This window comes from Psammomys obesus, unplaced genomic scaffold, assembly GCF_907164565.1.
Source record: "Psammomys obesus unplaced genomic scaffold, mPsaObe1.curated_primary_1811, whole genome shotgun sequence".
In the NCBI taxonomy this organism is placed as follows: Eukaryota; Metazoa; Chordata; class Mammalia; order Rodentia; family Muridae; genus Psammomys; species Psammomys obesus.
Window position 1 is genome coordinate 7,915,639 of NW_026595981.1, and position 70,557 is coordinate 7,986,195.

Sequence of the window (70,557 nt, forward strand, 5' to 3'; positions counted from 1 at the left end):
TTAGGGAATCTAATGAGAAGCCCCCGGAGGTCTCAGGAATGCCCTCTGAGGAATGTCCACCCTGGCCTGCCTCCTCCTAGTGGCAGGCATTCTGAAATCCAGGGCATTCTCACAGGGATTGGTTGGTCAGGCCTGGTGGGAAGCAGTACTGGCTCTGGATTGGATCTTAATGAGCACCTGTGCTGGGGCAGAGCCCCGCTCCCTCCCCTCCCCCTACTCCTTGTTATCTATTCCAGGCATCACAAAGAAGCTGGCAAAAGGAGATAGCTCCAGCCATTGCCAAAACTCCATCCAGAAAGACACTCAGAAAGAAAAAGCAGGAAGAAGACAGCGAAATACTACTGATCCAGACATACCCATGCATGCCAGGTGTCTCTCCCTCCAGCCTAGGCCGCACCTGACCTCTGCCATCTAATTCCCAGTGGCATGGTTCACTGGGAACCAATGACTAAGACTTATTGGTGAGACCAAAGGCAGCTTGTCACATGGCCTGGAAGACAGGGCGAAGGTACCAACCTCTGTCCATGGAAGTCAGGATAGGGACAACTGGATAAGATAAATGTATTTTCTACCAATATCTTCTTCCCTGAACCCCAGAAGGTGGCTGCCAAGAGCAAGATGTCCCCAGGCAGTAGAAGTGGGATTCCTCAGGTCTACTTTCCAGATAGATCATGAACAGCCCTTCACTCTTCTGAGGTGGAGAAGAGGGACACGTGGCACTTGGAGACCCACTGGGTGATCAGGCATGCTGAGCTGGCAGGCAGTTCCTGGCCCATAAAGGATGGATCCCCGTGGGGTGTGTGGAAATAATGGGGCTGCAGAAAAGAAAGCTGTGCTCTGCGAGGATGGCAGGACTATGGGTGGGCTGGCGGATGGCACAGGCAATAAAGTGCTTGCCTGCCGCACAAGCAGGAGGACTTGAGCTCACATCAACAGCCACGCTGTAAGGGTGAGGCATAGTGAAGGGTGTCTATAACCCCTCCAGGTTGAGGAGGCAGAGACAGGCAGATCCTTGGAGCTTGCTGGCCATTCAGCCTAGGCCAAACAATGAGCTCCATGTTCAGTGAGAGACAGATAATAGAGATGATGATGATGATAAGGTAGACGGAAAGAAAGAGGAAGAGACTTTACATGACTCCTGGCTTCCATAGGCTCATGTACAACCACACAAACACATCATAAAAGGACGGGAGAGCCCCTCAGCCTTCCAGAGATAGCCTCTGTCCTCTCCAGGAGGAAAAGCAGGTACTGTAAGATATCCCCACTGTCTGATTCACACACTCAGCATCCACCGTCCCTTTCAGAACAGAAAGTCCATGGGAACAGGGCTAATTCTCCCTTGCTCATGGCTTGCCCCTTGACAGCTGTGGGGTTGGAGACAATCACAATACTGTTGTGATTGTAGCTCTCGCCTTTAACCCCAGCACTCAAGAGGCAGAGGCAGGCAGATCTCTGGGCTCAAGACTAGCCTAGTCTACAAATCAAGTTCCAGGAAAGCCAGGGCTATACAGAGAAGCCCTGTCTCAAAACCAAACCCACTGTCCTGATGTGAAAGCTGGGGTGAAAGGAGGGGAAACTGAGTTGGGGGGTTACGAGAAACTCATGATTCCCGTGTCTCTAGCACCCTGCCTGACACACTGTGCTTTTTCCAACTAGGGTCAAGGAGGGTAGGGTGAGCCCTCAGCCCCTTTGGTTCTTCAGTCAGCTACAGAAGCTGTGGAGAAGGGCAGCAACTGGTTCTCTTTCCTCTGGCCATCTCTAGGTCCCCAATGGGCTAGTGGTGGTCAGGGCCAGAAGGATGCTGCTTGTGTTTAGTGGATCCTGTACTCTTGGCCCCACCACATCGCACCACACACACACACACACACACACACACACACACACACACACACACACGGGGGAGGGGCAGCACACGCAGCTGATAGCTGGCTTGCCTCTCCTTGGGATGTTAAATAAGCCCTTAGGTGACATTAATTGCCACCAGGCATTAGGGACCTAATGAGAATCATCTTCTTTGACTACTCCAGCATTGTCTGTCCCTAGGGCCTCCAATAGCCTGTCAGCCCTCCCTGCTTGCACCTCTGAGTTCCAGTCAGCCAGCCATGGGGGAGGGGCAAGAAGAGCTACGCAGGTTCCAATATGAAATCCAAGCAGGGACAATCAGCAGCTATGAGGAGCAAGGTCCTCATGGCCATCTAAGCCCATTTCCCCAAAATGCTTCTTTCTGGGGGGGGGGGGGGGGGGTTTGGGAAGGAAACTCACAGGATCAGGAAGGCTAGGTAGGACCTGAGTATGGCCAACAGGGTGTGGACAGAGCATCCTATCACACATTGCTCTAGCCTCATACTCCATCTGGTCTAGAAGGGCGACTCTCAAGTTCCATCCTCTCATAGGGGCTATGCCCATGGGACAGGAGACTGCCCCTCCAGAGTAGGGCCCATGGAGATCAAGCCTCTCAGGAGCCCCTCATGGCATCCAATAATGCTGTCAAATCACTGCCATTGATTTCATGCCCGATTGACGGTTGACTGTCCGGTCTGTTTTGGGTTGCGTTCTAACGGAGGCAGCAGCGCGATGGTGGGAGTGAATGTCGGCCCCACACCCCTCCCTCTTCAGCCTATGCCTGGGTGAGAGTACAGGGGGGCAGCTTCTCCTATCCGCCCAGGTTTGCCAAACAACCTGTAGGCAGAAGCGAATCCCTCTGCCCCCGGCCCACCCCTGCACCAGGAGCTCCAACTAGAGGAGCTGGGCGCGGCAGCTAGGCTGATTCCCACTGGGTGCCCTGCAGAGACCCACGCGGACTCAAGGGCTGTGGGAGGCTGCCCCCTACCCGCGCCTCGGGTAGAACCGCTGAAAACATCTCCCGGCACCCGGCGGGGAGCTGGCATCATCCTTTGAAAAGGGACATCGGCGGCGTCTGCGGTGGCGTCTACCCAAGAGAGCCCGCAGTCTCAGCAGCCAGCCTGCCCCACTCGGATCCCAGCACCAACCTGAATTGCTGAGGAAAAAAATAATTTTTTTTTTAAACTGTAAAGCCGAGGAGGAACCGAACGGCGAGGCCAGCCCTGGGCCGACTCTCATTAAGGAGCCGCGCGCGCCCCCAGGCTGGGAATGCGGAATGGACACGTGGACAGACAGGGGAGCCGGGGGAGGGGGGGGAGTCTCCGTGGCGCGCGAGCCGTGGGCCGCGCGCTCCGGGGCCACGTGATCACGGGGAAATCTAGGAGGGGAGGGTGAGAGGAGAAGGGAGCGAGCGCGCCAAGCTGGGCGCCCGCCCGCTCTGGTCCTGGTGGGCGCTGGATGCCGGACCCGGGAGGAGGGCGACGAGCGAGTCTGTGTGTGTGTCTCGCTCTCTCGAACCGTTTACGGAGGAGCGCCGTGGAGGCGGCGGCGACTGCTTCGGGCAACTGTGGCTCCCCCGCCTCTTCCTCCCACCTCCCCCCCGCTCCTTGATTCTTCTTCTCCCCCACCCAACCCCACGTCCAAGGAGAGCTAGCCCCCCTTGCCGGCATCTCTCTCCCCTTCCCTCGGCCTCCCCGGCGCCAGCTGCTGCCTCCCCGGCCAGGGCTGCGCAGGTGCGGGTGCCCCTGGCCCCCTGGCCGCGCTCCCGCTTCTCGCCACCCGCAGTCGGGACCGGAGCGGCGATCCGCTCGCCCAAACTGATTCCGAAGAGCGACAGCCCCGTGCCCTGCCGCACAGAGGCAGCTGGAGAGCGGCTGTCCGGGGGCACGGCGGGGGCGATGGGGAGGACGAGGCACACGAGACTCTGAACCCCGGAAAAGTTCAAGGTTTGTGCAGATTCCCCGCATCCCCCAGAGAAGGCGAGGAGCGGTACGAGGAGGGGCAGGGCACCCCTCTGCTGAGACAGCGACAGCTCACCGGAGAGCGGAGAGAGGGGTGGCCCGGGGCCGCCGCGGGCTGAGCTCCCCCTCTCCCATCCTACAACGCTCGCCGGCTGGAGCCTGGAGGAGACGCTCCGGGAAGAAACGGCTCGAGCTGGGGCGCCTTAGCTGGCTTTCCCGCTCCCTTGCTTCTTCAAGCCCCATCTCCACGGGGCAGCGGGTGCCTCGGGCTCCACCCTTCCTCCAGCCATCCAGCCCCAGCCCGGCCGGGCGGGCGGCGCGGAGTCGGCCTGCGCTAGCGCAGACCTGGGTCGAGACGGGAGAGAGCGCGCTGGAGTCCGACCGAGACCGAGCACCGCAAGGGGACAGACGTCTAGGCACCCACCTCGGGCGTTCCTCCTGGGCGTCGCCTAAGGGTGCTGGCGACCCGCGTCGCCTGCCTCATCCCTGCAAGGAAACTTTTTCCTTTCCCGGATGGATTAAACTTGCCTGGATTTTTTTTTTCTCTCTCGCTTTGGGAAAGAGCAAACCATCCGTCTGCTCCCAACCTGGGATATTCCGGGCTGCTGCAGAGCGCCCGGAGGAGGAAGAAAGCCGCCCTGTGCATGTGGGGTTACCGCCGGAGCCGAGGCGAGCCGGGCTCCCGTTGGGGACCTGCGCCTTCGAACGAGTACGGCTCGGAGCGACGCGGCGAAGCCGGGGGGCCTCGGCACGCGGCTCTCGGCAGCCCCCGGGACGCTGGTGGCCGCTGGGCCCCGGGACCGCACGTGCGGCTCCCCCCTCGCTTCGCAGTTCCTGCAGGGGGCACCAGCCTGGGGAGGTGGAGACTCCTCCCTCCCGGAGCTGCGCCCCCCGCCGGCTCCGAGGGTGTAGCCTGGCGGTGCCCGGGACGCCCCCTCCCCTCAAAGTGTCCCCGAATTGCTGCTGGCCCCCGAAGCCTCAGCGGACACAGCTGGGCGCCACAGTGAGTTGGAGGCGACCGAGCCTAGCCTGAGACCAATCCGCCTTGGACCTCTGACCCCCCTCCTCGGACCCCTCCCGCCCCCCGCCTCGGCCATGGCCCCAGGGATGTCGGGCAGCCGCGGCGCCGCCCTGCTCTGCCTCTCCGCGCTGCTCGCCCACGGTAAGTGTCGCGGCGCAGACTCGGGGTGAAGATGCGGCGGGCGCCCCTGGAGGGGGCGCAGGGAGAATCAGAGGAAGGAACACCCTCGTCCCAGGGTCCCCCTGGACTCTCCGCCGGCGATACCCCGCTGTGAGGGACCGAGGTCGGTCCAGGGGAGATGGTAGGAGGGGGTTGCGCCCGCGGTCTCCCGAGTTGGAATTCAGGGAACAGCCCGAGACCCTGGGGGCGTGTCCGCCCACGGATGTCTAGAGGGATGCCAGAGATCAGCTAGGTCAGGTCCTGGGCACCCGGCCGCGGCTCCCTATGCAGCCCGAGGGGCTGGGGACCACTGGGACCCGCGGGATCGCGGCTTCTCGGCCCAGGCGCGCCGGCGGGTGCGGGGCCGCGCGGCCCGCTGCCTGGCTTCCTGCAGCGAGCCTCGGACAGGGACGCGCACGGTCGGGCCCGGGAGGCTTGTGAGCTGCATCTCAATGGCCGGCCGGCTCACAGAGCGAGGCGGGCGGGGGTCTGGGCAGCCAGCGGGCATGGGCCGGGCGACAAGCGGCGCGCGGAGGCAGCGGGGCCGCGCTCCGGCTTTTCTGCAATCTGTTGCGTCTGCTCCCCAGGCTCGCCCTGGGCTCCGGGCTCAACTGGAAAGGGGTGAGGGAGGGAGGGAGGAGCCCGGGGTGGCGCGCCCAGGCAGTGAGGCAGGGGGGGTCTCAGGGTGGGCAGCCTCTCCCACCCAGAGTGAGCCAGGAGAACGCTGTGGAGGGTTCTGCAAGCTGGAGATGCTCCAGGAGGCGAGGGGCGCTGATGGGGCCGGGAGGAAGGAAGCTGGGGGAAGCAAGGATGAGGGGAGCGACACTCTGCCGCGCCCAACGTGGAACCAGCTGACCCAGGACATTTCCCCAACCAGCCAAGACCCAGGTAGAGGTGGAGGACCTCTGACGCCCCACTTCAAGGGTTGAGCCAAGGAGAGAATTGGAGAAGGCCTTAGTGGAGCGGGCCATCTGGAGGTTTTAAGGAACCCTCAGTGTGTAGTGGTCAGTTTTTGCTGGAATCTGCGCAGTCCCCAGGAGCTTGACCGAGCTTGCTGTGAACCTACCCAAGGTCTCTAAGGAGAGGCATCACTCATCCCGAGTAGATCTCAAGGTTGAAAGATTAAGAAAATGAATGGCCTCTAGTTATTGTAGGGTCCAGGGGCTAGAAGGCAGGGCTGTTCTGCCGTTGGTTGGGTTCGCTGGAGGTTGCTAGTTTCTTGTTTCTTCACTGGAGCTATGAGCAGACAATAACCTGCAGGAATAGGGTACGTAATGGGGTCTAGAGGTACAGCCAGAGAAAGATCTTCGTCCCTGGGCGAGGGGACAGTGGGCAAGGGTAAGACAGTTGTGTGTACTAGTCCAAAAGCTCTGTCTAGGCATGACTCTTAACCCTGCTTGAATTCCATTCCCAGCTCAGCCTTGGCTCCTGGGCAGCTTAGTTGCTGGCCCTAGGTCCCTTCTACTCACTATGTGTACTCTCTAGCCTGGCTGTCGAGATCTCTTCTCCTTCCTGGCCTGCCAGAGCTGCCTGCTTCCTAAGCCCCTGCCCAAGCAGGCCTTCTGGGGTGTCCCGCCTGCTGTGGCTGTCCCTGGGCCCAGCGAGTCCAGGAGCTCTGAGCTAGTACTGTACTTGCATGCTCAGGATGGAGGGGCCTGACTTGTGGGAGGAAGAGAGTGGAGGAGATGGGCAGCACCCTATTGTCTCCACCCCTGGATCCCTTTCTAAGCCCTTCTCGGAGCTCTGAAGTCTCTTTGTCAAGCCATGCCTCAGTTTCACTTTTAAAACTTGAGCCTATGCCAAGAGGCAAGAGCAAAATGAAAGGAATACACCCTGGAAACAAAGAATCAAACCTGAGCCTCAGGCCTTCACCCTGCAGGACTGGCTGCCCAGAGCCCCTCCCGCTAGCCCCTCCTCGTTAAAGGGACATGGACTTACTGTCACTTAGGCCAACTCTCTGTAGGTTTTCTAGGCTGTTCTAAGGCGCAGGGAGTGGGTTGGGGGCCGCAGCTTATAATGCCTGGCGGGTCAATAAGGCCACAGGGCTCTGACCACACAGCCAGACTGGAGGCCAAGGAGCATGGGCTTGCCGTCTGACAGTGGCGCCATTGGGCAGGATGACCTTGGGTGGCCTCCCTAGTGTCGGCATCTCCCTTCCCCCAGCCACAGCATGTGTCCTCTGGTCCATAGTTTCCCTCCCCATGTTCTGCCAGACTGCTGAGCAGAGCCCTTGTACGAAAAGAGCCCCAAACTCCTTGGGGGCCCAGCTCAGCCCTCAGGGTGGGCAAAGGGAGGTGTTCCCAGTCTCCAGGATGCCTCTGAAGAAGAGCTAAGAAGGTGGCTTTCTTCTATTTGTCTTTTGTGAGACGATCCTTTATTTGTAGTTTGAGCAGGAATCTAGGGGTCAGGGTGGTGACTGAGCCTGCTGGAAAGCTGACTATGTCTGCTCTCTTACTCAGCAACCTTTACTGGCTGCCCATGGGACCAAAGACCAACTCTCAGCTCTAGCTTCAGGGTCTTTCCTGATCTTGGTCCAGTGTGCATCATCCCCACAGTGCTCCCAACCTCTTTCCTTACTCGATGTGCCTTGCAAACACCCCTGTTTCTCTTCTGAGTCCTCTGTAGGCAGCATCTTGCCTCTGGAAATGCTTACCCACTGTTCAAAGCAGAACTCCAATGTCACCTCCTCCAGGGACCCTCTCAGACCACCCCCAGCTCCTCAAGGCCCTTTCCTGAATGTTCTCTTGGCACTTCTGGCTGGCTGCCCTTTGGGCCCAGTTCACAGCTGGCACCCACATGCATTAAGACCCCCCAGCCCAGCCCTAAGGCTTATACATACTTCCTCATGCTGGCCTCATCTCCATTGCTACCTACACCCAGCAGTGGCTCAAGAAATTGATCAGGATCAATTTGATCAATTAAAGCAGGATCACTGAGGTAAAAGACAGAGAGGGTAGGGAAAGAGAGTAAGCTTCAGACTGCACATCCCAGTTGACACATTGGACCATTGTCTTAGGAGGTGACAGGCTATCTGACACACACGCCCTGAGACTTATTTCTAAAGGCTGTATCCACCAACCCTACTGCATCTCAGGAGGACTGGGCAAGCAGTCCTGTAAGCAGCAGGCCAGAGACAGTGGCCTGTGCTGGCTGTGGAGCTCAGCTCTGTTAATTTGTGAGGCCAGTAGGTGGGGATGTGTTCTAAACTTGGTGGTAGAAAATGAGCTTTACTGGAATGCATTCCAAGGATGGCTGGGTGCTGGGAGGCTCTGTGGAAGGGCAGGACCAGGACTGGGCCCTGCAAAGGCACCCATAAGGTTGGAGTGGGCTGGAGGCTACAAGCACTGCCTCTAGCCACCAGGATGTGGTCCAGCCACCTGGGCCAGCTCTGGCCTTGTCAGCTTTCAACACTGAAAGAGGAAACCCCAGGACAGCCACATCCAGCCCCCTCTAGTATGCATTGATGAGGAAGCAGACATTCAGGGAAGGGTCTGGAACTCCTGTAGCAAGTTAATGCTGGAAATTAAACCATCTGTGAAGCCTAGCCTAACTGGGGTTCCCGATTTTGCCCAAAACCCCTTATGCAGTTTCTGCTACCTCTGCCATCCCCAAATACTCTGCCAGTCCCAAGATAGCCCTCAGTGGCTAGCTGTTCTGACACTCAGTCCTAATTAGTGTTCCCTAATAACCCTGGTCACACACCACAGGGCAGCCAATAGAACAGGAGGGCTGAGTCTCACTCCCTGCTGGACCTTCTTCTCAGTCTAGCCACAAAGCCCAGGTAAAGACCACCACCCTCCTTGTTCCCTCTCAAGGTGCTTTGTAGCCAGGCATGTTGGTACAGACTCATCCATCATCAGAGAACTGAGACAAGGAACCCAAAACCAAGACCTGTTTGGGCTACCGACCAAGTTCAAGGCCAGCTTAGACAACTTAGTGAGACCCTGTCTCAAAAGGTAAAAGAATACAGGGCACAGCCCAGTGTCACAGTGCTTGTCTATCCTGTGCAGGGCGGTGAGTTTGATTTCCCCGTCCCCCTGCCCTGCTCGCCATCCCTCACCATAGAAACAATTTTGTAAGATAGCATGGACTGAGTCCACGGGCTGCAGGATACTCAGTGTGTGTTAGCCTAGGGAACTCACTTCCTCCTGAATCTGTTTTCCTCTTCTGCCAAGAGAGCATTCTTAATCTCCTAGTTCCCTGGCCCCTTCCACTCCTCCACCTGCAGCAAATGCCAACACGTGGCTTTGATTGCCTTCCCCCACTCCTTTGCCCCATCCCCGGCAGTCCTGCCTTCCTCCCTGCTTGAGCTCAACACAGAATTTTAATAAGAAATTAATGAGCCAGTTGTGTGCGTGTGTATTTTTAAGAAAAGAAATGTCTTTTTCTATTTCCCTTCTCTGTCCTTCTAGCTGCAAAGCAAAGTGAGCGTGCCTTGCCATCAGTTCAAGCTGGCTGTACTCTGCCTAGCCATCCCCACGATTGGGTCACATACCGGCCAATGCCAATGCTCAGCCAGCCAAATGTCATTAGTGGAGGATGGCTGGGACTTTAGAAAGGGGCAGGTGAGACCAAAAGTAGGCCAACCCACTGGGTAGCCGAGCACCCATGGCCTTGGAGCCTTGCTCTTTGTCTATTTCAGCTCCCTTTCCTAACTTGCTGTCGCTCAGCATGTGTGTGTGTGCATGCTCACACACACACACACACACACACACAGAGAGAGAGAGAGAGAGAGAGAGAGACCAGGCCCTGTTGGCTCTCAGCACCCAGCAGGATGAGTGGAAAATGGAAGCAATTACCTAGATAATTCAATGCTTGTTGCATGAATGAATGGATGTAAAAAAAATGAATAATTTGCTGCAAAAAAAAAAAGAACCAAGAGTAGAAAAGGTAATTGAAGAAAACCTTGTGTGTGTGTTTTTTTTTTTTCTTTTTCACTAAATTATCTAAGTAATTATCTGCTTTTAGAAAGTTCCTCTTTTTATCAAACCTGAGTCCTTCTCTTTGCATTCTCTCCCCAAACTTTTTGGTTCCTGAAAATAGGCAAGTGGTTTGCTCTCTTCACTCGAATGGCTTTTCCAGTTCAGTTCAAATAGCTGTGAAGTGATGTACTTGCTTATAGAGCCTGCCAGCCCATCTCTGTTTCCATGGCCCCACCTTTGGCCTGGGAGAATGATAGCTCAGGATGGTCCCTCAGGATGGATGGACATCTCCATCACCAATCTCAGGCATAAACACTGTGGGACCCTAAAGAGCAAGGACACAAGACTTCCTCCTGCTTATCTACATGTGAGGTCAGTGATCCCACTGTGTCCCCAGGTAGCCTTTGGGTGAGGCCACTTCCCAGTCAGCAGTCCTGGCCATGCCAGCTCTAAAGTCGGGCTTCCTGACCTTCCCTTCCATCAGGGACTGCACTGGCATGGGCAGAGAGCCACAGGAGCCTGTGAACCCCCAGGCTACTTGAGCTCCCCACTCTTCCTAGATGTCTTAGGTATGGCTAGCCTCTTAATGACTTACACACACAGACACACACACACACACTCTCTCTCTCATAGCATTCCATCTGACCAGAACACTCCTCCACCCTCTCACCAACCTAGTCTTCGAGAGAGTACATCCACTCCTTCTATCCAGAAGGCCACTGTCTTAGGCCTTCTATTGCTATAATGAAACACCGTGACTAAAAACCAAGTTGGGACAGAAAGGGTTTGGCTTACACTTTCGTATTGTTGTTCATCACTGAGGAAAGCCAGGACAGGGACCTAAACAGGACAGGAACTGAGGCAGGAGCTGATGCAGAGACCATAGAAGAGTGTTTCCTACTGGCTTGTGCCTCATGGCTCTCTTAGGACCCTTTCTCTGTGTTGCCATCCTCGTGTCCCAAGAAGCCCTGTGGTGTACCCTGGGTGTTTGATGGTTGTCTAAATCAGTGATTCTCAAACTTCCTATTGCTTCCAATCTTTAATGCAGTTCCTCACATTGTGGTGACCTCTCAACCATAAATTTATTTTCATTGCTTCTTCATAACTGCAGTCTTGCTATTGTTACCAATCCTAATGTAAATTCCTGAGTTTGTTTTCTGATGGTCTTAGGCAACCCCTGTGAAAGGATTGTTGGAAACACCCCCAAAGGGGCCACAACCCACAGGTTGGAAACCACTTGTCTAAATCAACCAGTGCACAGTGCATCTGTGTATATCCACACATACACAGACACTGTCCTCAGCACTCGGAGAGTATCAGCTGGTGTTTACTGCATGGGGGCAGACACCAATCCAGACAGTCATAGAGTGAAACTCTTCAAGCTGCTAGATAGCTCCTCTTGGGTGTAGGCAGAGGTAGATACGTACATACACATGGTAATTGGGTATGCTATGCTCGTCAGAGAGAAAACGTCCTGCAAGGAGAGTAGGGAGTTCTAGAGGTGCTGAGCAGTCTGTCATACCGAAGTGAGCCTCCGCTGAATGGAGCATCATTAAGCAGGAACTTCAAAGAGTGAGGAGATGAAAGTGAGACCATCGGTATCTACAAGTCTCCACAGAGGGAGTATGGGGAAGAGCCTTGGGTAAGTGTGGCGACTTGAGAAGGTGGGAGGTCAGCAAGACTGAGAAAGAGAGGAGCCACCTGACGTTCCCAGGAGGCCAGATGCCATCTCCTCACCTCACGAGGCTCTGGGTGCCATGCAGCATTCTCTTCCTTTCCCACACTCTAATCTTCTGGCTAATTATTCAACTTTTTGAAAGATCCTGCTCCTTGGGACCTGGGCACGATGTGCACTCACCTGGCCTGATTTTATACCACTTTGAATTGGGGTGTGGTAGTCAAGAAGTAGAGGCTCTGCCAGCATTCAGAGACCACAAGCCTGCTTGCTACATGTCAGTCCTTGAGTAACCTGCAGCCGTCCTTGTCACCTGTTCTGGAACCTCTCTGCCTACCTTGTCATTGACCTGCAAGTGTCTTGGTATTGGCTTAGCCTCCCACCGTCAAACGCTAGCCATTGATCATCCCTGGTGCTCACATCTCAGCCAGGGGGTCCATCTGTCTCCAGTCTCATTCTTCTTCCAGTGCCATAGATGTTTGGGACCTTTGTCTAATGGAAAGAAACTCTTCAGTTGGAAATAGGAAAAATGGCCATTTTCTCTGCTGCCAACACAGCAGAAAAATGATCTCAATTTTCTGTGTCTGTTCTCAGACAGGGAAAAACTGCCAGTAGCCAGCCTATGAGTGAAAGGGCTGAGAGGGTGGAAGGGCTGAGAGGGTGGAGAAGACAAGCAGTGATGGGGCTTAACCCCCCCCCCCCCACTGGGGCACTGACAGCCCTTCCTGGAACATTCTTCCCCATCCTTGGCTCCTGCTGACCACACAGCAGTGTTGGGCAGCCATTGCTCTGTCTGCTGAGCACTGATTGTGCCCTCCAGTTGGTGTTGGGTACTGAGTCATCCTTGGTGCTAGCAGAGGACCCTCTTCTGTTTCCACCTGGCTGTGACATTTATAGCTTTCCTCCTTCATCCACCCTTTTCCTTGCAGTCAAGCAATAAAGTGCCTGACTCCACGGCCTCTTGTGTGATTTGCACCCAAGTTACTTAGCCACTCTGTGCTTAAGCTCCTCATCTGCAAATGACGATGTTCAAAACGGTCCACTTGAGGGCTTTGTTGCGATGATTTGGGGGTTGCTACATGCCAGACATTTCAGGCTGCAACCAGCACAAAGCAAACTCGTAAAAATGACGGTCGTCAGTGTTATCATTACTAATGCTATTAGTGTGTGCCAGGCGCCATGTTGAGTGTGAAGATGAAGCAACCTGTCCCTGCGAATCTGTTCTTAAAGAGGTTTCTAATGTGATGTCCTGGGGGAGAGGAGACTTGTCTGCAGAGATGGTGACCAAACAATTGGGAGCCACTGTGGAAGAGACCGGGAATGTTGCAGGGAAAGAGACCAGGGGAGGCATTTCGGAAGAAGTGACTCAGGAGCCCCTGGTCAGCTTCCACAATGCTGTTCTGAAGGTGAGGCAGCCGGTGTCTCCTTCTCCAGAGAAGACAAAGAACAGGCAAGATGGCTGCTAGGTCTTGTGCTCAGAGCCTAGTGGTGAGGTAAATGGGTGAACTGAGGCTGCCTCCTGGGATGCAGTCTGGGTGGCTAAATGCTAGCATGTACGTGGCCATTCCTTACCCAGGTTGTTCTGCCTGGAAACCTCTCAAAACTGTGACCTTATGTTCCACGAAGTGCTCACGAGACATTGAGGGCTGTGGAGAGAAAAAGATGATACCATACAAGCTGGATTCTTAACAATGACCAGGTCAGGGAGCAAATTGCAGATCTGTCCAGAGTGGAAGGAAGTTGTAGTGCTTCCATCTGGAATTGCCGGTCTTGGCATGAAAAGTGGCCATTAGCAGTCATTTCAGGGATCACCTGGGATGGTGAAAAGCCCACTTTCAGAACTAGATTTGAGGCAGAGCACTGCCTCTGGAGCTGGCCAAGGAGCTGGCATTGCAGAATTCTGTGTCTAGAGTGTTGGTCTGCAAATGTGCAAATGGAAAGCTATGGGAAATGCAGAAGGGGAGCCTGTGGCCCAAGGCTCGGGGTATGGAACTGTCAAGGCCCAGAGGAGTTCCTGGAGGCACTTGCATTATGAACTCCTGGACAACACATCAGAGTCCAAACCCAGAGACCCCAGCTGCCCTCTGTGTGGTGAAGGCCCAGCAAGCCTCATTTCATACCCCATCCATCAGCCAAAGGCAGAGACATATCTACTCAGGGTTTCTGCCAGCCTGCAGACTGCAGGAAAACCTCAGAAGTCAGTCACATGGGAAAAGTGTTGGGAGGATTCCACACCACCCTAGTCTGTTCCAACCCTTCTCACCACAGTGCAGCCACATGGCTTGAGAACCAGGGACTTTGGAAGGTTGGTCACCAGGGCCTTGGCTTCCCCATCTGCAGCATGGGAGTGCTGGAACCATCTCTCAGGAAGCTGTTCAGGGGCAGAGTCCTCTGTGGAAACATCCAGAACAAACAGCAGGCACTTGTCACAGGGCTTAGTAAACACATGTTTGTTTCTTTCTTTCTTTCTTTCCCTCCCTTCCTCCCTCCCTCCCTTCCTCTCTCCCTTCCCTTCTTACCCAGAGCTATGCCTCTGACTTCCAGGAAGCATGTTCAAGATGTGCCAAAAGCTTCCAGGAGAGCAATTTTCTGGTGACTGGGTTTTTTTTTTTTTTTTTTTTTTTTAAAGCCTTAATGCCTCCTAGCAACACAGTATTGGGTTTTAAGACCACAGTAGCCATCTCAGCCCCTCCTTCTTCCCACCCTCCCTTCTGGCCAGATCTCTACAGCAGACCAGGTGCCCCTGCCTCTGACCTTACCATAGCACAACCAGGGCGCTTCACTGTAGGGGTCTTGACCTTCTGAGAGTCACATCTGTATCAGGCAATTACTAAGGCAGACAAAGGGTCCCCTCCACCCCAATAGCTAGGGCTCAGGTCTAGGGTCACAGTGGATTTCTGACTCAGGACCCTGGTCTCCCTGATTCTGTGACTTGAAAGCTTACAGGTACAACATAGAACGAGTCCCCAAGGAAACGTGTATCAGTACACATCTACAAATGAAAGGAAATCTCTGTGGGCCTAAAAGGTCCTTGAGGTGGGTAGTTAGAGCAACATGGCCTGCATGGCACCTACAAATCTTGTGACAAACTCACAGAGCCACTGTTTTTAGTGGTGTCATTGGCACCAAGAGACCATCTCTCAGAAGTCAATTCATGCAGGCCTGGCCCAACAGCCCTCACACCCACTCCTGCCCCCTTCACCTACAATCCTTCTCCTTCCTCCTCTGCAATTTTCTTCTTCCACCTGTCCCCTAGTGATGGCATGGATGAGCATACCTGTCCTCCCAGAGCTTGGGGGTGGGGGTTAGGGCCCCTGACTTTATTGTCCGAGAGTCATATAGCAGAAGCCATGCGTCTGCCTCAAAGTAACTTTAACAATCTATTCCAATCCACCTGTCCAAAGGATTGTTGTTTTCTCGTGGACGCCCAGAGGAAGGTGTGAGTTGATGTTTGGAGTACCTGCTTCCTCTTGTGGGAGTCATGGTCTCAGAATCTTGGCCTTACACTCTGCCACTAGCAGGCTAACTTCACTTCTGAGCCTCACCACCAGGAGCGGCAGCGGCAGCTCCAAACCACAGCTGGCTGACAGTGCCCAGAGCCTCCTCCCCTCAGAGGCACTTCCAAGGCCTACGTTTTGGGTCCCCACTATTTCTGAAAAGCTCCTCCCTATTCTTGGAAGTCCCCTGCCCGCTTAGGGCTGGTTCCGCCTTTCCCAGCTGAAGTGATTCATGCTAGCGATGGTGACCACTCTTAGTTAGAAGCAGCTGTACCCAGAGCACTTGTGTCTCACTCCCAACCACTGCCACACTTTGGAAATTAAAGTCATGTATAGCCACCCATTTGCTCAGTGTAACATGCGAGCACGCGCACACACACACACACACACACACACACCTCACCGGGAGAGAAAGCAAGGTTCCTTCCAGCAACTTCCAAGCCTACCAGGGTGGTCCTTTCTCCTCACCCTGTCTCTGACCTCTCAGTTCCAGTCACAGATCTCCTCTGCATGCTGGACACTGGGCCTCAGAGACTTAGTCTTCTGGCCCCTCTGTTTGTCCCTTTATGTCCCAAACACTTCTAACCAGAGCAGCCCTCCCTGGCCAACATTGTCCACTTCCTCAGCTCTGGGATTTCTCCTGTGACATAGTACAGAGCTGTATGTCTTATCACTCAGAGGTTGACACCACCACCCCCAACTGAAAGGAGGCTCCTGCCAGCAGGAAACACATTTGTTTTGTTGACTATTATACTCAGCATGTGGATCAAGGCCCAACACAGGGATTCTCAGTCTATATCTAGAAAGAAAGAAAGAAAAAGAGAAAGGGAGAAAGAAGGAAAGAAAGAGAGAGAGAGAGAGAAAGAATCAATCATAGGTTTGGCTCTCTCTTGTCCTCTCACTCTTCCCACCTAGAGAGTTGCTAGAGAGAGAAACCAGTCCTTAAATGAGTGACAGAAGCCAGAGGTGGAGAAGTTATTCCTTCCTTCACTTACCCATTCACACACTTCATCTCTCAGATCCTAGCTATGTGATCTTAGAGAAATGGCGTACCCTTTCTATGCTTGGTTTCCACAATTACATAATGGAGTACTAGCAGCATGGCCCTCCAAGTCATTACAATGAATGGAGGAGATAATGTGGGCTTGGAGGAAGGTTTGGCGTATGGTACATGCTCAGTAAATGGCAGCTGTTAATGCTGTTGAAGGCTTTTTCCATGCTGGGCATGTCGCACACACCAGGCAGGCATACGGCAGCCAAAGGCCGGCATGGGGCAAGTGTGCAAGCAGGTTCAGTAGAGTGCAGTTGATGCCAGGTGGCAGAGGTGCCCGCAGAACACCTGGTCTCACCTGGGCTTTGGAGAGGGCCAGTGGTAGCTTCCTGCCTTTGAAGCCACAGCTTCCAGACTCTGAGCCAAGCATCGTGTTGAACCCCAGCAGTGCCATGGCAGGGAGGGAGGGTGTGTGTGTGTGTGTGTGTGTGTGTGTGTGTGTGTGTGTGTGTGTGTGACAGTTTTGTCTGGAACCTGCTCCCTGGGCTCTGTAGCATGCTGGAAGGACTAGTCCCGAGGAGGCAGGGGTCAGGTTGTATTTCAGCTCTGCACCACACTGGGGGATGAACTATTGTTCCCTAGCTTCGGCCTTCTAAACTATAAGGGGGGATCCTGGGAGTCAGCAAGCCAGTGGGAGCCAGAGGCTTCAGGAGCAGATGGTAAGTGCCCTGTGGGCATCACCACACAAAAGGGGAAGCTGAGGCTTGGAGTGACTGATTTCCTGCGTCACTGTCTCACCCCTTTGCTGCTCATTTTCTGTGGTCTGCAGCTGTTTATCTGGTCCCCTGCTCTGTCGTAGGCTGCTATAGCCCTGCAGCCCCATCCCAATAATCACACTCCACCCTGCTCTAAGGCCGTGTAAGTGGTTTGCATAAAACTTTCCCCGGGTCTTGCCTTTAAAAGTCTTCCTCTTTTCTCTAAACAGCCCCTAAATGATTTTTGTAAATTGCTCTAAGTAGATAATGTCAGTGCCAGCTGCCTGCCTGACTCTTCTGCCTACACCTGCTCCTTCCCACAGGGTACTGGGACTCAGTTGCCCTGGGTTAGGAGGTGACCATCAAGGCAGGAAGTAATTCCAGCCCCTTCCCTGCCATTCCTGTCCTTTGGGGGAAGTGTGCCTGTGCCTCCATTGCCAGTCCAGGAGTCTTCTAAAGGAACTGTCCTTCTTGTTAGCTTAGGGCCTTCCTAGGAAAGGTTGGGCCTGTGCATCAGAGGGATTTGGATTCCCCCTAGGCAAGGATTGGGTGGGGAGCATCAGGATCCCCTCTAGAGCCTGGTTTCTTCCACCATAGCTCAGAAACAGCACAGGCTGGCTCCCAGACTGAGACCTTGGACACTGGTTCCCACAAGCACACGCTAGTTGCTTTGATCATCATTCACCCTGGAAAGTTTTCTCCCATCCCTGCCGTGTGTCAAACCTTCAAAATGAAGCTTCCCTGGTGAGGGCTGAGACTAATCTATGGGTATAAGATAAATATTTAGCAGCAGTTTGATACTGTGTCCACTTAGCAAAAAATAAAATAGTAGTAGGTGCATCCCTGGGCCGATGACCTGTCCAGCCATGGGTTCTTGTTTCTGTAAACTGTACCAGGCATGATTTCCATCTAGTGAAGAGAGCCTTAAACCTAATAAGAAAGTGGTTGATCACTTCCTCCTGTAAGCACAGCCCCTTAGAGGAGATCCAGAACCAGGCCACAGGTATGGGCTGGCTTTTCTGAGGCAGGACCTGCAGCTAGAGGCTCAGCCTGGAAGCCACACCTAAGGCCTTAGACCTAGATTCAGCCCAGACCACCCCATGCTATCATGACCACTGTTGTGGCCAGAAGGCAGGGGTGAGGGTCTGCAGCTCCATGGATGGTGCAGTTTTGGCCGACTTCCTTCAGCATTTCCTGTGTGCTCACTACACTCGCTACTGTGAGGTGTCACCATTGCTGGGAGCCAGAAAGAAGGGTACCTTCTTTTTGGTAGCGATGGCAAGATCATATAGCTGTAAGTCCTTTTTCCCTGTCTGGACCAGTTTCTCTGTGTGAAACGTAATAGGATTGGATGAGATCAGTAATTTTCTACAATGGCTGTAAGCAGGGAAACGTATATCATACATGACATACAGCACATCTTAACACTTCCGTATAACACACCCATGCAGAAGACAGGTGGCCCAGATGAAAGCCAGAACTGCTGGATGAAGGAAAGTGGAGGGCCTTCTCATGGTCCCATTGAGACCCGCTTTCCCCATGACCCCATGGCAGCCCTGAAACACATCCATGGAGCCAAGAGTCAGGCACTGAGTCTGCTGTTACTCATGCTGAGGCCCCACGGGACACCCCGTGGGGTAGAGGCACCCCCAGGCCTCCATGCTCTCTTTCCCCAAGACCCAACTCTATTTTCCAGAAGATACAAATCCCAGGGAGATGGGCTGGGCTGGCTTCAGCAGCTGTGGGCACTGGATGGAGTCGAGTGGGATTAGACTAGCTAAAAAGATGTAGGCGGCAGCAGATAGGTGCCCGTACCAGTCCTGTCCACCTCCCCAGAAGGCAAACTGTTCCGGATGCCACAGAACTACCATTTGTCATCTTGTGCTCCCTTCCACGTGCTGAGAAGGAAGGAGGACGAACACAGCCATAGCCTCCGCTCCTTCTCCCACTTAATTGGAACCCAATTAAGTGAATAATTGTTACAAATGTGAAACCACCTTCCACAGCTTGGAGATGTGGCCTGAACACATCATGAGCTTCGGGCCTCTCTAGGGACAGACAGCCTCGGCCCGAAATTTGGATCCCCCACAATGGGGTGTGTCAGTCCGCAGACCTCCCTACTCTCCCTCTTCCTTGCCAGAAGACTCAGGCACCCCTCCTCCCCCGCTCCTGCCATACCCCATGTTCCAGCAGGGTGATCCATCCAGGCTTCAGCCTCTGCTCAGACGTTCACACCCAGCTGAATTGTCTCTATGCCAGGCATGGCTCACTAGCCCTGAGCTCACAAACACCTGCCCATACGAACTGGCCCCTCAAGAGTCTCACACATACACACACGTAGGAAGTAAATCAAGGCAGAGAGATGGGTGCTGAAGAGAACAGTGCAAGGAAACCAACTGGAACATCAAAAGCCTCAGGCAAAAGCTTTCTAAGGAAGAGCATGTGCTCCTGGGACTGTCCACAGTCAGTCTCCCCTGACAGAGGGAGCAAGGGCAGAGGTACACAGAGAATCAGAGCATGGAAGACAAATGGCTCACTTTAGGGAGCATCGTAGAAGCCTGTACAGTGAGCACCCCACACCCCATAGGCACTTGCTGACGTCACTCATACCTACTGTCTGTCCTCTGTTCTGTGGTACCATGGTGGGTGGATTTTTTTGGTTTAAGACTCTGCATATGGCCTTTTAGGGTAGAAAGATCTCATTAGCAACAGACACAAGTGAATGGCAAATCCCTTTGCAACTGTGTGATGAAGACTTGGGGTTGTCTGGGATCTGGGCTTGTCTGGATTCAGGAGCTGCTCAGGCAAAGGATGTTGATCCTGGCTACACTCTTGGGTCTGCCATCCAGCTTAGCATCAGCATTTGCTCCTGGGAAACTGTTGAAGTGACCCAATGCCAAAGCAAGGCAGGGAGTAGACAATAGCTGGGCCCCAGAAGCCAGCATTGCATAAGGCTTCTGGCATTGAGGCTGGCCTAGGTTCCCCAATGCTGAGAGACCTGCTGGGTGAGGGATCTAAGAGGCTCTCGGGGGTCAGGGCACAGGGGGCAGGGCTTGTAGAAGAGGAGGAAGTATGCTGAATCTGGGCCTGTGCTATTAGTATGTGTGTGTGTGCTGTGTGTGTGTGAGTGTGTGCATGAGTGACTGTGTGTGAGCAAGTTCATGCATGTGTGTGCATATGCGGGTAAGTCCAGAGGTCGATGTTAGATGTTTTCCTCTTTCACTCTCTGCCTTTCTTTTTGAGGCATGGTCTCTCACTGACTTTGGAGCTCACTGACCTGACTAGACTGACCAGGAAGCCTCAGGGACTCTTCTGTCTTTGCCTCCCCAGTGCTCCCCAGGGGTTACAGGCACTTGCCACTACACGTATCTTTTATGTGGGTGTTCCTGATTGCACAGTAATCACTTAACCAGCTGAGCCATCTCAGGTCAGTCCAGGTTCTCGGTTCTAGGTCTGAGTGCTCAGAGTAGGCCTCCTGGAGCCACTGTGGAGTCTCACTTTACAAGTAGTAGGGTTTTTCACTGCCTGAATTGTGGTGTTTGGTGGGCTAGCCTGGGAATATGAGTATTGACATCACAGTTCCATCCCACATCTGAAGATCTAAAAATTTAAAATTCTGCAAACTCAGAAATGTTTCGAGCACAGATGTGACACCCTCAAGTGGAAAATTCCATACTCCACCTCATTAAACAGGCCACAGTCAAAATGCAGATGCATTGGAAATATATATAAAATAAGTATCGAGATACGTATTTTAAGAGGTATACAAGACATAAATGAATTTCATGTTTACTCTTAGGTTCCATTTCTAAAATGGCTCCAGCCTAAAAGTATCTGAAATTCAAGGCCACTCTGGCCCTGAGAAGTGCTTCCAGGCTCCACCTGGCATTTTCCAATCAGCTCTCCATAAGCAGCCCACTTAAAAGTTGGAGAGTCAGGCTGTGATGGCACACACCTTTGATCCCAGCACTCAGGAGGCAGAGGCAGGCAGAGCTCTCTGAGTTTGAGTCCAGCCTGGTCTATAGAGCTAGTTCTAGGACACCAAGGGCCACACAGAGAAACCCTGTCTCAAAAAAACAAACAAACAAAAAAAAGAAGTTGGAGAGTCCAGGTAAAACGTGAATGTGTAGGTGGGTTGGGGAGTAGACAGACAGACATTCTCTTTGACCCATTCTAACAGGAGTCCCTTAAGGGTCTTCTCTGGGGTGTTACAGATTGAGGCCAAAAAGAGTAGACAAGAACAGCTGAAGAGCTGACAGGTGTAGGACAGGCCTGGCCCTGAGTCAACAGGGTGGAGCTGAGAATGTCCAGAGCATGGGTGCTTTTCTTGGGGTCTGGAAGGGGAGCCCGAGAGAGCAGCTCCCATAAGTCAAATTCCAAGAAAGAAAAAGAACTACTAAGCTAGAAAGGGGGAACTGTGAGGCCAAGCCGGGGGATCTGTGGGAGCTGGGACACATAGGCCCTACCTAGCTCCATTTGGGCTCCCATTGGTGTTCAACATGGCAGAGAAAATGATCTCCAGCTTGGGTGATGGCTATCTGATAGACAAATGGCCTGCCTGCCTTCTTGAATTATAAAATTTCTGCAAAGGTAGCCATTGGGCATCCTGTGGACAAAGCTGCTCAGAGGGCTCTGGCCTGCCACTGTGTACAGGTATTAAGTTAACTTGCCGGTCATTAGTGAGGAGAGAGAAAGTTGCTGAGAGAGTGAAAGAGAATAGCACCCAAGCCTGGGAGGAGCCTTTGCTACCCTCTAAGAAGCTCCAACCACAAAAATCCTGGGCAAAGCATCCGGGAGCCCCTCTCGCTCCCAGGGTTTGCCATTGACCTCAGAATAAGGGGCTTGGGGTCATCACTGAAGCTCTTCTGTCAGCTGTGTGGGGAAGTGATGGTCTTTGACCAGAGGCCCGTTTTTTTGTCCCCTAAGCCCCAGCCCTGCTTCCTGAGGATGGAAGACTCAGAGAGGCAGCCATTCACAGGGGAGATGACCCTGGTGGCCTTGGGGGATGGGATGTTCCTGGCCACACAGGGTGACAGTGATTAAATGCACCAGCAGCTGGGCCATCGGGGGCCCTCCCTGCCTCTAATTTGGGTCAATTAAGCCAATTTGTCTTTGTTGACTGGATGTCCCTTCTCTGTAATGGCTTTGGCCCCTCTGGGACCTGGGAGGAAAAGATGGGGAGGAGGAGTCTCCTGGATACAAGGCTCTTCTCCCCGCCCCCAGCATCCCAAAGCCCTGGGCTCAGGGCCTTTCTGGAACCTTGTGACCTTCCCATTGTCCTGGGGGTGTTGTCAGTGGCCGCATCCGGCTGCCCCAGACTTCACCTCATCCCACAGAGGAATGATAGGAGCTGTTCAGAATCAGGACAGAAGGGGTCCGAGCCTAGTCATGGGGCTCCAGGCCCAGTCTTATTCTGTTGGTACTTTCTGACGGCTGCACTTTCGCCTAGGTACTTGCTGTGGGGTCTGCTATGAAACCTCCTCTGCAGATTTTCTTGGAAATTCACTTCTGAGGTATCAGTTTCCACCATGTGCAGAAGAAAGCAAAGAAGGATCAAAGCTTGATGCCTTCAGAGGGAAGGGTGCACCCTGGAGCTGTGCATGCTCCTGAGAGTGTCCCTGGCTGTGGGATTACAGTGGGACCATCCCCAAGCCTGATCTCCTCACTGTGAGGTTGGGTAAGCAAAGGTCAGATTGCTGTACAGCCCTGTTTCCTCTTGCCGTGAGCCCTGGCGTGCCTCAGTTTACCTATCTCTAGCTCTGCAGGCACAGGAAGGTGATTGGGGCCTGGGCCCCATAGCTCTCATATTTGAAGGGTTGACCTTAGAGGTAGTATAGTGGTATGATGGGCAGTTTTCTCTTGTTGTTGCGGAGGAAATGGAGCATTACCTCTTTCTGCACTCCAGACAAGTGAGCCGGTAAAATGCTGTAATATATAGGAACACTGAGGGACCAAGAAGACACAAAGCTTCCTTGTGTTCCCTGAAGAAGCTGTGTCATCCCCACAGAACCAGTGGAAGGAGGGTGCAGCTCAGGGCAGTTGGTCATAGGGGGAAGGGCAGCAGTCTCTGGGGAGAAAAGAACCAGAGAACAGAGCTTGGCAGGATCAGTCCCCGCCATGCATACATGGGATTAATCATGCATCCATCCCTTTCACTCACATAAGGTGGCTTTCTTAGCCCACCTTGTGAAAGGTGGAGATTCGAACAGAGGGGGACAGAAGCAAGTTCAGTTGAGGTGTGAGTCATGACTTGGAGTGCACTCTGCCTGGACAGAGCCCTCTGGATCTGTCCTGTGTGGCATCGAGGACACCTTCCCATAAGCTGTGACCTTAAGTCTGAGCCCTTTTATGTGGGCCCAGTGGTCTCCATTGCTACAACTCAGGTGCTCATCTGAGCAGATGAATCTAGGTTGACAGAAGGAAGACTAAGTGAGGAGCTAAGGTGCAGAATGGTGACAGGGGTCTCTTCCCTCCAGCCCTCTCTTTCCTCCTTCCCTCTCGCTCTACCAAGTGCTGTCCTGGAGGCTCATCCCATGAGTCATGTCAGAAGTGTGACATGCTCACCTGTGTTAGCACCAGCACTGAGGATGTGAGGCTAGAGAGGGACAGGCTCCCTGACAACTCAGAGCCCTGGAAAGGAGCCTGAGGCAATGGCTCAGTTCTTTCTTACTGCTGGTGTAGACACAAAGACCCAGGTGGTTCCCAGCCGGCAAGCTGTGCATATGTGTATCATGGAGGCCAGCCCATGGTTCCCAGGCCCAGCGGCCTCCTTGTTCATGTTGAATGGTTACCCATGCTGTTCTAGGTGCCCAGTGAGAAGAGGAAGTGTGTGGTGGCTTGCCTGCATAGGGACCTCTTAAATGGGTACATAGAGTGAGGCCAGGAGCATATTTTCCTAGACCGTGGAGGGCCCCTTGCAGCTTTATCTTCCCCAGGTGTGATCTTAGCAAGATCCTCTGCCAGCCATCTCTTTACTGGGTGTGTTTCTGCGCTCCTGGGCTGTGCTTTCCTCCCTCTCTAAGGCTCCTCTGCAGTGCCAGTCCCCTGGCTAATGTGCCCTTCTAGATATCCCATCTTTGCTGAGAGCCTCAAGATGCATCAGACACCTTTGGAATGTTCTGTAGGTCCTCAACCCTGCCTTCCCTCCAGGCTGGACTCTGTAGCATCCCTTCCTTTACTCAGATCTCAGACAGAAATCATAACTATGGTTCTACATCTCTCTCTTCCCAACACTCCCTCCACACCTGGCCCAAGCCCACCTAGTGTCCAGACTCTATTTTTAGGAAATTGTACCTAAAATGACAGTAAACACTACATGACGAGCGCCCAGACAGTCCTGAGGCCTGGCCTGGGGTCTTTTCATGTTTAGTTCATGTATAAATACACACCAGAAGCAGCAGCAGCAGCAGCCAGCAGCACTTTGCAGGCCCAGCAATGGCAAGAACTTGCTCAGGGCCAGATAGCCCTTGTCAGTCTGGAGCCAGGCCAATCTCAGCAAATAGACTCTGGGGACTGTGCTCTTTAGAGAGCCCCCAGGAAGAGTCCTTCCTGTCACTCCTCATGCTCAGGAACTCTTGTCACTAAGCTAAACCTGGGGAACCACATCCATAGAGCACCCCCTTCAGGGTCTTTTCCCTACAGACTTCAGGCTGAGTTCTTTCCCACTTGTTCAGCCTGCCCATTCACACCACCTTCTGGCACCCATTGCCCAGGAGGAAAAGAGGTGCTCCCAGCTCCAACCAGTGACCCCATTGTCTGGTTTTCTTACCAGGTCTTCTGCGTATCACATCATTCCTCAAACACACATTGTGCCACACTCCACACAAGTGAACAGTGACAATCAGAACTCAGAATCCTGAAGGCTCCATCTGCCACTTGCTCTTCTTGACTGCATTTTGTTGTTGTTGTTGTTGTTGTTGTTGTTGTTGTTATTTTGTTTGTGTTTTGAGACAGGGCCTCAGTGTGTATTCCAGGATGACCTAGAACTCACTGTAGTCATTCTCATTTACCCCAGAGTGTGGTATTATGTGTTGGCATTATCACACCTGCTTCCTGGCTAATTTCTAGGTGCTCCCCGTGATGGAGCCTCTGCTCAGGCTGCGTGGATGGAGCTCCTCAGCCCTGTGCTGTGCCCTCAGCATCTCTGTTAGTTGTTTACAGGTCTGTCCCCTCAGACATCAGTTGTGATCTCTCTGTGATACCCCTGGCACTCAGCAGGCCCTGGAAAGAATGGATGCATTCTGAGGAAAGAAAGCCCAGGGACTAGGTAATAGATTTGTATTCATAGCAGCTGCTAGCATTCATTACCAAGCCAGTTCTGGACTAGGCCTTATTGAAGCCTTTCTCACTGCCAGTCCAGGTGAAAGATGGGAAGGTGGCTGGCACTGGGTGGGTCATGGAACCAGGTAGTCTGGGAAAGACCAGCACATTTGGAAGTTACAAAAACAGGCTGTGCTGGTCCTCAGCTGCCTGAAAAACATTTGTATTCCCTTATGTAGTCAGCTGAAGCATCCTAACAGAGCAGACACAGGTCCCTTGCTCTCAGCTGTTGCATGGTCAGTTGAGGCCTTCAGAGCATGAACTGTATGACAAACGAGGCCTGGCCCAGCTAGGAGACCATGCTGTCTAAATTGGGCACAGCAAAGCAGCTTCTTTAGGAACACAGGCTCAAGTGTCCTCGGTTCCCACTCTGCAATGGGTGGAGTCACATAGTGAGTATTTCAACACCGGCACCTGGGGAAGGCCTCCCTCTACCGAAGCCAGTCTGCTCCAGCTTTACTACCACCCAGACCCGTCCTGTGTTCCATAATAACAGAAGGTGAAAGGTCCCTGTGCCAAAGCAACCCTAAGCTGTGGCCTTGCCTCTGGGTGGAGGAAGAGTGGGGCAACCTTCAGAGGCCCCTCCACACACCTTTGAAAGATTTGTTGGTCAGATACTGTCATGGAGGTGATATGGCAGGTACCCTCTATACATTGGTACACACTCAAGAAATGGCTTGATTTCTGAAACAAGGGAAGTCAGCCGGTGCCTGAGGCTTGACTGTATGAAGTTGGGCTCTGTCTGCTGGACTAAGAGAGAGATTGTTGTCAGGTGTGTGTGTGTGTGTGTGTGTGTGTTCCCAGGTTGTAGGACTTATAAAGCAAGCAAGTCTGTTTATTGCACCATCTTGCAAGCCTCCCAGCCCTCCTTTTAATTATTTAATTATTTTTATTAATTATATTTAATAATTTTTTAATTATTCGGATAGGGTCTCAATAAGTTGCCAAAACGGCCTTGAACTTGCTCTTGACAGCCCTGGCAGGTCTTGAACTTATGATCCTCTTGCCTCAGCCTCCTAAGTAGCTGGGACTACAGGCCTGTGCCACCACATGGGGCTATCAGTAAATTACTTTGAATGGAAACTTCTTTGATCTCGTTTTGTGAGGCAGTGTCTCCTGTAGTCCAGGTGACCTTGAGCCTGTTCGGTGTCTGATGCCAGCTGTGTGTCTGTAACAGTGTACCTCAACCTCTAAGATGCTGGAGTGGCAAGCCTGTGCTGCCACACCAGGCTTTCCCACCCTTTATATACCTGGCCCAATTTACAATATGATGTATTCTTCTCTTGTTGAAAATATCCTGTCTTGCAAACATCTATGTGGGCAAAAATATTGTCAGCTACCATGAGTCCAAGCATTCCCCAAGTCCAAAGAGGTATTTTCTCCCACAGGGTAGGGTCAGGCAGTAGCTTGTCCTGCTGTTTTAGGGCCTAAAGAATAGGGACCAGGCGTATCTCTGAGAGTTTGAGGCCTGCCTGGTGTAGGCTGCACAGAGAAATGCTGTCTCAGAAAAAGGGAAGAAGAAGAAGAAAGAGAGAGAGAGAGAATTGGGATCAGTAATGTCGCTATTGCTCAGCAGCAGAGCAGGCCAGAGGTTAGAACTGTAAAGAGCCTGAAAACAGCCACCAGCAAAGGAAGTGATGTCCAGGGACAATAAATAACATGCTCTGCTGGAGTCACACAGCAGGACTGGACAGACAGAACCACCAGCCTGGTCCCGGATCTGTATGCCCCAGGCTCTGCATGTCCACCGTGGATATGGTCAGCCCCATGGGCTCTGCCTGTTTGCTGCCTCCCAGACTGCTGGAAAAGGGGTGCCTAGCCTAGAACCACTTACTACCCAGTACATCAGTCATCCATCACTACTAAGTAGAATGGCACAGCTTGTGCTGTGCTGCCTGTCCCACAGAGGCAATGAAGAGATGGGAGTTGAATCTTTAAGCTGCGCTCTATTCAAAGATCCTGCAACCAGAGGAGGCAGCAGATTAACATCTTTGCCAGCAGGCTTTATAGGGAGCGAGGGGAGGAAGTTGAGTAAAGTCAGTCTCCGCAGAACTCAGCCTCACTCCTCTGGGCAGGTGGTTAGACACCTTTCTGAGACTCATCTCTTGTGCTGTGCTCTCTTCTGCCTATCTGAGTCTGTGCACATTGAACACAACTAGTCTAGTTTGTGTCTGCCAGCATCAACCTTGTACTCCTCCAGGAGTACGTGGAGTGGTGTGAGAGAGGGGGATTAACCCAGACAAACAAACCATTAGTGGTGTGTACATGCTGCTTTCTTCCCTACAAGATGGACTACAAGTGTGTCTTTACAGCAGAGACTCTAACAACAGTGCTGCTATCCATCCTTCCCGTTCCCCAGCAAGTAGCCAACATCACCACCTTCAGAAGAGAAAAGGTTGCTTTTCATTCATAGCTTTGCTGGTCCCAGTCCCTAGTGGAGTAAATCCACTGCCTTTGGGCCATAGGTGGAAATGCAAGGCAGAGTAAAACCACTCCCTTTCCGAGTCCTAAAGTGTGTCGGGGTGGGGCAGGGCGAGGGGAGGCTGAAGTCCCAGTTAAGTCTTTTTTGAGGATGCTTCCCCAGTGATCTGAAGACCCTGCTAAGCCTCACCTCCTAAAGGCCCCACCACCTCCCAGTAGCACCCTGCTGAGGACTGAGCCTTTGAGATTATCACCACACCTGAATCATAGCCACTCCGGATCCCACCAGCCTCCTGATGGGCATTGCCTCTTGGCATCATGCTACCCTGTCTGGTCTCAGCACCCCGCACAGCTCTACCACACGCCCCTCCTTCCAAAAGGCCTTTTGGACCCGACCACACTTGTGACCTTGTTCTCCCTTCCTGAAATGTCGCTGATTCTACCTAATCCCTTAGCGCTGAGGAGTCCCCAGACCCCATGTCCCCGCTGTGCTATGTTTCCGGTTGTCTGTGTGGGCTGCTGGTGCTAGAGCCAGGCACTTCCCACCTTTTAGCACGTTATTTATGTACTTGTCTGGCCTCCCTGTTAGCCAGAAAATTCCTTAAGGGCGGACTCTACCTTCTGTATCCTTCTCTCCCCAGCAGTTCCCAGCAGGATCTCTGAAGAGCTGAGCTGGATAAATATTTATTTGGTGAATGTCTGTGAGAGTCAGCTACAAACCCTAATATTTCACAAGGCACTCCAGGCCGGATGCTCCATAAAAGCTCGGCCACTCCCTGTCAGCAGCAAGGCCGCTATCTGTGAGACATTGGAGACAACAAACCAGCCTTGTCAGAGCAGAGAGGAAGCACAGAGAGGTGCATGCCAGCAGCTCAGAGGACAGAGCTCAAGCCATTCCTGGGAGGAAGCAAGGGAAGATGCATGGAGGATACACTGTCTGCAAGAAGTCGAGAATGAGTGAAGCCCATGAGGCAGAATGTGCAGGGCACAGCGCAGCAGACAGAGGAAATAGCAAGGCACGGAGGCCTGAGAACAACAGCTGAGGGTTGCTCAGGAGTATGGGTCAGGAAGTGGACAGGAGAAAGATAGGGACTAACACTGCAGGATGCTGAGGGACTATGGAGGCATTTAGGATTGTTGGCCAGGGAGCAGAAAGTCAGCTACTGTGAGATCCTGGGCAGGGCTTTCCTCCTCTTTGAACCCATCTTTGCATCTCTACAGTGGACAGTTAAAATGGGAGAGGCTTAAAGCCAGGTTAAAGATGCTGAAAATACAGGAGCCAGCCGCTGTCAGTCTGTCCGAACACAGTACCTAGAAAACTGCGTGGTGCGGGGCTTGGCTTTGAGGAGTGGCTGGAGGAGAGCAGAGCCAATCAGAAGGCCCTAAGAGGAGTGGAGGAGTAAGGCAGGCAGGGGTTTCCTGTGGGCAGGGTGTAAGTGATACATGCTGTATGGGTTCCCACTTCCCTCTTCAGCTGTGTCTAGAGAGGGCTTTGTGAGCCTGTTCTGGTTTGCATTTATGTTGCTGTAGTAGACACCATGACCAAAAGCAGCTTAGGGGAGAAAAGGATTTACTTCAGTTTATACTTCCTGGTCACAGAGCATCACCAAGGGAAGTCAGAGCAGAAGCTTAGGCAGGAACTCAAAGTAGTGCCCATTAAGGAACACTTCTTACAGTCACTGAGCAGCCACTCTCTGGCTCTGCCACTGGCTTTATTACGTAATCCAGGCCAACCTGCCTAGGGATGGTGCCACCCTCAGTGGGCTAGGCCCTCTCACATTCATCATCAGTCAAGACACTCTCTCACAGACATGGCCATAGGGCCATCTGATCTGGGCAGTCCTCAATTGAGACTCCCTCAGAAGACACTAAGCCCCATATCCAGTTAACTGCTAAACCCAACTAGGACAGAATCCATTTTGCTGATGAAGAGTTGAGGCTCTCAATAAGGAAGTGGCTGAAGTCCAGTGATACAATTTTGACTCTACGGGCACATGATTCTCAAGGACTTCCATTCCCCTTCATGTGTGGGAAACTGGTCCAGACCATCGCCTTGTGTGATGAAGCCACTCTGGACCTCTTTAGGCCCTGCCCACCACCCTGTGGAAGAGAAAGCAGGGTATCTGGTTCTACCTCATTCTGAGGGAGACCAGCTGTCCAGAGTGGCCCAGGCGTAAGAATCATTAGGAATCAAGCCCATGAAAGTTCCAGGCAATCTGGGACATGTTGCTTGGTCACCTTCCTCATTCTACAAGCTGCAAACAGGCCCAAGTCCCCCTTGCAGGTGGCAAGGCCCTGTAAAGTGTCTCTCCCTTTCAAGGTGCACACACCTGGGCCTTCTCTTCCAAGCCTCATGTTATTCAACTTCTGGTGATCCAGCCCAGGCAAGAAGCTACTTATTAAGACACTTGGAAAGTGGCAAGCTTAAAACTGAGGCAGGGACACCAGCCCAGGCACAGTACAAGATGGGGGGATGATTAGGAGCAAGGAGAACGGCCTTCTGGGCCTCACAAGGGTCACTCTCCTCCCACTCTGGCTGTCCCCAGCAGTTCTTGGCTTCTGTGTACCACCTCCTTGCCAGAGACCCACCAGAGCTCATCAGACCTCACTCTGCACCACCTCTCTTAAGACCTTAGGAGAGCAGTCTCCAGTTGGCCATCACGCTGAGGACCAGTCCTACCCTTCAGCACCACTGTTAGGACCCCCAGTTCATTCATGTGCAAGGAAGCCCCTAATAACACCCACCTGAGGAAATGGCTGAAGGGGCCTCACTCCAGTTGTGTGGCCTTGGGCATCCCTCCTGCCCTCTTTGAACTTCATTGGCAAAAACTAAGGATGCTGTTCTTTTTCCCCAGGGGTTATAGTGAAGGCTAGTTACATGATCTAGTGCCTAGCACCAGCACTCCAGATGCAACTCTGAAGGTTAGCTTGATCCCCACAGTATGCTACCCCTGTTCAGGTAGGGTCCTGCTGTTTACTGTAGTCCTCATCCCTGCTCACCCCTCATCAACAGACTGGAGAAGTGATTTGTCTCCCCAGCTCTCCCTAGAGCTTCCCTACCAAGGCCCACCCCTACTCCGGCAGGCAGATTGCCTATAAGTACTCTCTCTCTCTCTCTCTCTCTCTCTCTCTCTCTCTCAATCTCTCTCTCTCTTTCTCTCTCTCTCTCTCTCACACACACACACACACTCTTTCCTTTTCTGTTGTTTGGGGCTAATTGTTTATTAGAAGACACATGCAGGCAGCCCACGCTGGTGGCAGAGGAGGGGGAGGGGGCTCAGCTTGCCCCACTATAATTAGGATAATGCACATTAGTCATTTAGTGTAACTCTCGGTGCTGTGCCCTCCCCCGCCCTCCCCCGCAGGCTCGGCTCCAGCCCAGGCATGCAGCTTTGCACAGGTACTGGTCTCCCTCTCAGTCCTCCCCAGCCCTCCTCCTGCCCTCAATCCCTCCTCCCTCTCCTCACAGCAGCCGCTGTGCCTCACCCTCCCTCCAACCTCCTCTCAGTCTGTCTCATTTGAGGTCTCTTTTTTCCACAGACCCTGCTTAGCCTGCTGGGTTCCAGAGCAAGCCAGAGGGATAGTCTCAGCCCCTCTGTCAGTCTGTCTCTTCCACCCTGCCCACCTTGCTGCTGTGTGTCCCCTTCCTGGCTGGCTGAGGCAGGCCTTTTGTCTCCAAAGGCCCTCCAACGCCATGTGCCTGTGGCCAGTTTTATTCCTGTGCCAGTTGGTTTTTTTGTCAACTTGACACGAACCTAGACCTATCTAGGAAGAAGGGCTCTCAGCTGAGGAATTGCCTCCACCGGATTGGCCTGTAGACGAGTTTGTGGGGGCATTTTCTTGAAGAATGATTGATGAAGGTGGGCCAGTGCCACTTCTGGGCTAGTGGTCCCGGGTTGTTTAAGAAAGCTGAGCTGAGCAAGCCAGTTAGCAGTACTCTCCCATGGCCTGTGCTTCAGCCCCTCCCCCCAGGTTCCTGCTTTGGATTCCCATGATGAGGGACCCGAGAGGCGAAACAAACCCTTTCCTCCCCAAGTTGGTTTTGGTCACAGTGTTTTATCACAGCTGTAGAAACAGTCTCTCATGCTTACTTCAGGCCCTAGAAGCCTTGCCTGCAGGAGGCCCAGTCTTCACTGGGTCATGATGGGGATCTCAAATAGTGATGGCGGGACAGGGAGCTTTCCATGCCATGGAGACTGGCCTAGGCAGGGGCTGCAGGTGGTAGGGACACTCAGCTACAAAGGCCAGTACCAGAGTCTGAAGGAGTCCTTTCTCTCTAGACAGACATTCACTAGCTGACCACAGGCCCAAGACTTAAAACCCTTGACCCCACTTCCTCCATCCTCACCTGTCCCCCATCACAGGAGGACCCTCACACTGCTTCTGGACTTTCCTCAGTAGCAGCTCCAAGGCAAGAGCGACTGGGCTAGAAGCACAAAGTCTCTTGTCTTCACAGGCCTCTGGGGGCAGTCCTGGGGTCACACATGCAGACAGGCTGGCAGATACAGCCTCTCACAGGCAGGCAGAGGGAGACAGAGTCAGTGCACTTGCAAGGGCAGACTCTCTCCCCTCCATGAATCCTCTCCTAAATCAGACTGCTTTCCAGCACCCTGAGCCCCTGGACTCCCTGTCATGGGCTCCTGTAGCTCAGGGACGTCAACCTGGGTTGTGCCTTATGTAAGTGACAGGACACTCACACCCATTCCAGCTTTCTTTTCTCACCTTTCCCCTGTCCTCAGCCCTCCATGAAAGATTATCCCAGAATCCCACTACAGTAGAGATCAGAAGGGACAGCAGAATAGCCAACTCCCAGGACCAGGAGAGCCTTTCAGTCTGGTGGTGAGGTTCCGGTTGGCAGGCAGGGACCCAGGAAGCCATGATCTGATATTGTGTGGCTGTGTACTGTGAGCAAGTCTGTACTCAGTAGGCCCCAAATCAACATTAAATAGTTGATTCTAACATGCACAGGCTGTCTCTACAGCAGCTTTGTGGGCTCCTGGTCACCTGTCCTTGGATGCCTAGCTCTTCCTGGCTCCCAGAAGCATGCCCTCATGTCCTGTCTGGGTTATCCCAATAGCCTTCACTCTAAGGAGCAGCAGCCTCTCACTGTTGGAGGGTTGTGGATAGGAAGTGAAAGGAGTAGCCGGTTCAAGATTGGATGAGCCAAGAAAGGAGATGGCAGGGAGCCTGGCAGGGGTCCTGAGACTGCGCTCACACATGTTAGCAGGCACAGCCTCCCAAGACCACTCCATTCATTCATTCACTCACTCACTCATTCATTAATTTCTATAGTGCTCCACTCAGCAGGAAACAGGTGCTTGGTACCAGAAATCAAGGACTTGGTGCTCGGTACCAGAAATCAAGGAAAAAGCTGGGCCTGCCCAAAGCAGAAAACAAACACCCACTGTCAGCACAGAAGCACTAGTGTTAGGGTTCCACACGGGAGGGGGTACATTCTGTAGTTGGGTCTTGGAGGACCTGGGTCCTGACCCTTGAGGCCATGTGGGGATGACAGTCACACTCAAGTATTAGCCAGGCTGAGGACACCCTGTGGGCAATCCTTCATTAGAATATCAGAAGCATTCCCTTGAAAGAGATGCTATTCTTACTCCATCTTACATGGAAGGGAGCCCCAGGTGGAGTGCAGAGCCACGCAGTACCCTGGGCCACGCAGCTGGTAAGGGCTGGGATGCTGACCACAGCCCTCCTGGCCTGTGTCCTCTTCCTGATGCCCTCTTAGTGAAGAGACGGGAGCTCCCCGGCAGATGGGGGAGGAGTGTCTCCTGAAAAGGTTAGAGCAGCAGAGAGCTGAGGTAGGGGCCGAGGGTGGTAGTGTTTGAGGCCACCTCAGCATTTAGGGGTACAGGGAAGCTACTGTAGCAGCTGAGAGCTCTGGGCTGCTGAAAGCTTCTCTGCTCTTTCTTTCTCCACCTACACCAACCTGCTGTAGGAATAGGCCTCTAGGGAAGGCAACTTTGTACCACTTAGAAACACTCAGAAGCAGCCCCGTTCTAATCACCGGTGGAGCTACCTTGTTCCTGGGCTTGCACCAGGGACCTCACTCCAGACAAAGACCTTGCCTAGGAGGAGAGGACCTGGTGACCCTGGCTGGAAGGAAGGGACCCAGATGCCACCGCGCTACCCCACTGGGCTTCATTTTGCCCAGAACAGATCTCCCTGGCTCACCCATGTGGCACACGCCAGGGACTTACCTCTTCTCCCAGGCTGGGAGGTTGATACCCAGAAAACGGATTGGCCCTGACATAGGTCACAGAGCAGACTACTGGTAGCGCCTCCCGGCTGGCCTCTAGGGCCCCAACAGCTGGTACTCCTCCCATCCTCTGTGCCTCCTGGGACCCTGCATTATGCACCTGTCACCTCTTAACTCCCCCCCCCCCCCCCCCGTTTAACCTAACAGAATCTGACAGAATGCTTGCCATTAGCCAAGCGGTGCTCCGGGTCCTGAGGCAAACAGGTCAGCTCTTTCCTCCTCTTGAGCTAAGTAACCAGTGAACGCTGATGACTAAACACAGGCAGAAATAAATGCGCAGCGCCCGCTCCATCCCCGAGGACACCAATTTATTTACAACGACTGTGAAATAGACTGTGACCCTCATTTCACAGGTGTAAGAAATGGAGGCTCAGAGAAGGTAAGAAACTCGCCAAAGGTCATACAGCTATAAGTGTCAGAGCTGTCATTTAAATATGACTTTGTACCATACCAAAGCCATACGGGCTTTCTTCCTTTCTGTCCTTCCTTCCTCCTTTAAAGTCTTTTATTTTTAGCTGAGCTCGGTAGCGCACGTCTGTAATCCCAGCTCTGAGGGAGACAGAGGCAGGTGGATCTCTGTGAGTTCAAGGCCAGCCTGGTCTGCAAAGCGAGTCCAGGACAGCAGACTCTACACAGAGAAACGCTGCCTCCAAAAACCAAAACAAAGTCCTTTACTTTTATTCTTAGAACAGCTTCTGCCACTTTTCTTCGTTTAAAAATGCATTTATTGTTTTCCTTTCAATTTTGTAAGCCGTACATGTTCATTTTAGACAACTGGGAAATACATAAAAGAATAAAGTAAAAAATGACAGTCACCCATAACCCCCTCCTAGGATAACACCATTAGCATCTACAAACAAACCACAGTCCCCTGGTACTTTGCAGCCTTTCTCATCCTGAGCACCTTTGCGAACACCGATAATCCACATGCAATCAGGTATCTATTTCCATACATTTGCATTTCCAACCCAACCCTCCTTTCAGACATTTTAAGTTGATTCTTGTTTTCTCTGCGGAGCGCTTCATGACGGCTCATGGCTGCGAGCATCTTTTCTGCATCAACCCTCCATCGTGTTCCTGCCTATTACTGTCTCAAGGCGGGAGAAAAGGATGTGTATAGTTTCAAGTCCTTTAAAATAGTGTGTGTGTGAGAGAGTGTGTGTGTCTGCATGTGTGATCATGTGCGTAGATGTATGGTCATGTGTATGTGTACGATTGTGTGAGCATGCATATAAGTATATGATCATGTGTGTATGATCATATAAGTGTATATATGATTGTGAGTGTCTGTGTGTGAGTGTGTGTATGTGTGTGAAGACTGATCCCAGTGCCTTGCTTGTGAGTGGCATCCCTTGATGACACACTTTGAGGCTAGGGTGTTGCTTAATGGCAGGCGGTTGCCTAACACACACGAGGCCCAGGCCGTTCGTTTCATCCTGAGCCCGGGCGGGGGGGGGGGGGGGGGGCATGCACGTATGTTGAAATCGCTCTTTAGACAGTTTGTGTCGTTGACATTGTTCCCGTGGGGCAAGTGAACACCCTGTGCCTTTAATATGCAAACAGTGGATGGCATTTGTTGGTTTGCTAAAAGCGAGGCTTTTCTCATAGCAGTCTACCCCACAGGGACACTCCCTTGCCATTGGTTGTTCAGTTTTCTTTCCCCTGATAGGACATAGGTCCCAGAGAGCAGAAAATGATGCACCAAGCCAAGCCCACTGCCCAAACCAAGGAGGGCAGGTTTGGACTTAGTCCTCCCTGCAGACAGAACTCTCTTCCGTGGCAGCTTTAACTGCCTCCACAACACAGGGTCGGAGCGGGGTGGCGGTGTGTCCCTTGAACATGGACCACGTGGCCTCTAGGAAGCTCATCACCTGCCTCAATCGTGGGTCTTGCCCCCTCTCATTCCTTCATCCACTCAGGCGAATGTCCACTCACAGGTCTAACCAGCAGGCTTCCTTTGGCACATGTAGTCCAGGCACTGTGATGGATATTTGTCATAACCTGTCGTTTTTGCTGCCCTTAGACCGTGAGAATCTGCCGCCTGGGGGCCCTTACCCTTTTCCTATTAAACTTCTGTGATACTAACTCCAAGTATCCAGGGTGCTGGTGGACATAGAGGTGTAGAACTCTCCTTTGGGATCCCAACTTGTCTGCCTGCCTAGCTCTCAAGGCTCTGTCTGTCCTTAAACTTCATTCCAGCTTAGAAGCAGGAACTGACACCAACTTTCTGCATGGCCCCCATGTACACACACACACACACACACACACACACACACACACACACACAGGCACAGCCATCTCCTAGCTCACAGACCAGCACCCATGAGCACAGCTGGGTTCTACTGCCTCAAACTCACCAAAGCTAATGACACTTTTTTTTTTTTTTTGAAAGCGATTAGTTTTAATTTAGGGACAATTAGAGGTAGAGGCAGGAGGCATCTGATCCTGATTAGGTACAAGGAGGTGTCCAGTGCCCTCCGCCCTGAGCTTCCGGGAAGATTTATTTACGCACTCGATAAAGAGGAAAGGGTTAGCCTCTGCGCCCAGAGAGATGGTCATCTCCTGCGGCTAAGGCCAGTCTGAAATGAAGAGGGAGGGAGCCCTGCTCGCCCACCTCCTCCTTGCATGTGTTCACAGCTTCATAAAAGGGTAAGGTTTTTGTCAGGCACTTTGTCAAGCGTCCACTAGGACCTCACTGTACTACACAAAGCCAGTCCAGGCCTTGCCTATCATATCCCAGCATAAGGCAGCGGCAGCAAACCATAGGCTCATGGGTGTAATGGTGGAAGTGATTCGAGGGAACTCTGTACAGGCCGACTGGTATGTATGACCCAGCATCCTCTGGCCCCAGGGAAATAATGACAGAAATAGATAATGTGGGAGTCCTTTGATGATCAGCTTGACACCGGATCCAGAGCCGGAGTTGCACAGAGAGATCAGAGGAAAGAAGAGCTTCAGGGGCTGGGGATGGCCAAGCCAGAGTAAACTGCATCCTCCCCAGCCGCCCACCCCATGCACAGGCCTTCCCTTGGGTCCTGGTAGATAGGATGCCCTTCCTGCAAGGCACTGCTCACTCCTTTATCTTTCCAGAGGTGCAGAGGATAGACCTGGTAAGGAAGGACCCCTTTCTAGGGGCAAATAGTCTGGAAGGGGTTGGGATGGCCCCCTGAGTGGCTGTCACTGTCCCATGTGCATAAGCTGGCCAGTGGCAACCTGTTTTTTTTTTCCTCCACCGCACTGGTGCAATCCATTACTAGAGGAAACGGAGGCCATGGGGTGTAGAAGCAATCAGCTCTCCAGTATTCATTTGCCAGGGCCACCATGATAAGGCGCAGCCAGAGGGTAGCTGGGGCAACTGCAACGTGTCATCTCACAGTTCTAAGAGCAGACAATGGAGATGGTGTGGACAGAGGCTAATGCAGTGAGGGGCTGTTCCTGCTGGCTCTTGCTGGCTCATGTCATCTTGCCTCTGTGTATATACGTATGCTGTCTCCTTATAAAGACATCTGTCACACTGGACCCACAGCTTCACAATACCTGTAGGGCCTCTTTCGAGACCTTATCTGCAAACAGCTGCCTGCTGAGATCTTGGTTATATGAACTAGGAGGACACAGTCCAGATCATGATACCCATCAGAAGACACCAACAAGGAGATACCAACAAGGGAAAGAGTCCCATGCACCCCAATGTGGCCAGAGGCCCAAAGCAGAAGGAAGCCACCCACACCAAGGCAGAGCCAGGCACTGTAGCTGAAACGGAAGAGCCGGGTGACCTCGGAGGTTGAGGTCATGCCAGGGAGCTTCAGGGGGCTGGGGAGGCATGGGTGGGCTTCTGCATGTGCATGCATGCATAATGCAGGGCCGTGTATAGGCTTCCAGGCCAGTGTGCAGGTGGTAAGCAGCTTTTGGGTGTGAATGTGCCAGAGCTGGTCCCGCCTGTCCTCACCACTCTGACCCTGCAGCACCTGCCACTCCCCCACCACTGACCTGCCCTGACCTCCATCTCAGGGTGCATCCCCTACCACTACCCAACATCTGTCTCTCGTCCAGCAACCTCCCAAGGCAGATAGAGGAGAACAGATGCATGTGATCCCAAAACTCAGGAATTTGAGGCAGGGGTGACATAGTGAGACCCTGTCTTAAATATAGACAGACAGACACACACACACACACACAGGAGACAAACACATGAGAGAGAGACAGAGACAGAGCGACTGAGACTTGCAGGTACTTCTCCTCCTGAAGCCTGTGCCTTGCTCCATGAAGTCTCATGTTTAGATCTGTGTGGTAAGTCTCTGGTCACCATGTGCCTCAGCATGAACACTTGGGAACATGTCCAGCATGTCTGAAACCCTTGCCTTTGGATGACCAACTGGCCCCATCAGCCCCACTTCCTGTACTCTCTAGCCACCCAAAAGCTTCCAGAGCCTTCCTACTTCCCAAAGGAAGCCAGAACCTCTAGAGCCCAGGCAACTTCCTTCTGGCTAAAGACACAGGATCCAAGCCAGAGTCCAACCCTGTTCTACCACAGAGGAGACCTTAGGTCCCCAGCAGGATGCAGTGACTTGGTATCTCTCTGGGCTGACAAGGGCTGCCATGGGCCACCATGCCACAAACAGGAAAACAGCAGTGCTCTGATCAGCTTGAATGCTGACAGTCCCCTTTCAGAATAGTGTCCTTAACTGCAAGGTCACTGAAAGAGGATAAGAGTCACTAAAGCCCAGAGCCTAAAGCCTTCCTCCAGGGCTATCTGGTCTCCTTTTGGATGCCTCACCAATGAGAAACTCATTACCTTTGAGGGAACTTCACCCTTTCATCCAGCATTGGTTGAGGGACTACTGTGTGTCAGCTATGTCCTAAGTGCTTGGACAGTACAGGACACATGTTGATGTCATTGTCTTGGGGGATCTAAGTTCTGGTGGGCAGGAACCTCAGATTCCTGCACAGCACACTTAGCTAGTTGAGTGACAGTACGAGGGAACTAAATCAAGAAATGCTCTCTGGTTCTCTGCGCTTGGGATGTAGCTGTAATGGTAGAGCATTTGCCTAGTATGCAAGAAGCCCTAAATGCAATTGATGTCCAGTACTCCCCTCCCCCACAAAAAAGGTGTTTGCTATAGGACTATAATCCCAGCACTCCAGAAGTAGAGGCAGGAGGATCAAGAGTTCAAGGCCATCCTCTGCTATATTGCAAGTTTAACGTTAGGCAGGGCTACATAAGATCCTATCTTGAAAGGTGGGAGAGGGGAACAGAGAGGTCAAGCGACTGGTGGAGTAGGTAGGACACTCAGGGAACACACCAAAGATAGATGTTGTGTGATGAAGCTTTTCTTGGGGTTATGCAACACACACCTCGACCCGACCCAGGTAGGGTTCCCATGACAGAGCAAAGTATAGATAACACGGACTTCCATCTCGGTGAACCAGTGAGTTTTATTGGGGTTACTTACAGAAGCAGAAATGACTCAAGGACAGTTACATCTCCAAAGCCCACCCCATGGGCAACAGTCCACAGAGCTGGGAACCTGGAGCACACTGCATAGCCTTCAGGTGGCTTGACAGGTTGGAGAGTGTCCCCGCCAGGTGCCTCGGGTCTAAGCCTCCGGCAGCTCAGCTGGTTTCTGCTTCTTCCAGGCAGCTGGCCTGGTCTCAGAGTCTTTGCAGCTGTTCTGTCTCTGAGTTGTTTTGCAGCTCAGCCCTTTTTTTCTCTGGGACTCAGCTTCTGTTTACTCCGGCAAGGAGGGGCCTAGAGAATCTGGCCAGTCTCAGGGAATTCTCAAACTAATTTTTTTTTAATTGTTTCTTTCTTGCTTAAGGAACTCCCCAGCAGCTCCTTAAAAAAAAAATGGAACATTTTGATCTCAGGACAAAGTGTTACCCAACTAAAGGAAAGAGGCAGAGAAACGGCTGTCATCAGGGGAGAGGGCTTCAGGCCAGGGAAGAGTTCAGGCTGCCTGAGGCAGAAAGGGTGCCTCTGACTCATGGGGCGCAGAAGGTGATTTGGAAGAGCTGATGGTTAGACTCTGCCAGGCTGCCTCCTTACCCAGGAGGCCGAGGTGCCCTGCAGCTTGTCCCTTTCACTTCCTTCACAACCCTTAGAGTCTAGTACTCATCTGGTGGCTCCACTCCCAGGCTGCCTCTGAACGTTCCAGATGGTCATCCATGAAGAGAGTAAAGGGGCAAATGGGTCTAAGTGCCACTTAGCAGCCTCCAGGGGGCTCCTGGGGACTGTCGGTGAGGACAGGGTCAGAGGTCTGACCTTCCATCCTGCCTGGCTCCCCCAGTCAGCATTCAGAACACAGTGCACCAACTGATTGCTGTTTCTCTACCATAAGCCATGATATCCAAGGCCTTTCACAGACAGCAGTGCCCCCGCACTCCTGAGGCTGTTCTCCCCACTCTCAGGACCCCTGTGAGGGCTGCAACTGATGTCACCTCTGAAAGGGAAAGTATCAGCTTAGGACCCCCAAGACCAAGTTCTCAGCACAAAGGAGATTTATTTTTCGACACGGGGTAAGGGACAAAGGCAGGAGACAGAAGATGCGAGGGAAGGGAACAGGGAAAAGGGGGCAGGAGTATTTGACCCAGAAGGACAAAGGACTGCCTCTGGATAAAGAAAAAACAGACATGGCATGTACAAAAATGGCAGTTTATGAAGTAAAAAGGGGGAAACGTGTTAGGATGAGTTGGCTTGTTGTAATTAGGCATGTTAAGTAGGGTAGCCAAATGTTTGTTTTGTTTTGTTTTTTGGTTGCTTCAATACTTTGACAGCTGGACCTTGGTAATAAGCCTAAATAAGGAATAGACCTTGGTGGTCTAGCTATAGGAGCATAATCTAATGGTTCTTAGCAAGGCAGAAAGAATGGGAAAGAAAGGCAAGGCCTGCCAGAGCCAGGCTCAACATGCTTGAGCTGGCCAGGGTTCCTTTAACATCTGCGGTTTTAGAAATAGAAATAGAGGCCCAAAATAGAAAGCCACTTGTTCGGGGAGAAGCCATGGCCTAGAGCAGTGGCTCTCAACCTGTGGGTCGAGACCCCTTGGGTCAAATGATTCTTTCACGGGGGTCAGCTGAGACCATCAGAAAGCCCAGATGTTTACCTTACCGTTTGCAACAACAGCAAAATCACGGTTACGAGGCGGCAATAGAAATAGCTTTACGGTTGGGGTCACCACATCATGCGGAACTGTATTAAAGGGTCGCAGCATGGGGAAGGTTGAGAACCACTGCCCTAGAGTCTCTCAGAGCTGACTGGCTGCTATGACCCGCCTCAGAATGACACACTGAGTTCTCATACTGCCTAGAGGCCAGCCCTCCCGCTGCTGTGCTTGAGGGGACCCAGGACCAGGCAGAAGGGCCCTTTACAAACACTTTCCAGACTCCTCTTAGATACTTGTTCTCCTCCATGGCAATGAGTGCCAGGACTTCCGTGTGTCCAGCAGGGATGAGCGGCCGCGGCCTGTGGAACCCTGAGAACATACAAAGGCAGCCTGGTGGAGAAATCACTGGTTTCCTGACACCCGTGGTAATTCCAGCAGATCCTATGGGCTGCTGCAGAGAAGCCCTGTGAGAGACAGTGAGCTCAAGTGTTCCTCGTACCACCGTGGATGCTGGGGCTCAGCAAAGTTTTTGTCTTCTTGTTTGTTTGGTCTGAGTCAGTGTCCCTATGTCCTTATGTCCCAAGCTGGCCTCAAACTTATCCTGCCTCAACCTCCTATGTGCCAGGATTATAGCCACCACATCGGACTCATTTACCTTAAGTTATTTTTTCCATTGTGTGTGTGTGTGTGTGTGTGTGTGTGTGTGTGTGTGTGTGTGTATGATATCCCTGTGTGTGTATGTGATACCCATGTGCATATATGAGCATTTGTATGTGTATGGGCCTACGTGAAAGAGTGGTTCGTGCACATGTGTGTAGAGGCCAGAGGTTGGTGTTGGAAATCAACCTTGATCATTCTTCCACCTTACTCACTGAGGTGGGTCTCTCGACCAAACCCGCAACTCACCCGTGAGGTTAGTCTCACTAGCCAGCTCACTCTGAGGAAGGAGCTCACCCTCCCCATCTAAGGCTGGAGTTACAGCTGGGTTGCCCTGAACATTGAGCATTTGTGTGGGCTCTGGGGATTTGAACTCTGGTCCTCATGCTTGCATAACAAGCTCTTTAGCCACTGAGTCATCTCCCCAGCCCCATTACCTTAGCTGTTGAATTAGGAAATTAAACTGCAGATCTTAAGTAGGCTAGGGACACCAGAGCCTGGAGTGCAGGGTGCTTGGACTTCACAGCCTTTGTGAGGGATCAGCGATGGGTGTCTATACATAAGGCACGGTCTCGATGACACTAATGAAATAATGAATATGTGTGAACCACTTCAAATGCCAAGCACTGACCGGGGTCTCCACTGACTGACATGGGGGTCTGCAGTCATGCATGGGAGAGTACTCGAGACCGGCCAACGGCTCCCCTTAAGCCACACAAGCAAGTGATGGGAGCACCGCTCCAAGAAGGAACTGTCACAGGGTGCATCCTGGAGGGGTTCCTGGAGAAGGTGGCATTGAGGCTGGACCCTGCTTGTATATGGAGAGAATCAGATGAAAGAGCAAAGCATGAACAAGGAGAGGCTGTAAAGTAGAGAGATGACAGTGAAGCGTTCCTTTGTAAGTTGGGGCTAGGAAGGGTACTGGGGACAAGAGGCCCCTGAGGCCACATGTCAAAGACACTAAATGTCACAGTCAAGCACCAGGTGGGTTGGGATTTCATTGTGAGAGCAGTTAAGAGGAACTTAACACTTAAGCATGTTTTCATCATGTTGCACAAAATCTGGGAGGGGAGGGTTGTGTTGTTTTGGTTTTAATGACAGATGGCACCCAGCCAGATCAGCATTCTAACCAGGTTGATTCAAGTGGAAGAAAACTTGTTGGAGAACTTCTAACCATAGGCTTTAGATACTGTCCTTCCTTGTCTCGGGACTCGAGCAGGAAGGGACCCCAAGGTCCCATCTGTGCCCCAGGAAAGGGGAGAGGTAGAAGGGGTGAGGGCAGGAGGGGGAGCCCAGTTGGGCAGCTTTGGGTCATTATCAGCACTAAATGAGGCCAGCACCAGGTAATGGGGACAGGAGACATCTTTGGACAGCAGTGACCAAGATAGAATTGTTAGAGCCTGGTATCTTGTTGGTTGGGAAGGGACTGCATTTGGGATTGGGAGACTGAGGACAAAGTTTCCCAGTTATATAGTGTGTGGTGAGAGGGAACTGGGGTGACAGGGGATGGCTGGTTTGAATTTTGCTCCTCGTCCTTGCCTCTGCATTCTAGAGTGACAGGCACCCTTCACCTTCAGTCTTCGTCTGTAAAATGCAGGTGACTGAGAGATCACAGTGCTACTCCTGAGACTGAAGATAAAGCACTTTAAAACTTTCCAAGTGCTGACTGCCAACAAGCATACAATGGCAAAGATCACCCATGTGGGCCCTCCCCATGCCGAGCACAGCCTGAGCTGTGCATAGGACTTTGGCAGTCCCCAGACCCATACTTTGAGGCAGCAATTGTTTGCTCATTTTGGGGGGTCAAGTACTTTGGGCTGTGTATGCCACAGCTTGTTGGGGGGGAGGTCAAAAGACAACTTGAAGGAGTTAGTTCTTTCCTTCTACCGTGTTCATCCAGGGGATCCAACTCAGGTTGTCAGGCTGGACAGAAATATTCTCACCCACTGACTGAGCCATTTGGGGGACCCATAATTTTGCAGGTTTTAAGGACACCGAGGAATAAAACCTCACTCACTAAAGGTTCTCTGATGGATCGACTGAGCTGTGAAGTGCCATGAGGTCCCCAGTGGCCTCTTCTGACCATTTCTGAACCTCTGTTCTCGGTCCACAGCCGCCGGCCGCTCCCACCCGGCCAGCCCCAGTCCCCCGGGACCTCAGGCTAGCCCTGTGTTGCCAGTCAGCTACCGCCTGTCGCACACGCGGCTTGCCTTCTTCCTGAAGGAAGCGCGACCCCCCACGCCAACAGCGATCAATGGCTCCATGCAGCGCTCGGAACCCTTCGTGGTGTTCCAGACCAAGGAGCTACCGGTCCTCAACGTGTCCTTGGGTCCCTTCAGCACCAGCCAGGTGGTAGCGCGCGAACTTCTGCAGCCTTCCAGCACGCTGGACATCCCGGAGCGCCTGACGGTCAACTGGAAGGTACGCGCCTTCATCGTGCGCGCCCACGTGCCCTCCTCGCAGCCCGTGGCACAGGTGCTTTTCTATGTGGCCGGCCGCGACTGGGACGACTTCGGGGTCACCGAGCGGCTGCCCTGTGTCCGCCTGCACGCCTTCCGTGACGCACGCGAGGTGCGGAGCTCGTGTCGCCTGGGCGGGGGCTTGGCCACCTGCTTGGTGCGCGCCGAGCTGCCCCTGGCCTGGTTCGGACCCCCGGCCCCGGCCGCGCCGCCCAGCGCCCGCCGCAAGTCCCCCGACGGTCTGGAGCCCGAGGCGGCAGCCGAGAGCCAGCAGGTTGAGCTCTACTACACACTGCACGCCCCCGATGCGGCGGGCGGCTGCGGGAGCGCGCGGCGCGGGCCCGGGCCCGGAGCGGCGGCGCGCGCCGAGAGCCCCACGCAGCACCCGCTGCTGCGCATTGGCAGCATCAGTCTGTTCAGGCCGCCGCCGCGCAGGGCCGTGCAGGAGCACAGGCTGGACAGCAACCTGATGATCCGCCTGCCTGACCGGCCACTCAGGCCCGGAGAGGTACTCAGCATCCTCCTCTACCTGGCACCCAACTCCTCCTCAGCTGCCAACCCCAGCGTGGAGCACTTCACACTCAGGTAAGGGGCCTGGGAAGGGGAGGGGCTCCCTGCCCAGGTCAAGTGCAGCTCTGACCCTGCAGGCCCTCGGCATCCTCATCCCATCTTCTCCAGGATCTTCTCACTAGAGCAGCTAAGACATCTCTGAGCTTGTTGGTCCATACTGTCCAATGCAACCATAATTTCTTTTTAAAAATTACATTTGTTTGTTTTGTATGTGTGAGGCCTGCCTGATGTGGAGATTGGAGGGCAGCTCTCAGGGGCCGGTTTTCTCTGTCCATCATGTTGATACCAGGGATCCAGCTCAAGTTAGGCTTGATGAAAAGGGCTTCTAACCACTGGAACCATATTCCCAGTTCCCGGCCACAGCTTCTGCCTCTTGCTCAGTGTCTCATAGAAAAAGATTTGCAACATGGGTAAATCTGGGCCTTGTTACAAGCATGGATGTGGGATGGACAGGATCTGGGCTGGAAGGTCTCTCAGGCACAAGCTGGTGCAACTGGCCCATTTCACAGATGAGTCCAGGACATGGAGATCTAAGAGCAGCTATGGACTGATAACCTATGGATGAACAGGAGGGACACCTTCCTGGAGTAGGGGTGCCAGGCCCTTTCTATACAGAGTACATGCATTCACAGGTGCTTTAATCATATCCCTTTCCCACTGGACATCGTACCTTTCAGTAGGAATGCATGGTTTGAGTCAGGTTGGGGGTTCTGAAGAGATTAAACGGTCCCCACCAAGATGCTTCCCTGCACAAGCGGTATGTCTGGGAACTGAATTATCACCATCAGCCTCCCAACCTCCGGACTCACTCCTGAAAAGACTCCCACAAAGCTCACAAATTCCCACAGAGTGCCATACCTGATTCAGTGATGGAGACCTGAATGTGATTGAGTTTTTGTCAGCCGTCCTGGGCTGCGTTAACAGCAGTAGAGCATGTAGATTCAGGGAGGTGATCATCAACCTGCGCTTACTCGGCAGTCATTAAGGCTCAGCTGAAGGGTATTTCCTGCAGGATGCATCTCCCATGTGTCCAAAGCAAGGTGATGAGGCTTTGAGATCATCTGAAACCTTGGTTAAAAGCAAGTGGGAGAATCTGGAGCTGTAGACTCCAGAGGACACCTCCACCATGTCTGAAGAGCTGTCACGATGAAGATGGAGGGATGTTGTTCTTTCCTGACCCAACAGAACTTGGTGCTGCTCTGTCTTGTGTCATTAAAAAAGATGAGGTTCCAGGGCTGGGGATGTAGCTCAGTGCTCACCTAGCATGAATAAAGCCTGGGTTTTGTTCCCAGCACCCATAAGCTGGGTAACGTTGCATACCCATAGTCCTAGGGCTCCAGTGGTAGAGGTGAGAGGATTAGAAGTCCGGGGACATCCTTGGCTATGATAGCAAGTTGGAGACCAGCCTGGGCTACATAAGATCCTGTCTCTATGAAAGGCAGGGGTGTGTTCTAAGTCCTAATGGCCTTCTGGAGAAAAACCTGAGGGTTATAGAGGTTGTGTTACTAATGTATGAAGAGACAGTGTAGAGGCTAGGCAAGGGACAAGACAGAAGAGATGACAATTGCAAAGTTTCAACTTTAGAGAACTGATCGCCCGGATGTTAAGCATACACCCCATGGTAGCCCAAATCAGTTGCTTCCCCCCACTTAGCTCCAGCCGAGGGCTGGTGACCAAGTGAGGAAGCTTTGGATCAAAGCCTGACCTTCTGCCTCTTCTTCCTCACTTTTGTTCCAGGGTGAAAGCCAAAAAGGGTGTGACCCTCTTAGGCACTAAGTCTCGAAGTGGCCAGTGGCATGTGACGTCAGAGCTATTGACTGGAGCAAAGCATTCAACAGCTACTGTGGATGTGGCCTGGGCCCAGGGCACACCCCTACCCCCCTGGTGAGTTCCACTTCTGCAGAGCAGGCACCTGGGGGGAGGTGGCTGGGTTGCTAGCTTCCATGGAGAAAGATGAACTTTCAGAGTGCTCAGGGGGGAATCAACTTCTGAGAATCAGAGGTGGCATTCTGCGGTTGGGGTTCTCCAGTGGGCTGCCAGGGCACACCCCTACCCCCCTGGTGAGTTCCACTTCTGCAGAGCAGGCACCTGGGGGGGGGGGGCTGGGTTGCTAGTTTCCATGGAGAAAGATGAACTTTCAGAGGGCTCAGGGGGGAGTCAACTTCTAAGAATCAGAAGTGGCCTTCTGCTTCTGCGAAGACTTGGAAAGGCTGAGGAGAGCCTTCCTCCTAAGAGGCAGATTCCTTCAAGGGCTGCAGAACCCTGCCCTCTATCCTCTGTCTCCCCCATTCCTGCTCCACCTTGCAGGGAGGGTCAGGGACCCCTGGAGATCCTGCAGCTGGACTTTGAGATGGAGAATTTCACCAGCCAGTCCGTGAAGCGGAGGATCATGTGGCACATTGATTACCGGGGCCACAGTGCCCTGCCCGACCTGGAGCGAGCCGTCACTGAGCTGACGGTCATCCAAAGGGATGTGCAGGCCATCCTGCCCCTGGCCATGGTAAGCAGGCCTTGACAAAACATCTCCCCCAACCTGGCCCAAGAGTTCAGAGGTGTATGGTGAGACTGGACAGGGCTGGGCATATGGATATGGGCATATGGGCATATGGATAGGGCAGGATGGCAAGCAGGGAACAAGGGCCACCTCTGAGGCAATTTGTGAAGCTGGGCATGTGCACACTCAGGAGGCAAATGCAGATCTGCCCCTGGTGAAGCCACCATAGAAGAATTCTCTGGAAAGGGGTTACCTGGGAAACCTCTTCTGGATGGTGGCTCTCCCCTTAAGTATTTGGAAGCCATCAGAGAAGAAGCACTCATTCCATCTGAGATGGAGATAGGAGTGTGCTCCAGAAGGAACTAGCTCTCATGGGAAAACACACACATAGACACAAAGACACACACACACACACACACACACACACACACACACACACCACACACATACGGAGAGGAATATGGATGGTTTCTTCAAAGAGGCAGTAGATGTAGCCAGCACAGTGGAATGAAAGGATGGTTGAATGGCTGTGACCCACCAGGAGGATGTGCTGATGTCACTCTGAGAGCTTTGGCTCAGGGGAAGGGATGTTCCCTACAAGCACAGTGAGGCTTCTGATAGCAGTCCATTTGGGCTGATCATTTGAGGAAGAGTCTGAGGGTAGGCAGAGGCAGGCCCCTGCACAGATAGGCCATTTCCCCAGAGGAAAACACATACGTAGGCAGTGGTGGCAGCCAGAAACCAGGGCAGTGGGTGGCGTGTCCCTTGAGAGAAGCATGCAGCAAACAGAGCTCCTACCGCTCCTGCCTCCCTGCAGGACACAGAGATCATCAACACTGCCATCCTGACAGGGCGGACTGTAGCCATTCCCGTCAAGGTCCTCGCTATTGAGGTGGCTGGCCTTGTCCTGGATGTTTCTGCCCTGGTGGAGTGCCAGTCTGAGAATGAGGACATCATCAAGGTGGGTTTTCTGGGCAGGAAGGCTTCGGGTCCTCAGGGGAGGAGAGCCCTCAAGCTATTCTAGGCCGTCCTTGAAGATGGCATGCATCTGTCTTGCTATGGACCAGCAGTTGTCCCTCCTCTCTGCCATCCTAAATAGCACCCCAATGTCTGAAACAACTCAGTACCCTGAGTCCTGGGCAGGAGGTTAACAGGGTGGGAAAATTAGAGCAAAGGAGGACATGACAAAACACCATGACCAGGGTAACTTATAGAAGAAATTGTTTAATTTGGGATTTACAGCCGCAGGAGGTTAGTCCATGACCACCATGGTGATGAGCATGGCAGCAGGTAGGCAGGCATGGTGCTGCAGCAGGTCCTGAAAGCTTGCATATGGTCCAAAGCAGGAGGCAGAGAGAACACACTGGGAACGGTATGGCCATTTGAAAACTCAGAACCTGCCCCCCCCCCCCAGTGATACATCTCCAACAAGGCCACACCTCTTAATCCTTCCTAAACAGTGCCACCAACCGGGGACAGAGTTTTCAAATATATGAGCCTATGGGGGCGGGGGGGGGGGGGCGCTTTCTCACTCAAAGCACCACAAAGTATAATCCAGCACCTACACCACTGCAGAGGCTTTAGGATGTGGCCAGCTCACAGGTCACATGGTAACTTTTCCAGGGCTCACAGAAGTACCCCAACATGTGTTCTGACAGGAGTGTGTATACATGGGCTCCACTCTCAGTGTGTAGGATGTGTGCATGGATACCCAAAGCACACTCAGACACCTGCACCTACCCTGATGCCTTAGCAGTGTCCTGTAACACATCTCCAATAGGCATGTGGGGTTCCATGAGGGAGCCTCTAGGTGTGACATTGTTAGCCAGGTGTGCACACATTTGCAAGAGCAAAACATATCAGTGGCCATCATCCACCCACCCGTGCTCATGCTTCTCTGGTCTCAAATTTTCCTCCCTGTGCCCAGTCCTCCAAACCTGCCGGGAACAGCCCTTCACTTGAAATTAGCCAGCTGCCCACTCGCCTAGCAACTCCAGCTCCTCTGTCCCATCCTGTGGAGTCAGACACCCCCTGTGGGGTAGAGGAGTCTCTCTGGCAGACACCTGGCTCCAGAGCCCTAAGCAAGCTGCCAGAGCAGCCCTGGGAAGCCCCTTTCCCAACAGTCCTCTCCACTTCCTTGCTGGCAGCCTTCTGTGGTCAGACTCAAGTACCCTGCACTGCTTAGCAGGGGGACCTGCCAGGCAAGCCACACCCATGCTGCATGTTCCTGCCTTTCCCCCAGGTGTCCAGCAGCTGTGACTACGTTTTTGTAAGCGGGAAGGAGTCTCGAGGGTCCATGAATGCCAGAGTCACCTTCCGCTACGATGTCCTCAGCGCCCCCTTGGAAATGACAGTCTGGGTCCCCAAGCTACCTCTGCATATTGAGCTCTCAGATGCCCGCCTCAGCCAAGTGAAGGGATGGAGGGTTCCTATCCTTCCTGACCGAAGGTACAGCCCCGGCACGTAGTGTCAACACGGGACAGCAGCCTGATCTGCATGTGTAAGGCCCTGGGTGGGCACAGTCTGCAGTCAGTGAGGCAACAAGCATGCTTGAATTGAGCTGGGCACTGCCAGGTATTTGAGATATGGGAAGGGTGTGGCTAGCCAGGCTCTCGGTCCAGCAGGGCAGGACACATCCATAGAGGATGGTGAGAAGCAATTTGGGGTGGAAATAATGGGATATAAAGGAGGGAGTCTCTCTTTCTCCAGAAATCAAGGCAAGCTTTCTGGAAAAGCTGATTCTTGAGCTAAGTCTTAAAGGGCAAGTGTCAGCTGGAGACCCATAGGTTCAAGACGCCAGACACACCCTCAGACACGTGACACATACTGCACCCAGGACCCCCAGCAAGGCATATTCACGCAAACAGCAGCACACACACGACATCCCCCTGGCTGGACACCAAAGATTGATCCCTGAGTCCATAGGCACAAGTTCCCCACAACACACAGGTATATAAAAGCACCCTGACCAAGATATAGACTCCCACACCTCAGTGCCTGCCTATGGACCACCTATATGTACACTTACCATGCTCCCATCCTGGGCTGTGCCAGTGAAGCCCAACAGGGCTGTGTGGGCAGCCTGGGATGTGGAGAGAAGCAGGGCGGCGAGGGAAGGGAGAGCTGGGCTGAGGTCAGGGCTGTGGTGACTCAAAAAGTGGGAACAGTAGCCCCGAGCCCCTCCAGCCTGAATGTGTCTTTCCATCTAGGGGCCTTTTTTTAGAGTGAAGCCTCTGCTTCAGGGCAGGGGCACAGCCCGGGACTCCGCAAATCGATGACCAGCTTCGGAGCAGTGGCCTTGCTGCTTTGAGAGCTGAGGATGTAGCAAGCCCGTTGGCCGAATAGCGTGGTTTAAATCCTGAGTTGGTCGTTTCCTAGCAGTGCAACCTTATGCTATGTATTTGACCTTCGATTCCTTTTTCTTATGCGTGGAGTGAGCAATAGAATGCTCTGCAGGATTGCAGTGGGGCTTAAATTAGTCAAAACATGTAAAAGAGGCCTCCTTGTGAATGGATGTTTTAGTTGGTTAATTCTAACAAAACACTAGCAAGCTTATTCTCAAGTGCACACCTTCCTGGCAGGGAGTCTCCTGATTTTAGCATCTTTTCCAATCAGTGTAGGCTGGGGATTTCCTAAATCATTAAGTCCAGGTTCCCCTTTGCTTAATGACCTATTTTTTTCTTCTTTTTTTCTTTCTCCTGCTCTGAGCAACAAGAGGGGACTGGGAATATGATTCATGCAATAGAACACTTGCTTAGCATGCAGGAAGCCGTGGCCTCAGTCTCCAGCAGCACATAAAACCAGGTGTAATAGTGCATGCCGGCAGTCTAGCAGCTGGGGAGGTTAAGGCAGAAGCATCAAGAAGTTCAAGGGAGAGCTAGCCTGAGCTCTAAGACCTTGCCTTTGCCTTTTTAAAGTAAATAAATGAAAGCACCACAAAGAAACCGGCCTCACCTCTGTTCTTTGCTTGGAAATCTCCTCAGTTAAACATCAGACTTCATCACTTATCATTCACATTCCACGAATAGCTGCAGGACACAGCATCTGAGCTTGACACAAGGATCACATCTTGCTCTAGTTTGAGGCTCAGCACAGTGCCAAGTGCGTGCTCAGTGCTGAAAAGAGGCCACAGTCATAGTTAGGGTCAGATTGTTGGCAGCCATGGGTTGCAGAGGTGAAGATAGGCGAGATAGGCTGGGATGGCTGGTTCCATACTTAGTCACAGAAGGCATAAGACAAGGAGGGTTAGTGCCTAGGCTGGCCAAGAGGTGCAGGGCACGTTCAAGAGGAGAGATGTGTGTGAGCCAGAGAAAGCCAGGTTGGGTACTATTAACCCCCTAGCCCTGGCTTCGGCATTCCTCAGGTCAGCTCGAGAGAGCGAAGATGAGGACGAAGAAGAAGAGGAACGGAGGCAGAGTGCCAGCCGGGGCTGTACCCTGCAGTACCAGCACGCCACCCTGCAGGTCTTCACCCAGTTTCACACGACATCATCTGAGGGCACCGACCAGGTGGTCACCATGCTGGGCCCCGACTGGCTGGTGGAGGTCACTGACCTGGTTAGTGACTTCATGCGGGTGGGTGACCCCCGCGTGGCCCACCTGGTGGACAGCAGCACGCTGGCAGGACTGGAGCCAGGCACCACTCCCTTTAAGGTAGGAAACTATCCAGGAACAGAGCGGTAGACCCAGGGACCTGGGTTACCTGCACGTAGAGACCTCAAGTGTGCCCCAGGCCTTCACTTCTGAAAGCCAACCCAGTGACCCCCAAGAAACACTGTCTTCCCTCTGCCTGAGGCTGCACCTTCCAAAGGCAAGGTCTTTTCACTTCTTGATGGAGTTCTCATCCATGCCTCATCATCCCTCATAGCTTCCTGGGGTGGGGTCGGAATAGGATCTGGGACCGAAGCTATGGAAAGAAGAAACCGCTGGCTAAGTGGTCTAAGAGTTCCGCTCTTGCCTTCCTCAGACTGTGAGATGACCAAGTAGAAATCGGCCTTCTAGACCTTATCAGTGACCACAGCCTGCAGGCATATTTTGTTTATAAAACAGCTGATCCTGCAGCTCAACACCAGTCTTATTCATCATCTGCACCTACATTTCTGCCTGGCCCCTGAGAGCCCTTGACTCTCCATTGTTCCTTACAGACCTGTGTGTGAGACCCAGGGGTCCTGTGCACCCTGGCCCTTCTCTACATCAATGTTGGGAGAGCCCTCTGGTGTGGACCCTAAGCAGGGCAACTGCTTCCCAGCCATCTCCCACCGCTCGTTCTGTCTTAGGTTGTGTCCCCCCTGACCGAGGCTGTGCTGGGGGAGACGTTGCTGACAGTGACAGAGGAGAAGGTCAGTATCACACAGCTCCAGGCCCAGGTGGTGGCCAGCCTCGCCTTGTCCCTGCGACCCAGCCCTGGGAGCAGCCACACCATCCTGGCCACCACAGCTGCCCAGCCCACCCTCAGCTTTGTCAAGCAGGTAACTATGACTCCCTGAAACCCCTCCGCCAGCCAGAATGTCAGGTGTGGAATAGGACCTGGGGCCTCCACCCCGTTCTAGGGCCATCAATCTTCAGACTAGGCTTTCAGATGAACAAGGAGTGCTGTACCTCATTACCCAGCCATCATTACCATCATTACAGGGATGGACCAGGGTCTAAGGGTCCCTTTTGAGGGTTCTCTTCTGGATTCTTGGAGGGATCTTTCCTCTGCCCCCCACCAAATTCATTTCTGGCACTCCACTTACGTAGTATAGGTATTGGCTATAAGACAGAGGTGGAAAGATGATAGATGGTGTCAGGCCATAGGGGTCCCTGTCCCCTACTCTTTGATCCCATCCCTTTTTTTTCTCTGGGCTTTATTAGACAAGGCTCAGACAGAGGTGTAGGGTTACCTCTGTGGCTGATGAGGTAAACCCAAAGGAAGCTTATCTTCATGTCTAAAGGAGAAAGGAGTATTCAGGGTCGTAGGTGAGATCTGGAAGCCCTAGTCTATGCCCCCTCCTAAAGTGCAAGGGGCCTCAATTATACTCTAGAGATGGTATTGAGTCCCCCCCCCCAGCACCTAGCATTTCAGGTGCAAAGAACACAGGAGGGGACAGAGGCTCTTGGTACTGAGCCAGGCGAGCTAGTACTTGTCAGAGAAGATTGTGAGACTGGCCCCGACTCCTGTCCCCTCTTGTCTTTCAGGAAGCCCTGCTAAGCCTGTGGCTCTCCTACAGTGATGGAACCACAGCTCCACTCTCTCTGTACAGTCCACGGGACTATGGGCTTTTGGTGAACAGCCTGGATGAGCGGGTGGCCACTGTGACCCAGGACAAAGCTTTCCCACTGGTGGTGGCTGAAGCGGAGGGGGCAGGAGATCTGCTCCGTGCGGAGCTCACCATCTCAGAGAGCTGCCAGAAAACTAAGCGCAAGAGTGTGCTGGCCACTACTCCCGTGGGCCTCCGGGTACACTTTGGGCGGGACGAGGAGGACCCCACATATGACTACCCAGGGCCCAGCCAGCCCGGGCCTGGTGGGGGCGAGGACGAAGCCCGGGGTGCCGGTCCACCCGGCACTGCAGTCCCAGCTGGTGAGGTCCCTGGATTGGGCACTTCTGGCCCTGTGCCACCCACAGAGGACTTCTTGCCGCTGCCCACCGGCTTCCTGCAGATGCCCCGGGGGCTGACGGACCTAGAGATTGGTATGTATGCCCTGCTAGGGGTCTTCTGCCTTGCCATCCTTGTCTTCCTCATCAACTGCATTGTGTTCGTGCTGCGATACCGGCACAAGCGCATCCCTCCGGAAGGCCAGACAAGTATGGACCATTCTCACCACTGGGTGTTCCTGGGCAATGGGCAGCCACTTCGGGTACAAGGTGAGCTGTCGCCGCCTGCAGGGAGCGCGTTGGAAACTGTGCCTGCCTGCTGCCACGGAGATCACCACAGCAGCGGCAGTTCGCAGACCAGCGTCCAGAGCCAGGTGCATGGCCGTGGGGATGGCTCCTCTGGGGGCTCCGCCAGGGACCAGACGGAGGACCCTGCTAGCTCACCCACCTCTAAGCGGAAGAGGGTCAAGTTCACGACCTTTACCACTCTGCCCTCGGAGGAACTGGCCTATGACTCAGTGCCTGCTGGCGAAGAGGATGAGGAGGACGAAGAGGACCTGGGTTGGGGTTGTCCTGATGTGGCCGGAACTACAAGGCCCACTCCGCCCCCGGACCTGCACAATTACATGCGCAGAATCAAAGACATTGCTTAGTGATGACCTGGGGTGATGGGATACCCGCACGCCCGCGGTGGCCTCCGGCTGGGGTTCAGCCTGAATCCCCAGCTCACAGGGACTTGGGGCAGCTGAATGGATTTTATAGTCCCTGCCACTGCAGCTTTGGTCTGACCAGTTGTGGCCAGATCCACCTTGACCTTCTCCTGCCCCTTGCAGGTGAAAGGCTCTTTCCAAACCCAGCGTGAAGCAGGGAGACAGTTCAGCCCTGTTCACTCTTTCCAAACCTCATTCCATCTTAGACGTCCCCACTGCCCCAAGATTGAGGCACCAAGGCCAAACTTGGGGCCAGGTGGGCCCACACTGTGCCCTGCTCTGCCTCCCACATCCCCAATGGTGCCCCCTGTGCAGGGGACCCGAGTGGGGTCTTGTGTCACAGGCTGCACAAAGACTTTACTTAAATCAATATTCAGGGATTTCTGTCCTGCAGGGTGGGAGGTGGCGGCTGCCTGCCTTGCCAAGGATCTTACTGCAGACAAAACATTTGGGTGTTGGGGAACAGTTGTGATGTCTGCTGCTTTCTGGGTGTCTCCCAAGCATGGAGCTGACTGCAGAGGGTCCCAGTGTGAAGTGGGCACCCTCCCGTGGCTTCCACTGCCCCTTACACTTCAGGAGGGCCCAAGTAAGAGGGGTTTTCATATCTCTCTGGCCAAACCACACCCACACGGCCAGCGCAGCGGGTGATGCGCAGCGGGTCCCCACAGCAAGATCAACACTACTGCGCCTTAGCCCGGGCTCTGCTCACTCCTGCTTCCCTCCACACCGAAGGGCAGGCAGCCACAGCCAGCGTCCCTGAGATGGAGGGGGCCACCTGGGAGTACTGCACGGGCCCGTGGGGTGGGTGAAGGCAGAAGGGAGCTGTCGCTCGGCGCCTTGCCCATCTCCCCAGCAGCACCTCTTGGGTGCTACCCGCCACTGTGTCCGTTTTTCATAAATAAATGGAAAGCATCAGCCTGGGTTGGGGACAGTGACTGCTCCTTGCAAACAGACAGTACACAGAGGCTGGCTCTGTCTCATCCTTGTATGTTCGTCACAAGATACCATGGGTCAGCACTGGCTAGCTGACGCTGGTGACCTCTTTTTCCCTAGGTATTGTATACCTATCTATCTCTCTCTCTCTCTCTCTGCTCACTCTCTCGCTCTCTCGTTCTCTTTCTCTCTTTCTCTGTTTTTCAAGACTGGGTTTCGCTGTGTAGCCTTGGCTGTCCTGGACTCAATTTTGTAAACCAGGCTGGCCTTGAACTCACAGAGATCTGCCTGCCTCTGCCTCCCAGAATGGTGGGATTACGGGTGTGCACCACGGTGCCTGGCTCATGTTGTATTCTCCTAAGACATTTGGGTACCATGGAGATACCCACATTGTGTAACAACAGATCCACTGTCCTGGGAAGGTCAAAGATGGGTATTCTCCAGGAGTCTAGTGATCAACTCAAGAGGAAGGAGCTGGCCTGGAGGCTGGCTGAGGAATGAGGTTTTGTGGGGAAAGGGGACAGGAAGGAAAGAAATGTGACTTGGCATGCCCAGCAAGACCTACCAGTTTCCTTTGCCTATGTGGTGGAAGTTTCTCCTTGCATCTGCTACAGCAGGAGCAAGGATTTTCTTAACTGTAGGTCAGATGGAAAAGTCCTGTTGGATACAGATCTCACTTGGAATAGGCTGGGGAATATGCACAGTGTCTTCCCCAGGCTCCTGAAAGACCACATCATTGCATAGGCAGCAAGCCAGGCAGGGACACTGCAATTCAGAAGATCTTGCCAGGGTAGCTGGCCAGCCCATACACAGAGCTATAGTCCCATCTCAGAGAGGGGAAGGACCTGTGGCAGCAGACTGGGGTTGCAGTAAGTGCCAGAACAGTTTTTGGCCAACCTTAGAAAGCCAACTGACTTGCATGGCCATTCCACAGTCACTGCACGCATGAGCAGGGCTCTGTCCAGTGGCCATGGTAGTCATTGCACCTACCAGAGATCATAAGCTCAGAGAGTCTCAGGGAATGGATTTGGCCAGGACTGGAGTCCAGCTTCTGAGGAAGGTGTGAGCCTGAGTGGGGAGACTGGAAACTGACATTCTAGCTCCCCATGTGTTTGGTACCAGAACTCAGTGGCAAGAGAGAGAGCCATGCCAAACGCTGAGCACAGAGTGGGACTTAGGCTCAGGTCAGGGTTCGTCTTCAGAGCCCAGAGCACATACGCTTATGTGTCAGTCTGCCTTATCCAGCTCATGGAGGACCTTTAGTGCAATGGATCTCAACCTTCCTGATGCTGAGACCCTCTAACACAGTTCCCCATGTGTGGTGACCCCAACCATAACGTTATTTTCGTTGCTACCTCCTAACTGTAATTTCGCTACTGTTACGAATCATAATGTAAATATCTGATATGCAGGATAGCTGATATGAGACTCCAGGAGGGGTCACAACCCACAGGTTGAGCCACTGCCTTAGAGGAATATGGGAGTCCTCATCATTTTTCTTAACCCTTTGTGCCTGATGTGGTGCCTGGAGTTGGTAAATGCTCAGCAAATGTTTGCTGACTGAATTAAAAGTTCAAATGCAGATTCAGTGACAGTTCATCATCCTGGGCCTGAATTATTTTTTCCAGTTCTGGGGACTGAACTGAGCATTTTGTTCCTTTTCTGAAAAGCCACTCACTTGTCCTCTTTTATTTTTATTTTGTTTGTTTGAGGCAGTACCAAGTGGCCCAGAATGACCTTGAACTCACTGTATAGTCGGAGCAGGCCTTGAACTTGCAAGCCTCCTACCTCAGCCTCCTGGGTAGCTGGTGTTATGGCCAGCATCCCCATAACAGTTGGGGATTTCATATGCCACCTTTACTAGTGTAGGAAGTCACAAATTCTCAAGGCAACACCTTGGAGCTCCCAGAAAGAGAAATGAAGAGGACACAGATACATCATCAGAAAGAATACTCAAGCCAGGAGTAGTGGCTCATGCCTGTGATCCCAACACTCGGGAGAGGCAGAGGCAGGCATATCTCTGTGAGTTTGAGGCCAGCCTGGTCTACAAATGAACTCCAGGACAGCCAAGGCTACACAGAGAAACTCTGCCTCAGAAAACAAAACCGAATACTCCAGAGTGATAGGTGAAAAGTCACTAGTGTTAAACTTATTTAACACATCAGTTGAAGCTGCAGTGTGGACCAGTCCTCAAAGGCACTATAGTGTATTGTCCCACTGCAGCCTAGAAAAGCCATAAAGTCTTTCCTCGAGTGGATAAAGGAAAAGGTGAAGGCAGAGACAGCCAAAGACATTCCCAGTGGATATGGAGACCCAGGCTGCTGTCCAGCACTGTAGCCATGTCCCTGCTACTGTTGGCCCTAAGTCGTTGACAACAAGGAAGCAAGAGCTATGGAAAGGATTGGGGAGTCGTGCAGAAGGGGGCTGCAGGTTTCCATGGGTTTGGGCATCAGGATCTCATGTGAGGGTTAAAGTTTCCCTCTGCCTGGGTGGAGGAAGAAGGATGACAGAGTGACCAGACAACGAGGTGGAAGCTGCAGCAGGTAGAAGACAGCCAGGGGTCCGGGCAAGAGTGAGGTGCATACAGCAGTGTGCAGAAGGAGGGCTTGCCAGCTGCTTCATCCCATGTAGCGACAATGGGAAAAGAATGAGCAGCTGCTTGGTCTCCCAACTCCTCAGAGCCGAGGATGCTTCAGGAGCAAGGCAGGCACTGTTGGAATTGTCTTTGCTCACACTGTTGCCAGTCAAAACACTGAGGCCCATAGTGGAGGCAAAGCGGGCTGAAGCCACACAGCAGGCTTTGGAACTGAGCCCACAGCCGTGCCTGCCACCCTGTCCTGGAATTTGTGACCCTTTCTCTTCATCCCTCACACTGTCCACATTTGAGAGCTCAGAAGCAATCACTAGAAATCACTACTCATGGCCTTGGAAGAATTCAAGACAGAGCAGGCTTGATAGGAATGAGGCAAGGACCTTGAGTTAACAGCCGCCCTGGAACAACCCAAGCACTAAACCCCTTACTTACTCTTTTTTATAAAAAGTTGTCTGCAACCCCCAAAATGAATGGAGATGCCTTGTACAGAATAGCCATTGACAGAGGCATAGTTAAAGAATGTTGAGGACCTGGGCCCAGGAATCAGTTCACTAGTAAAATGGGATTTCTCAGGCAGCCCAAGCAGGGAGGCGAGGAGGCAAGGCAGAGAACACACTTGTTCTCTTCCTAACGACAGAGTCACCCCTGCCCTGTTCCAGCACTTTCCCCTTTCCCCACACCTGCCCCTCCAGAAATGGACCATGCCTGTCTCCAATGGGTATTAACTAAACATTTGCTGTGTGCCAGGCACTTTGGTCCCCCTTAGACAATGTTCTGGAGTCAAGGAGGTTGGTCTAGAAGCCAAATGGAGAAACTCCGAAACACAATAAATGAAGAAGCAGAAGCTCTTATAGGCAGCAAACGTCCCAAGGCTATCTATCGGGCTCTGATAGCCCAGCTGTGCTTGCGCTGTGAACTTCAGCTAATGTATCACCAGCTCTGGTCCCTTGTTTTCCCATTTGTGAAAGCAGAGATAGCCACCAGACACTCTCCACTGGCCTTTCTGAAGTGGCCCCAGAGGTTCATGCTCATATTTCTACCAAGAATATCAGGGAGTAGAGGACCCTAGTCCTGCATCATAGGTGAGGACTTGGACTCAGAAGGGGCAAGGCATTTATTTGCTCAAGGTCTCCAGCCTAAGTGAGAGCTTCCCCTTCCCCTCTTTTCTTCCCCAAGGCAACTGATGACATTGGCAAGTACTATAGATAAAGCTGGAAAGGATTGCAGTGGGGAGGTGGGCGAGATGTGAGGGAAAAAATGGAAAAGGACTAAGTGCTTATTAGTGGAGTAAGGCTGCAGGACATCACTTGAAGCATAGATAGAATATAAGTGTTTGGAACCATTGTCTGAGGGGACCAACTCCCTCTTCCCCTGGGACCACCAGTCTGTCTCAGCTGGCTGTCATACCCAGCAACCACATAACCCTCAGAGCAGAGTGCTCCAGGGGTTTTCCTGAGCAGGTGCCCCCTTTTGGGGAGCAGATGGTACAGCGGAGGTGCCAGTACAAGCAGCCGAGGATGAGCCTGCTCGTGCCCTTTCCCTGGAGCACTGGGGAAAGGCAGTACCTGGGAGCTGAAGCTGAAGGTGTCCCCAAGGATCTTCATCCCTGCCACAGGGGTACAGAGAATGTCACATCTCCCATACAGGATAGAGGAAATGAGGGTAAGAAATCGCCACTAACACTTCCTGAGGGCGCACTCTGCTCAGTGCGTTAGAGCTAGCATTTCATGAACTCTTTCCAGCTGTTGGGTCAGCTAGGTCCAGTTATACCCATCTTAAAGATGACCAAACCAAGGTCTGGAGAACTTGCATCACTGGCCTCCTGGGTAGAGACTGTGAGCTCAGTTATTCTGGCAGTGGCCAGAGCATCAGACCAAAGTCCATAGGTGTGACAGGAATCCTCACTTCATCGATGTTTGTGTGGTTATGAGCCTTGTGCAGCTCACAAGTGTGAACAGACAAGACCGTCCACTAAAATCCCAGGCCCAGATGTCTCTCTAATGCCTTTGGCGGTCCTCAGGCTCTGAGGTTTGAAGCCCAGGTCCCACCCAGTCCTGCCTGCTTTTCCCCATCCCAAGAAAATGACTTCCTGTCTTTAGAGAATCCAAAGAAGTGCATAGGGATGGCTGTGCATACTCCACATCTACCCTGGGGGTGGGGGGGCAGAGGAAGAGAACAAATACAGAAGCCAGACAGTTAACAAAAAGGGCAGAATGAAGCAGGGTGGGAGACAGCACTGGGGGGATCTACCAATGGCTAAAATGTCACTCTAGAGACAAGGAGGTTGTAGCCCCATCACTTCTTGGTTCACAGCTTGAAGTGTTAGTACTTATTTTAAAATGATGCCAGATATTATATGAAAGAGATTTATTGGGTGGAAGTGGAGAGAGAGAAGGAAAGAGAGAGACATGGTGGGGGCTCCCCCAGGAAAGAAAGTGAGACAGAGAGAGCAAGAGAGGAGGGTAAGAGAGAGACAAAATGGCAAGTTGGTCCTTTCATAGCTTGTGCATGCACAGCTGAACAGCTACTGCCGCACACCTGGTGGGCAGCACGTGATGACGTCAAAGGTTACTAGGCAACCCAGAAGCAGGCTGCCTGTATGCTAACATTCCTCCCTTTTTCTACAATTAAAAAAGAATGTTGTCAGGACTCTAAAGGTCCCTGAGAGAAGGCCGGTTGAATTGCCTGTACAACATAACACGAAGGAGGAACCAATGGAAAAAGAAGGTACTGGAGAAGAATCCATTCGGAGGAGACCTGAAGTGGGTCTGGGGTGTGACTTAATTATCCTGGGTACCCCAGTGTCAGGCTCTCCTCTGAGAGACAGGATATCTCCTAAGAGTCCTTCTGGCAGATACTGCCTTTCTTTTACTTTAAAAATGTTCTCAGTAGGTTTCCTTGGAGTTCTGAGACACTTCCATAGGAAGCACCTGCCAGCTGGGAAGATTGAAGAAAGGAGAGTGAGCCAGTCCAGGGAGCTTTGCACTCTTCAGTAAGAGGAGCCAGACAGCTCATCACTCCCCTGAAGACTGCCTGCCCCATCCCACCCAACAGAGGTAGCCTGGAAAGTAAAAGACAAAGTAGGGGGGGGGGCTTCTTCTTTACTCTTTGTCTCTGCTCCTCCTGGACATTTGCCAGCCCCTTCTCCCTCCTGAGCACAGACTTTATTCTCCAGGGGTCAGAGATGGGGAGGAGGTGCCACTCCTCAGAACTGACAGGAATCTAGAATGCCATTCATTCCCCTCCCTCTTCCTTGTGCACACTAGTGAAGTTGTATCTTCCCCATACCCTCCAGGTTCGGGTCCAGAGTCCCCTCTGTGGAGAGATGGCTATGGAGTGGGTGAGGGGGAGATTAGGTACACTGTGCAGGGACTGTGTCTTCTAGGGGCTGAAGAGAGGAGAACAGTCCAGCAATGCAGGCTCCTTTAGGAAATCTCCAGCAATTCCTGACTCCCTGGCAACCTCAGAAAATTTCACTCTGAAGCCCCCGATCTACCCAGGTGATTAAAAAGCAGCCTTTGCTTGAAGGTAGCTCCAGACATGGGCTGCTTACTGCTCGGCAAAGCGCAGGTGCAAAGCACCAGCCAAAGTGGCAGACGCACCAACAGGTGCCTGCTCCTCGTGCATCCTCACATGCACAAGCACACCCAGTCCATGTGTGTACATGTACACACACTCCCCGTGCCCTTGCCATGCTGTGCGACATTTCCTGGGGCCCGAGCAAGAGTGTCTCGTTCACCTCAATCAGGGTAGCAGCGGCAAACATGGGAATCCGTTCCAGCTCACTTCCAGGGGCCCTCAAAGGCAGCTGTGTCACTGACAAAGCCCACCCACGGAAGCTCCATCCTCAGATCTCCCCAAGAAGCCCAGTGGACAGAAGAGTCTCCTCCGGCCTGCACCGGCCACTGCTTCCTGGGGAGGAGCCTTGAGGCTCTTGCGACTCTCTGAGTTTTCAGAACCTCTTAAGTTGCCCGAGATGCTCTCGTCCTTTCAGAAATTACCATATGACGTGTGTGCACATCCCTCACACAAATGCACATGAGCCTCCTAGGCATTCCTACACAGGCTCCACTCATGCACACAGCTCACACACTCTAGCGCACTCCTCCCGTGCACCCACGCACACTCTTCTTCATTGCATGTGTGCGTAGAGGCATCTGAAGCCTGACAGAACCTGTGCAGTACTAAGAGGCAGCGGGCTGCTCCCCAATCTTATCGCCACAGAGCTGAGATTGAGAAGGCACAGGTCACAGGGATGCTACTAGGGTAATAAGTACAAGCCTGGGCCTAATGAAGGTGGTAGAGTAGAATCAGGCAGCCCTTGAAGCTCCGTATCCCGACTCCCCCCCCCCTCCTCTGTGGACAGGGGCTGTAGCCCATTGCATAAATAACCTTCAGGAGACCCAGTGTGTGCTGGGCTTGTGGAGGGGGCAGGGGGAAGCAAAACAGCCCATACTTTCAGCAGTAAATAAAAGCTCTCCCGGCATTCAGACGACTGCCATTCACATGCAAGCCATCACTGAGTTAATTACAAAGATTCTTATCTGTTCATTAAAGTGACTAGAGGGCCCTCTATTTGGAAACATTGCAGTTAAAGGGACTGTGTTATTAACTCTAATGAAATGATTCACTCAGGGCTGGTGCCTGGTGAGGTGGAACCTGGGGACAGAAGCCCTCCTTTAGGGTGCCTGGTCCTTTGCACAACCGTCAGAAAGGATTGTGGGAAGAGCCCCGAGTGAGCATGGCAGGAGGAAAGACTGCCAGGTGGAATGGCTCAATTCACTGGGCCGTGGAAGGAGCAGGGCTGAGTCTTCCCAGAGCTTTGGTTCCCCGGCCATGAAACCGGGACAAATGCTCATCTCAGAGGATTCTTGTGAGAATTAAATGAGTCATTCACTATGCCAGGATAACAGAGATTGGCTAAGCCTCCAGATCACCTCAGCAAACACGATTATTTCATGATCTTTCAAAGAAATTGAGGAGACATGGAGGTCTGGTCTCAGAGTCTATCTAATGCTACTGACTCTCCCCTGCCCCCCCCCCTTGGCATTTCAAGACTGGTGTTTCTTCTTGACCTGAGTTGTCTCTCAGGGAACTTGAACAGTTCCCAGAAGACTTTGGAAGTCTCTAAAAGAGAGATACTGATATTTTAGTACACAGAAGTTGAGGTATGGTGTGTGTGTGTATGTGTGTGTGTGTGTGTGTGTGTGTGTGTGTGTGTGTGTGTGTGTGTAATAAACAGCTTAGGCAACTCAAAAGAGGCTGGTTGAGAGCTGGTGTAACACTGTCTACTTTCAAAGCATTCTTCAAGACATATCCCACCCTGAGCTCCGCAATCCCCAGGACTACTCTAAAATGAGAAGCCATACTCAGAGCAGGGACAGTCTGCAGTCTTCCTAGCCCAGCTTATATCACAGAGAACAGGGAGCTTAGTAAGGACAGTCCTGGGATGCTGAGAGCCAGGCCCTCTGATACAATGGACCAGCTGCTGTTTGCCATGCAGGACCACTCTCCCTTCCCCTTCCCAGCCCAGCACAGGCTCTAAGGGCACTGATGCCTATCTGCAGGATGAGGAGCAGATAAGGCCAGGCCCAAGCCAGGCAGTTTCTGTCTTTCAGGTTTTTCTCTGGTCTGTGTTCACAGGCTGGTGAGGACACAGCCTTTTGGCTGGCTGCCTGCTCTTCGAACTCCATCCTTCTGTCCTTCTTTCCAAAAGACTGCATGGTAGTCCTCCCCCAGGAATCTTTCCAGGAGGAGAGATTTCTTCAGTCAGGGCAGCTGTGGCAAAAGAGGAGAGGCGTTACATCAGGAGCCAAAAGCTCTGGATCTTGGGGAGGGGCTTTTCCTAAAACAGGACATGACCAGAGAGTATGTATCTTACCCACAACCCCTTTCTCTTGGGGATGATCTCCTGGTAGGATATGGCTCCTAGCCATGGATATGTATACCAGGCTCCAAGGTCCCTGAGACAGCTCAGGAAGCTGTCTTCTGCTTGACCCCTCAAGACTCATGCAAGGCCATGAACCCAGATTCTGCAGAACTGCTCCAGGGCTCTGGGAACTGCTAGAAGTGGTGACCTCCTCTCTGCTCACTGTTGCCCCTCAGAGGCCTTTCTGGGCTCCTTCACCAAGAACTGATTCCCCAGTCCAGCAGGCCTAGAGTCCTTCACCACACCTGCCACCGGGGAGCCTTCTATTTAGCTAATGTTCTAACACCCCCACTGCCGGAATGTGGTTAAAAGAATGATGCCTGGTGAACAATGCCTTGGGGGACTGTGAGAGAGGCTCCAGGACAAAAGGGCCTTTTACCTCAGGGGCATTTTGTTCCCTAGATTGTTCCTGGATGTGATTTTGTGCCTCCTGAGATACACATGTATATTCCATTTATAAGACATGTTTATTCTTGTTGGATGTCAGAACAAAGCTAAAGAACCCAATCTGGCCAGTGTACCCTGAGTCTGGACATGGCCTGCAGCCTTGCTTTCATGCCTTCCCAAATACAGTCTATAGTACATGTGTTTATTAGTCTGTCCTGAGAAAGTTCTGGGAAAGGGCTGCTCAGTTAATATTTAGTATATGCTTACTGGCTCTTATTTACATGTTTTTCTGAACTCAAACAACCTTGAATCATTACTTTTTTTGTTACATTCATGTATAAAAGTACACCGAACTGAAGTAGGATTATCTACAGCATTAGACTGTAGCCTGCCCGATTCTTTTAGTTCCTCAGATCCCAGGTCCAGAGGACAAGAGCACAGGTCAATGAAAGTTGACATCCACCCCCACACTGGAGTGAAACTCCTTGAGGATACTGACTTTATTTACTCAGTGATGCAACCTACATCTGGCTTAAGGCCTGGTACACAGGAGGTACTTCATATGTGTGCTATGGACAAGGCCACACTGGGTTGGCTAGCATTAAGAGTCGGGGACAGAGGCCCTGTTTTTCACATGCACTCCCAAGGAGAGGAGCATGGGATCAGCTCTAACTCTATCCAGGGTGTGCCATTAGGGAGCATTCCCCCTCTCTGGGTTGAATGCACAACACAGCAAATCTTAAGGGCCACACTCCTCCCCCCAGCTCTCTACCATCTCCCCAGTGGCCCTGGGTCTATGAGGTGGCTTGCAGACATGCCCAGGCTAAGGCTAGGCCACCACTCACTGCTAGTCTGAATCAAGAATCCCAGTGATGGTCAGCCCCAGGGAAAACAGGAGAAGGTGATACCGGAGTGAGGATCCCTGTGCAGGAGCTTCCATATCATATTGTCAGAGCATCTGGAAGGGAGGCAGGCCCAGAGGGTGAGCTCCGAGAAGTCCACAGCCTCCCAAAATGGTGTGGAGAGGGAGAAAACTGTTTATATGTGGACTTCATTCCATTCTCAAAGGGGCCCAAACTGCACAATGATCAACTTCAGGTAGAGAATGACAGCATTTAAGTCCCATGCTAGGCCTTTTTATCCCCTCCCCTCAGCTCCAGATCGGAGCAGGGACCCTTCCCAGGTCACACCGGGAGGGGCCTTCTTTTAAGAGTAAATAAGGCTACTCTCTCATCTCAGCTGGAAGTAGAAGTTACAGCCAAAAGGAAATCAAACCTCCAGCCCTAACTGTCCCACAGTGCACTCTAGACAAAATGGGATGTGGAGTAGAGTACTAAGACTCTGTGGGAGACCCTGTGCTTTGCCATCCTTCTGATGGAAGGGTACCCACTTTTAGTTCCCCTCTTCGGGGGGCCTGTCATGCAGGAAGGCCTCCTGCAGGCACCTCTCTGACACATGAAGATTTGATCTCCTGGCCCCTACAGTCCAATCACTAGATAGGTATCATGGCAATAGAGAGCATTAAAAGAACCCTAGGCTGGGAGATGGTTGGCAACCATGAGGACCTAAGTTCAATCCCCATGAAAAACAAAAATAAAAATAAGGTCAGGCTTGCTAGCATGAATAGTGGTGTATACTTGTAGAACCAGAACTGGGGGAGGAGAGGCCTATCCCTGGGCTCACTGGCCATTCAGACCAGCCCACTTCCTGAGTTCCAAGCATAGGAGAGATTCTCAAAAATAACAAATAGATTAGGTAGATGGCATTTGAGGTTTGGCAGCTTAGGTTGTCCTATACCCAAGCACCTGAACACCCCCCCCGACACCGCCCGCACAGACATACAACCCCCCCCACACACACACACACAGAATCCTGCCCTGACTGGCTCAGAGCCACTCACAACCTGCGCATCTGTCTCCTGTAATACTCAATTCAACCTGATTTGTCTTGTTGATTCTGAGTCTTTCTATGTATCTGTGTATCTTTGAGCTCATTGTATATGCAGGCTGTTTCAAACTCTCCATCCTCTCGCCTCGCTTCCAGGGCACTGGGATTGCAGGCATAAGCCACCATATCTGATCTATAGCTAAACCTTTTCTCCAGCAGCCCTTCCAGGGGTGTGGATCGGGAAGGAATAAATCTGATGGCCAAGTGTGGAGGAAAGGCATCAGTAAGGCTCAGACTTTCTGTGGCTAACATGCAGGCAGGGGAGAGAAGACACACACCCCAGGGTGAGGAATAAACACAGCAAAAGAGCCTGGGGAATTGCAGAAGAGGACAAAGATTCTCCTACTGAGCTGAGTGAGCAAGCCAAAGCCACAGCAGCAGGATGCAGGCCAGCCCAGCAAGGACCAAGATTTTAGATTTTTATCCAGATCTAGTGTGTGCCAGCAGAGGCCAGTAAACACAGGGCAGCCTGAGGAGTATATGACCCATGGGGTCTCAGGAAGTTGGCCATGGTGGGGAGGGAAGATTGAGGGTTGGGGTGGATTAGAAATGATACCACAGTAGTATTAACTGAGTGAGGAAACAGAAGACCAAGAGGTTCTCTCAAGCTTCCCCAGCCCCCTGTTTCAGTGTTTTACTCTTTGGAAGGTTCCCTAAGGGCCAGGAAAGTGTCACTAAGCAGGAAGAAAGGATTTTGAGTCTTGGTTCTGCCATTTGTTACACATAGCTTTGAATCTCTATTATAGTTACCCAATTTATAAAACAGGGCTGATGTTCCCCCCTGTTTCCCAGGTTATAACCAATGGTCATTTCCTTACAAGCTTAGACACAGTAAGGGGTTCCTAAAGGGACCATCAGTGTCCCACCTCTAAATGTTCCACACACCATTAGTCTGGAACGAGCAACGCAAAGAATCCATTCCAGTACCGGAAGAAACCAAGACTCCAAACCTGGAGTGATTGGCCCCTAGCACTAGTGTTTGTAACATGAAGAAATGGGGTTTCAAAGTCAGGACCCCTGATCACTGTCCTCTGCAGAATTAGCTTTTGAGAAGTCAGTGTGCGTCACCCTTCACCATGCTGTCCACAGAGGTGAGCAAGGCTGGACCATTGCTATCCCTTCTCTGTGAGACCCAGCTTCACCTAGCCTGTATTGTGAAGAAAGCTCTTTGCAAAACTATCGTGGCGGGTCCAGCCTGTGGAGGCAGTCAGCAAGGATGAGGGAGGGCCACAGCAGCAAGGAGAGATGCTAAATGTTCACCAGTCTGTCCCCTGGGCCTCAGTGTGGGGCTGAGGGATGGGCCTGTGTCTGTCATTGGCCCCAGTCTGCGATGGATGTGCAACCTGGCAGGACGGTGTCGGCAACACTTGGCGAGATTCATTTTCCCCGCTGCTATGGGAGAAAAATGGAGCCTGCGAGCCATCCATCTGCTCGGCAGCAAAATGGCAAACAGGAAAGCCTTGCAGAGAGCAGCCCAGCCAGCCCAGCTCAGCAGTCTCTGAACAGGTCCGGAAGCTCAGGACTCATTTTCCTGGCTGCCCAGGATGGACAGGTCTCCTGGGGGTGGCCACCCTGTAGGACCTTCAGTGAAGCTACCTGAACCTTAAAGAACTCAATGTCAGAAAGTCACAGTCCAAGGTTCATACTATAACCTTTGTCACTTCTGAGAAGATCCTGGAGAAAAACCGCCTGTTTTCCCCCATGTTCCCAAAACCTGGCTTTTCTGTTCCTTCCACAGAAGGGACCTCAGGTCTCCTGTCCCCCTCTTTATAGCATTCCTGGAATCCTACTGGAGGCAGTTACATAAGCACTTCATCAATGAGTCTTCTAGACCCCTCCAGACGCACCTCCCAGCACTCCCAGCACTTACCTTGCCACTGAATTCTGCTTTGGGATGTGGAACAGTTTATTCTGCTCCAGCCACATCCTTTCCATTAATGTTTTATTTGTTTGTTTGTTTGTTTAGATTTGTTTTTAATTACATGTATGCTTGTGTGTGTCACATGTATATAGATAGACTTAGAAGCCAGAAAAGGGCATCAGGTTCTCTGGAGTTCCGTGTAGTTGTGAGCTGCCTGAGATGGGTGCTGGGCGTCCCCTAAAAGAGCAGCCAGCACATTTAACCACTGAGCTATGTCATCAGTCCTCAGCCATACTCAACTCCCTTTCCCTCCGAATCTCCAACAGGAAGGCACTCACATTCCAGTGCAGTCAGGACTGGGCTGGCACATGCCTAAAACCGAAACTCCCTATTTCCTACCACATCAACGTCTCCTACGCCCTGGCAGGAGCTGTCAAATATGCGTGTCAAGCGCATTATGTTTCCAGGAAAGTGACTAAGTCGCAGGCGTTCCTCCGTCCGCAGTGGCGTTATATCCTGTTAAACCCATCAGAGTTGAAAACATCATAAAATGAAAATGCGTTTAATTCACTAAATGCTACTTCTCAGCACACTATGCGAGGGAGAGGGGAGAGGGGGGTGGGCCTTGTGTCCTCTGGTGATCTCATGACTAACTGGGAGCATTGGCTTCTGTCCAGCAACTTGAGAGTATGTCCCACTTCATATCTCTGGCCTGGGCAAACCTCAAAATTCAAAGTACAGTTTTGGGGTTGAGGTTGTCTCAGTTGACAGAGTACCTGCCTAGTGAGTACAAGGTCTGGATTGGTTCCCCAGAACCTATAAGTCATGTGCTGTGTAGCTACAGAGCAAGTTCAAGGCCAGCACATCTTCAATCCCAGCACGTGGGAGGCAGAGGCAGGCGGATCTCTGTAAGTTCTTGAGGTCAGCCTGGTCTACAGAGTGAGTTCCCAGGACAGCCAAGGCTACACAGAGAAACCTACACAGAGAACACCACACTGCGTGTGGTCGGGAGGGATTTCAGGACAAAAAGCAGAAGTGATCGTAGAAACAGGGGTGAGATGCAAAGCTTAATTGGTATGACCTCTTCAGCCCGGCTTGATGGCCTTCCAGCAGTGACTGCTGCTCAACTGCTATAACTGACCAATACCTGGCTGTTTGTTACACGACTACATTCCTAAGTTCATTAGCTTGGTTTAGCCTTAGTAACTCCACATTGGTTTGGTCTGTTGGGCCAGTGCAGGAGCCTGGTACAAATCAAAGACCTCCTGCAAACCGCATTTGCCAACTGCTCCTGCTTTGGGCTTTCCCCCCTACTGTCTGTCCTCCGCACCACCATCTCTTCCCCTCAGAACAGTGGTTCTCTCTAAAGATACAGAAGAGAGAGTATTTGCTTGGGGCAGAGGAGATTCTATCATGGAGCTGCCTACAAGTTGGGCAGAGAACTCCAGAGAGCAGTTTTCATTAGTCCTTGTCCAGGCTACACTGAGAACTCCCAGGTGGACCGTCCCTAAAGCTCCACAGAGGCCATATTCACATTTCCTATGAGACGGCTCTTCAGAACCTTTCCAGATTGCATGTCCTAGGAGAGGCCAAGTGGGGAAAGCAACTGACCGTGTCCTGTCTCCTGGAAGCTAGGCCCAGCATCAGTTAGGATTGGAGGCTCTTTTCCCTCATAGCTCAGCTGGGGTGTTAGTGGAACCAGCAGGACCATTACTTATTGAGCCAATCTCTTGCTCTGGTACTGACCCGCCCCCACTCTCTCCTCCAGAGAACAAAATTAAAAGAGATTTGTCCTCCAGCAGCGACAGCTCATCTTGCTGGCTCCATGATCAGCAGCCTCCCTAGGCTATGGCTCAGGCTTTCTCTGCAGGAATGGCAGGGGCAGGTTGGAGTGATTTGTCCCTGGCCTCAGTGGGTCCTCCAGCTCTCAGCAACCCTCCCTGTTTGCCCTCCCCACTAACTTCCCTGCCCTGCTTTCTCTGGGGAACATTTTACAGAGATTCAAATTGAAAACTTCAGAGGCAATCCTGTCCCCCATTTTTAAGGTTCTCAGTCTGGGCATGAGGCTCATTTGTTCCCATTTTCATTCAACAAGTAGCTCGATTTGTCTCCTCTTGGCTGAGGCCTTTGGATTGTTCAGGCTGAATTATGGAGCCTTGCTTGGAAGCCTCAGATTGAACACTTCCCTGAGGCTGTTGTCCTCAGGGAGAAGGTCTGCTGGTCTTTCTGTCCTGCCCACCTTCCACAGGCCCTTTAAATTTGTCTCCCCCTCACTGGCATGGCACATAGTATGAGCCATAAAGAACTGACTATAACTGCAAACTCTGGTACTGCCATGTGCCAAATACAAGGTGCTAACCAAGAACAAGGTAGCAAATAGAGGACATGATACAGAAACAAACAAACAAAAAATGACCTCATAACTATGGCTACAGGGGTAAGCTTGTCTTCCCTAGCACAGTGCCTCTGACATCCACACTGACCACAGATGAGCTGGGCTCCTGGACAG

The 70,557-nt window shown here is 52.5% G+C and overlaps 1 protein-coding gene across 1 annotated transcript; it reads left to right on the forward strand.

Moving 5' to 3' along the window:
* Window positions 1-4,897: 4,897 nt before the first annotated feature.
* On the forward strand, window positions 4,898-55,346 carry Tmem132e (transmembrane protein 132E). The gene is made up of 9 exons (XM_055619834.1): window positions 4,898-4,965; window positions 43,703-44,633; window positions 46,356-46,502; window positions 46,926-47,118; window positions 47,930-48,073; window positions 49,355-49,560; window positions 51,476-51,764; window positions 52,388-52,579; window positions 53,289-55,346. The coding sequence occupies exons 1-9, from the start codon at window positions 4,899-4,901 to the stop codon at window positions 54,339-54,341; spliced, it is 3,222 nt and encodes a 1,073-aa protein (XP_055475809.1). The 5' UTR covers window position 4,898; the 3' UTR covers window positions 54,342-55,346.
* Window positions 55,347-70,557: the final 15,211 nt, after the last annotated feature.

Bases quoted from the DNA above. Each gene is read 5' to 3' on its own strand.
- Tmem132e (XM_055619834.1), top strand. From the start codon at position 4,899: ATGGCCCCAGGGATGTCGGGCAGCCGCGGCGCCGCCCTGCTCTGCCTC. The intron at 44,634-46,355 runs GTAAGGGGCCTG...CTTTTGTTCCAG, and splicing joins GTGGAGCACTTCACACTCAG to GGTGAAAGCCAAAAAGGGTG. The intron at 48,074-49,354 runs GTGGGTTTTCTG...CCTTTCCCCCAG, and splicing joins AGAATGAGGACATCATCAAG to GTGTCCAGCAGCTGTGACTA.